The 72089-nt window shown below is 32.3% G+C and overlaps 1 protein-coding gene across 1 annotated transcript; it reads left to right on the top strand.

Annotated features, from left to right (window-relative positions):
- The first annotated feature begins 28007 nt into the window (after positions 1–28007).
- On the top strand, positions 28008–37640 carry LOC126749169 (uncharacterized). Its single transcript, XM_050458851.1, has 3 exons — positions 28008–28148; positions 28601–29593; positions 37636–37640. Exons 1-3 carry the CDS (start codon positions 28022–28024, stop codon positions 37638–37640), a joined length of 1125 nt encoding a protein of 374 aa, XP_050314808.1. The 5' UTR covers positions 28008–28021.
- Positions 37641–72089: the final 34449 nt, after the last annotated feature.

Here is a 72089-nt window from a genome sequence, read left to right on the forward strand (position 1 = left end):
CATTGTTCTGGGATCCCCATTATCTTGTCTCTATTATTCCTTGAAACTTCGACTTTTAAAGAGCATTTAAATTGTTGTTTTTATTTTAAAGCATTTGGTAATTATCCTAGTATTACTTTCTATGTTAAGTAGTTAAAAGCTTTATGTTATGTAGTTAGGACAAAGAGTTAATCTTTGTTTTCTACTATTCACATATCGTCACCGAGATCGTCAACGCCAACGAGAAACTGAAAGTGAATGAAAGATAGTATAACGCAAAAAAATAACTTTCCCAAACAAGACAGGCCAAAAACTATCTTTGGAAAATATGAGAATGTGATATGATGTGAATCGAATGAGGATTTATCTTATTTCTATGGGTGGTTTTTTTGTATACAGTTTAATTTAGCGTTAGTTGAGGGATTTGTTATACGCTTTTGTTTAAACGCTGAGTATTTTTGGTTTGTTTTTGATACGCCTTTTTGTATACTGCGTCATGAAAGGGAGCGAGTTCTTGTTTTCTTTTTTCGTTGTATTGTTCGAATATCTTAAGATCATTGTCAAGGTTGGGTTCATTAAGATAAGGGCCATATAAGATGGAGAATGAGGAGTGGCCAGTGGTAGAATGTATGCTTTAGTTATAGATTAACACAGCGGAAGTCATTAAAGCTTGGGGTGTTTAATCTGGGTTCTGCATTTTAAGGATTCTTAATTTTTCTAGTAGATTGAAATGTAGTCGTTCTACGGGGCTATTTGATGTGGAATTGCCAGGGGTTGTATAATGCACTTCTTTACAGAATAATTGATAAAGTTCTTTGAAAAGGCTATTTTTAAATTCTGTGCCTTGGTCAGCAACTATTTTTAGGGGTGTGTTGTGGTGCGAAAAGTAATGTCTCAATTTGCCAATTATACTGACAGAGTTTTTGTCTGGGATGCAATATGCTTGAGCGTATTTTGAAAAGGAGTCAATAATGATTAGAAAAAGATGGTTTGAAAATTGAAAGATATCCATATGTATATTTTTAAATGACTTTTCAGCTACTAAGGGGCCTTCATAAGCAAGTTTATAAGGGTGCCTTTCGTACTTATTTTGCAGGCATATTTCGCAGTTATTAATAATGTATGTTACGAAGTCTTTTAGTTTGGGCCAGTAATATTTTTGTTTAATATGGTTGTAGGTTTCAGTTATTCCGTTGTGGTTGTTTCGGTGATAATATCTTTTTGTTGATTTACGTCGATGACGTCGTTTAAATAGATATTCGAAAACAAAAGTTTTGCTGATCGATTTAAATTTGCATTTACTAGTTTTTGAAATTCCACTTTTTAATCTTGATTGGAAATGTATATGGTAAACGATATATCTGGTTTGATTATTTCCTTGATTATTTTTAAAATGTATGTTTCAGCATTTATTTTGGGGATTCTAATGAAATGGTGGTTATTCTAAAATGGATTTATATATATGTGCTTGTATTCGTTTCCATAATCAATGACAACTCGATTACTTGCATAGTTAAGGGGTAGTTCTGAAATTGGGATATGCTTTCCTGTTGTGTCATTATTAGAGTGAAGCGTAAGGTCAGAATTTTCATCATTTAAATCAAGTTCTGTGGGATTGAGAGGGTCGGGGTTGGGTTGATCTACATCATAATTATTTGTTGATTCATTATATCGTTTATTAAGCACAAAATCTGTTTGCGATATATCAGCATTAGGGGCAGTTGATTCGGTATCTCGGGTTTCATTAGTTTCTTGGGTATTGAGCTCGATCCTTGAAATACCGTCAGCAACATGATTTTCTTTTCCTTGTTTATACTTGATATCAAAATTGAATTTTACATGCTGTAACTTCAAAAGGTTTAATGAATGTTTCGTTTGGATATAGGCTTCGTCCTGAAAATGTTCTGAAGAATCAGTAGAATATTTATTGGAGGGTGTAGCTTTGTAGTTTTGGTAGTGCATTAGTGGGATAATGTCTCCGAACGGGTCTAGATTATATTGATGTCTGATATTCCCACCATCCCAACATTGGTCTTACATGTGGGTTCAATTGTTGAGGCTGATTAGTAGATCTATAATTTTGATTATGTGAAACTTGATTATTAGGGTTTGGATTTGTTGCAAATTGGTTAAAGTTGCGACGCAAATTTGAATTGGTATTAGTGACATTTAATTGAGATTCAATCATATTGTAATTGAGTACATGGGTATAGCATCATCAAGTGTGTTGGGCTGCTGTAACATAAGCAAAGTTTTGAGGGTATGTGGTGAATTAGCAGTTAAAATTAATACAGATATTTTTCGATTTGACTTAGCACGGTTAATTTTGCACTATTAATATCTACTTCACAATTAATTTTTGCTATTATTCATTGTACAAAAGTTTTTAGCCTATCAACAAATTGTAAGATGCTTTCATTACTATAAATTTTAATATATTGTAGTTGTTGCATTAAGATTTGGTTATTGCATCATGGTTAAGTTATTGGATCACCAAATTTGAGTCTTAATGAATCCTTAATTAAAAGTCAAGAGGTCAAGTCGGGCCTAGAGAGTAAAAAATCTCTTGCTCTATCAGTAAACTTAGACTTTATTGCCACTAAGACAAGTTTTTTTTGATCATCTTTATCGTTATCGTATAGAGAAATAAATTCGTTTATGAAGATAATAAAACTCTCTAAGTGAGTTTATTCTCCCGAAAAAGTTGGTAAAAATGAGAAAATGAAATCTAATGTCTGAACAAATTATAGGTCTAATGGTCTTATCTACTAAAGAATTATCTTCTAAATCAAAACTTAAATTTTCAAAAAGTTCTGCTAATTGTTCTTGTGAGTCTGAAGCACTTTCGCTAAGATTTAAATTAGGAGTTGAATTTAATTCTAAAAAGGCTCTATTCCTTAACAAAATTTGTTGTAAACGGTTAGAGGGACTGGATATTAAAAGGCATTTTAGCAATCTACTTACAGTATAGACAAGGATGAATCCATAGAGGCTAAACTGAAGAACAGCTTACGAATAAAGGGCTTCCTATAGAGTGTGGCTGGAAAGCTGGAATCGCTGGATAGTTTTCTAGAACGCCAACTGCTAGAGGAAAAAGGGCGGCAAATGACGTCGTTTTCTTTGGTGTGGCTGTATGTGCTGGCGGTAGATATACTACAGGATCGCTCGATTCACTCACTGGACCACTACCATAGGATCACTCACGATTACTAAACGTACTGTAACTGACTTTTTTGCTTCTTCTTACTCTTTGAATGGGACTCTTACTAGATTTTGACGGAGGTTCCGATCGATCACGAAGGTCCTTAGATTCAGATCGTGTACTAAGATTTAAAACCACTTCTGCACAACGAAAGATCGATAGAGGCCAGAATCACATTAACCTGTTCACAGCGCCAAATAACAAGAGAGCCGAGCGAAGCTCCTTTTAAAAATTTTATTGTCACAAAAACGTACTTAAATCTATGGAATAATTAATATGAACAGCAACTAGGCTTTTACACTATATTAATGTTACTGTTTAATGGGTTACGGTTACCTATATGTAAACTTATTGCTATGTCAGCGTTAAATATTAGTTATTACTCGCGATATACTCGTAAAAGTCCATTGTTAAACATTAAAAAAATGCACTGTTGTCAGTCCTATTTTTCTTCTTTTAAAATTCAAATAGAATAAAGTAAAAAGCAGAATGCAAACTATTGGATTCTTAACATTCTTTTGCCGGCTACAGACTCAATACATGAATAGTAAACATCACAGCTATGTAGTGTTAGAGTCTAATGATGAGTGAACTCATCGAAATGCATAACTTGACAAAAGATTAAACTTCAGCATTTTCATTTGTAGAGAAAAGTCTTCCCGCCCTTCCCAACCCGCTATATTATAGCGACTCCACTTCAAGAATGGACTTCTATTTACAAATTCAAATTCTGTAATTGTTTGCTACATTAGAGCTTACTCTAAAATGGTCAAGAAGTTCTATTCTATTCTATTCTATTAAATCGGGACACACAGTTACAAAACGACAAACGACAAAACACAAGCAATTCAGATGTTATGTACATATTCAAATGATCAGCGTTGACCAAGGTTTATAGAGGAGTAGGTTGCGCGGTAACTTGGGTGCGACAGGGGCAAGGGGAACGCCGTGACGTCACGTTTTGATATCGACCCGTAAACAAGCTTGGCTTGGCCTATGTTTTTCAGTGTTTTTGCGACTTGAAGTAGTATTTTCTTGATTGCTGAATATTTTAAAGTGTTTTGGGAACTGTTTTCTTATATTTTTTTGTGAAAGTGCTGTGGACATTTATTTTTAATATTCATATTTCTACCTAGTACCTATTTAATACAAACAAAAACTATAGTATTGTAGTGTTGAGGAAGATAGTTCAAAATTTAATTTTAAAGATAAATAAAAGCGACATTACGACCTTCATTCTTAATTTTTACGAATCCGTTTTATATAAACAAATTATATTTAACGCCTATTTAAATTTTAGATGCCTCCGGGTGGTGTTACTTGCAGTGTAGCTGTTTGCTACATGGATCGTCAAAAGTTAAAGAAACTTGGAGACTTTGAAAAAAATTGGTTTTTCATTCTTTCCCTAAAGGCAGTTTAAGAAAAGAATGGGTGAGAAGATGTTATAGAAAGGACAGCTTTGATTCTAACAAAAAAATTTGTAGTTGACATTTTAGAAAAGATGATTACCAAGATAAAATTGAGGCATCTATAAAGGGTAATTTACCAAAACGCCTGAAAGTAGATTTTTGTTTTTTAGCTATACCTACACTTTTTTTTACATCCTAATGAAGAGAGGAAATCTTCTCAACCTACAAGGGATGTCAAAGCTGAAAACAAGGCACAGGAAGTAATGCTTAAGGCATTGTTGAAGCCCGAGGCCTCCCTTACATCTTCCATCACTGTGATTTCTGATATCGACCATAATTCACCTGAGACACACTGGCCTAATGAGTATAAAAAACAGTTGCTTCAAGAAAATAAACGTTTAAAAAGTCAATTAAAACCATGCCAGGAGGAAAATGCTAATTTAGAGGCAGAAAATGCTAGAACATTGTTTGAGCTAGAAAGGCAAATAGATGAAAATATTTCAAATATTTTAAAGGACATATTAAGCAAAAAACAAATAGATATTTTGCTTAAGAAAAATAGGAAGACTAGGTGAACTAATGATGAGATTTCAAAAGCCTTTACCCTTCGCTATTTTAGTAAGCGTGCATACATTTATGTGAAGGATACAATGAAAATTCCACTACCAGGACTCCGTACATTACAAGATTGGGCAAAAAACCTCAATTTGAGAAATGGACTTCTAGGTGATGTGCTCAAAATAATGGAATTACATGGCCAATCAAAGGGACCTCTAGAAAAAATAGCCGTCCTTTCATTTGATGAGGTTAAAATAGGATCAATATATGAATATTCTACAAAGGATGATGAAGTAGTTGGGAAGCATAACTATATGCAAGTAGTGATGGCAAGAGGTTTATTTAGTGCTTGGAAGCAACCAATTTATTTGGACTTCGACACCAAAATGACGAAACAAATTTTAGATGATATCATAGAAGCATTATATCGCATAAATTATAAGGTAGTGGTATGTGTTTCTGATTGTGGTGGACGAAATCTTGGTTTATGGAGGGAATTAGGTGTGTCATTTGAAAATAATTTTTATGTTCATCCATTGAACATAAATATTTACTTTTCTGCTGATGTTCCACATCTGTTTAAGTTGTTCATTCGTAATTGGCTCTTAGACACTGGGTTTATACTTAAAGATGGCACTTTAATTTGCAAAGAACCTCTAAAAACATTGATCAACTCTGTAGACACCGAAATAAGTTCATGTCACAAATTGTCTCCTTTACATATTAATTGTGAAAGGACTGAAAGACAAAAAGTGTCCTTGGCTACTCAACTTTTATCGAACACCACTGCCACAGCATTGAAGAGAGATATTTACCTGGCGAGGATAAAGAAAAAGCTGAAAATGCTGCTGATTTTATTGAACTTATAGGAACATGGTTTGATATTTTTAATTCCTATACCCCTTTGGCATCAGTGCCAACAAAGCAATATGGCAAAAACCTTGAGGACCAGGATACAATATTACAAAACGTAAAAGACACATTTTTAGAAATGAGATGCATTTCCAAAAATACCATGCAAATTTTTCAAAAAGGAGTAATAATGTCTACATCATCGTTACAACATTTGTTTAAAGACCTTGTAGTTGAATATCATATTAAATACATTCTCACTCATCGGCTAAACCAGGACTGCTTAGAAAATTTATTCTCTCAGGTGTGTACTTAATTAATATTTTGTTCATTCATTATATTTGCCAACATATGAGAGACCTGTACGTTTACAACAAAAGATATACAGTTCATATCTACTTTAAAAAAGTAGGTTTTAACTTATTTGCATTGCTTATTATGTAGGTATCCTAAATGTTTGTAAATTAATGTCTTAATATTAAAATAATTTAGAGAGTTGTTTTAATGTTCAACATTTTTTTCTAGTTGAGAACAAGAGGAGTTCTTCACGACCACCCTTCTCCCCTAAATGCCCTTTACCGGATTCGAATGATTCTTCTAGGGAAGAATCCTGGCATTGTACAGAAAAGGACTAATGTTGAGATAGATCCAGAAGGAGATTACCTTCTTTCATCTGCATTAAAAAAAGGCATGCATTACTCTAGTAAAGCTCAATAAACCTCCGGAAAATAGCATTAATGAATCATTATCCTCCACAAGCTCTTTAGAATCACTCCATAGTGCCAGCACCAGCTCGGAAAAGCCGCAATTAGAATCTGATGGACTTATTTATATAGCTGGATATTTGGCCAGAAAGTTTAAGGATAAGTATCCAGATTTAGGGTGCTACACATATCAAAAGGAAAAAGAATTCAGTCATTCCTACAGCATTCCATCTTGGGTTCAGAATCTGTCTTTTGAAGGCCTTACAGATCCTTCCGATTCCTGGAAAGACAATGTTTTTAAGATGGATAAATATTTCAATAAATACCATAAAGATACTTTCAAAAAAAAACAGAATATTGTCCAAAATACAATGACTTATATATCAAAAAAAGTCAATAATGTGCCACAAGAACTTATAAAAGCTTTTGTAAGACAAAGGATATTTGTTAGAATGAAATATTTAAATAAAAATTTTGCAAATAAAATCTAATAAAAATCTGAAAAGAGCACGAAAAGAACATGATTCAAGCAGAAAAAAAATAAAAAAATGATAAAATTGTCAACTTAATAAATTATTTAAATTATAGGTCTCCTACCAACTTCTACTACTTCTTGATAATGTTAATTTTTTTAATTTAGATTTTTTTTTTGTAATAACTATCGATTAGTATTCTCGTTCACACACTTTATTTTTCTTTACTTTACTGAAAGAGGCTGCATCATAGAGAAAATAAAAATATACTTTCTCTTATTTTCTCTATGGTCGCACCTATGTTTATATTATTATTTTCTGTTTTTTTATTGTTTTTTTTTAAATTGTCATTTTTATTAAACCAACAAAAGAGGTTGTTTTATTTAATTTCGGATTTTTCTATTTACGATATCTGAAAAAAGATCAAAAATTAAAATAAAATATGGATTTTTATTTATCATTTATGTACTTACTTTAAAAATCTATATAAAATATTTCTTGTTACTTCTTAAAAGCATTAAAGAACATTAAATAAATCATTTAAAGTTGATAAAAAAAACAAAAATAACAAAAAATGTGGAATAATGCATCATATTTTACCATAAAGCCGCGTGCAAATATCAAAAGATGACGTCACGCGCCGAGCTGAGAAAGTTACCGCGCAACCTACTCCTCTATAAACCTTGAGCGTTGACTGCACAGAACACAAATATAGCGAAATGCGTGTTGCCTAATGAACAGACAGAAATTCTTTTGACAGCTGTATTGACGTTGTTGACAGAGACGGGGGCAACCATCTTGGGTGGCATGTGGGGGGAAATTTAAGCCTGATTTATCGCCTGATATTTAAATTTCAAGTAATTTGCAGAATTACAAAAGTTGATGCGTTAACTGGACGAGTGATGAGATATATCTAAATAAAATTTTATTTAAAAAAAAAACAATATGCTTATCAATTTAGAAATACCCACATTTAATTAAAATCGTTAATTTTGTTGAGAAAAAAATTAAAATATTGCATCTCAGACATCTCTCATCACTTTAATCAAGAATTAACACATCAACTAAAATATTATTTAATTTAAATTTGGTTCTCAAGACATTGCTTATTAAGATATTTAGCTATAGATACTTACCAAGAATTATAAATTGGCACGATAGATATGGGACCAAATTTTAAATTAATTAAAAATTTAAAAAAAAAAAACAAAACTAAATTGTCTTTTAAATATTTTATTTTAAGATGAAATAAAATCAATTTAACAAAGGGTTTTAAAATGCATAAAAAAAAGTTACAATATATTTTAAATTAAATACTGCAAACTGGAAGTATAGTATTAATAAGATTTTTATGTAAAAAATAGAATTGTTGCAGGTATAAAGCATATTTTTACTGAAAATCCTAATTTCTGGATTTTCAAAAAAAATTATCTGCTTTTTTTTTGTTTCCATAAGTGTATAAAACATTATAAGAAACATGTAACACACATACCTAAATAAAAAATTAAACATATATATTTTTTAAGCATCTATACAATAGTAACAAAATAATATATATCCACATATTATGGAAAACAAAATATAAACTCTTATAAAGACAGAAACTGAACCTATCTCTTGAAATAAATCTGGCTTTTCATTGTAAATAAGTTAATTAATATGACTAGATATAACACAAATACACATGTACAAGTTAATATGGATGTTTTTTTCCATTTTAATTTTTTAGTATAAGAAAATAAAAACAAAATATGACTTTTGATTTTTGGTTAGTCACAATTGGGTAAAGATGTCACAAGTCAGTGGGGTTGTCTCCAGTAAGTATGGAACATGAAACATAAAAAAACATATTAAGACAGTGTATTGTGTATACAATATTATATTTTAATTGGGTTCAAATTAAATCTCCTAATAAGTATTTCATCCTAATGATCCAAAATACATAAGTCTTTATTATTAGTAAGTATTGATTATCACATTAGTTACAATTACAAATTAAGGTTCTAGATAATACCAAAGTTTACAGAATAGAACACTATTATATTGTATTGTGTAGAATACTGTTATATTGTATTCTATTCTGTAAACTTTGATAATACTTTAAATGATTTTTATAACATGATTTTAATTATGGGTTAGTAAATAAAATAAAACTGTAAAGAGCATAGCATTTACTATCAAAATATCTCAGGTAATTTAGGTATTTTAAAAAATAAGAAAATCTTAGTATCATTAGCTAAAAAGTTAAAAAATAAAATTATTCTGCTTGTGTATCATGAGTATTAAATGAGGATATTCAAGATCAAATTTTGAAGGCATTTTAGATTGACAAAACTTTCTGTTTTCTAGAATGACCAACACTTAAAGATTGTTGTTGTGGTTTTAAAGTTGGCTTTTGATTTTATCCTTTAAATATTTATAAACCAACCAAAACTTTTTCTCTAAATTGACTAAATGACCACGGCTATCCATAAATGTGCATAGCTTAAGTCGATTAGGGAAATCAGTTTTTGAGAAGGATATGTCAATCTGGATGTGTCATTATTTTCTTTAAATTGGACAAATAGGTGTTTCTACTCCATGTGAATACCCAACTAGCATTTATAGTGGGCAGGAACGATATTGCGACTCTAAAAGAAACTATAGAGGGGACGGCGACCTTAGGCGGAAACATCCCATATTTGTAAGATGCTACGAGGCTGCAACTAAAATGGGGAATGATTTTGGGTAGCTGGGTAGTGTTTTGGGTAGTTTTTGCCACTAAGGCATTTACTCTGTTGTGCTACTATAAAGTAGATAGTTTCGTCCCAGATACGTAGATGCCACGAGGCTGCCTAGTTAGTGCGTGGTCACAAGTTCGTGGCAAACTAATGCTTTTTCGAACGTCTTCACCAGCGCCACCTTTATAAAATTGTAAGATTGTTTTAAAATGGCATGATGACAAACAAATCATAAAGAGCCATTTTACTTATTATATTATGATTTTTCATAATATTGATTTGAGTTTTTCTTAGGAATATGGAAGTAAATTTATCGATGCAATTGAGTTTACTGGTTAAAACTATAGGTTTATATGAAAATAATTTGAAGCGCCGCACCAACTATCTGAATTAACCTTTTTATTTATGTTAAAAAATTATATAATATTACGACATTTTTTTCAAATTTTTTTAATCATTGCTTAGTATCTTGCAAAAGTATTTTATGGTCAAAAATGGTTAACATATATAAGATTTTAATGCATATTTTGAGAAAAACTGCATAATTTTTTAGTTAATCTTGGAGACTACCTCGTAAGGTTTCAAAAAATATGGCCGATACCATGAAAATTACTAAAAAGTTCCATACGCTACTATAAAGTGGTAAAAATTATGAATAATTAGGCCGAAACTACCCATTTGAAACCTTAAAGTATATAATTCAATAAAGTAACAATCGTAACTACCCAGAAGTGACTATATCGAAACAGGAACTCTTTTGGAACTGTATTGCCAAGGGTTTTTAGTGACTATAAAGTAACACTCTTCTATAAAGTTCCCCGTGCAACCAAAACGCCACCTTTCAGAAGCGCTCGCCTCGATATCGTGGAGACGCGCCGCGCCGCGTAATACCTTGGCTACTATAACATCCTTATTATATATTATGCACCTAGCTACCCAGCTAGTTTTCATTGTTTATTTAAAATGTTTTAAATGTTCTTTGTGATTTTTTTTAATTTATTTTTTATGCCAAAGAGCAAGAATTTATTTTACTTTTTTTAAAGAATAATTATTGTTTTAGTTCCTGTTTAGTGTTAAGTGTTTATTTAGGGTAATCATAATAATAAATAAATATATATTTTTTTTTATGTACCCAAAAACAGAGTTTTCATTAGTTCATTAGATTGCAAATAATTTACATTTTATTTGGTCTAAACGGTATGATTTAGGCAAACTAAAATCGTTTTTACTTTTATGCTTACATTCATAAATATTTATGTTGGACGGTTTAAATGGCAAAATAAAAAAATCTGCATAATTTTTTATACCAGCACCGTAAACGTAGTATCCTTCTTTATCTTGCATTACATACATTAACTCAATAATAATATTATCACTCGTCATAAACCATTTATTTTTATTATTATTAGATAACATAATATTTTCTGACACATAAATGGTTTTGTATAACCTGTATCCTGCAAGTGCTAAAGACTCTGGTTTTTTCTTTAAAATTTCTTTTTTTGTCGCATAAGGAGTTCCTAAACCAGGAAAAGCATCTATTTTTAAGCTTTGCATTTTTGTCAGCCGTTTGGCAATTTGTGCTAATGGCCTTTTACCAGTACGAACTAATGATTTTAAACTAAATAAAAAATTTTCAAAAGGATATGCACTTGTATCAGTTAGAGAACCAAACTTTTTAACGTCATTCACAACATGGTTGTGAATGACGTTAATTCATTTTATGAAATAATTCATTTAATGACGTTATTTCATTCACACACGTTGCGCCCAATAGCATCCTTGCCATATAAATTACTAAATGTTGTAGTAAACTGAACTAACAATTTCTCAGCTACATTAATGTGTTTTAAATAAGCTGAACAACTCAAAATAGTATAGTAGCACAAAATAAATAAATATAATTTTGATATACTGGACCAGCTAAAATATCTTTAAGGAGTACTGGTCCCAAATAAAGTAAAAACGTCCGATATTCAGATCCTTTCCAAAATTTTTAATTTCTTTAGTGGTCTTATTATATCTTCAACCATATTAATGGGCAGCTTCAGTAGAGAGATGTTCTTCCTTATGATGATCTTCATCCAACTGATTTCGGAAACTTTGGTCTGTTCTTTAATAAGGATTTTTAATATTTGGGAAATACATATGTCTTCCTCCTTTATCATAGACTCCTATCACTGTACACTTTAAACAACCATGAGCTGAATTAAAGCCTAGTGTGGCTTAAGCCTTAAGAAATATTTTATTTATCGAACAATATATAACATTTTACAATAATAGTGATACTAACCTTTAATAAAACTTCTAGCTGGAGTATCGCACACAAAATATCGAACCAATATTTTAATTTTTCTATTATTTAAATAAAGTCCATTTTCTAGAAGGAATTTTTAGCTCTACTACAAATTGTTTAAAATATTCTTGAAGAGGGGGTTTCGTTGGTCCACAATAAATAGCAATAGCCATTGGCTTTAATTTAGGGTATTCATGTACTTTGAGTAATATTGGCCAAAATTGTAAAGGAGAACTATTAAACGGAGGCAGTCCATCAATATTAAAAATAAGAGAAATAAAAGAAATATCTTTATCCTTATTTAACTCGGTTAAAAATGATTGCTGATACAAGTTTTTTTGGATCCCATTATACCAGAAATGACCATCTCCCATTGGTACTATGGAACAGGAGCTTGGTGTTCCAATTAAAGTTCTACATTATAGTGCGAACTACCTAGTTCTTTAAGCTTAAGTTAATTTTTTAATAAAATTAAATGAAATCAGTTAAGGCTACGTGGGGAATTGAGTATTTTAAAGCCCATTGAATTAATTCTGATTTAATGTTACTTCCAGGTTTTAAATTAATTTGATCTTCACAAGTAGAGTCACCTGAAGGAAATTCTAAAATTTTATCAACGGGATTATGTTGATCTAACAGCATTACAGGATCATGCAAAAATTGATTTTCGGGTTCTTGAAATTCGCTTTCTGGCATATTCCGTTTTTATTTAACTCTCCGGTAAAAGGTACTGGAATGTCTAAACTTTTTTTATTTACCTTTGGCATTTTACTGTACTCTAAAATAATAAAATTTTATAACAAGTGTAACACTATTAGAAAATGTTGATATTTTGTGGTTCTGATCTATTATTTTGCTCTTTTAGTGGGGTGTATTAAGTAACGGCCACTTTAAAGTACCGATTTTTAATCCCGGCGACTTTTTAGTGGCAAGGCGTATGGGGCAGCCACTTCATAGTATCCTACCATAGTGACAATAACTATCTTGGAACTATAGGTGCGACTATATTTTTAAAGATCCTAATTGTCGTAGCCGGAACCACCCTGGAATTTAAATTGCTACCACAAAGTAACAAAAACTATTTCGAGGCATTACAGTAACATTTATAAGTAACTGCTACCATAAAAAGTGACTATAAAGTTTCTGGTCTTTTATCGTGGCATTTGTAAAGATTCGGGTAGTTCCAAGATACTACTTGAAAGTGAACCGTTGCCACTTAATATGTGGGTGCTTATCTTCCACAAATATTAGTGGTAGGAACCAGACAGCGACTTCTAAATTATACTTTAAAGTAACTATGTTCTATAAAGTAACATTTTAAGTAGCAAAGTGGATTCAGGAACTATATTTTAGTAGCGAATACTTTTTAACAAGAATCAGGGACTATTATTGCTAGTTGGGTATCATTTCTACCCAAGAACCAGAAAAGTGTTTGGAGCAAACTCGATGATTGGTGACATTTTTAGTAGGACTTACATGACAGACAAGATTTTTGTAAGGATGAATTCAATGCAAATTAAGAAAATCTATGATTTCTATGACTGTCTGGGCAATTCCTAATATACAAACTAGTGCATAAAGGATATTTGCATTATTATCTTAATCTAGATGAAGACAAGGAAAAAGAAATAGTTTATATTTTCCCAGTGAAGGTTCAAGAATTAAAACTGAATTGTAAAAAAAAAGTTAAATTGAGAACAGTGACATAGATATGTCCAAAATAGGATTAAATCTATTGTATTATCATCCTGGAAAATGATAATACATCCAAGATGCACCTAGACATTATTAGAAAACACTTAGGTATGTCATAATTGAAATTTACCTGTCTCCTGCTCTATGTAGTTGCACGATGATTCGATGTTGGCATGTTTGTAAAATAATTTATCAACCCAGGACTCAAAAAAAACTATAAAATTACTTAAAAACTTTAAATTGGAAGAAAATCATGAGACTTGGCTTGTTTACCACCCAAAGAGAACTTCACAGAACACAAAGAGGAAAATCCTTGGTCTGTTTTCTGTGGAGAACTTAAAAAAGACAATCGTCAAATACGATAGTTAAAATGTCATTACCGTCACTATTGTCATATTTGATGTACGTCAAAAATTAGACAATCAGACAGATCAGACAGAATGAATCGGCCATCTTGGGTGGCAGACTATTCCGCCCCGCCACATTCAACCTTCATACCGGTGGTTGACTGGCTATACGAATTCTCTGACACTGTTTGAAATAAATCCGAAAACAAGTCTGTGCGCAGATTCTGTGTACTGTCGCTTTCGACATATGGAATTCTAGGGTTGATTTCCATATCGAATGTCAAGACGTCGTTAAATCGGTATTCCGCGTACCTCTTGATATCGTTCGGTCAAGTCGGGCTTTGTCAATATGCGGCGTTCAACGTTAGAACCAATTCTAGGGTATTTCTATTTTCCCCTAGATGTTTTAGGGATATTTTTTTTCTTTTGCTGATTTTTTTGTTTTTGTTTGAAACTTTGTTTACTTTATGATGTAGGTATGTTGTAATAATAATTATTCTTGTGATAAATGAATATTGCTGTTAAATTAAATTCAAAATTTGTTAAATATAATATCAATCTGTGATTTGGCCGTGCCGGGTTGTGCCTAAATAATATAAGTATATACATGTTATATCACTGATTTTAAAATTACTTTTTTAAAAAAATATTTTTATTGTATAAAATTATAAGTTTCAAAAATTACAGTATCATGACTTAACTTAAAGAGTCTAATCTAATTAATTCTTATACAATAGTTTTTGTCATCCTATTTATATGAAAAATATGCCGATTCAGTGGGAACAGGCATCTTAGTTGGTCGTGTGTGTGGGTGTCTGCTGATCCGGCGTCTGGGAAGTGACTTATCTGGTTTAGATAAGTGTTATTTGATCCGGTGAGAACCAAGGACTGGGTGACTTTGTGAAGGTGACATTTATTGTGGGAAAATTGGATATAACAGCTCCCCCATTAAGAAAAAAGTTGATGTGTGACAGCAACTTTTTAACACATCTGTTTGTTCGGGTTGAGCTCTAGTTCTTCTCCCTCTTCTACGAGATCTCCAATATGGATGCTTGGTCTTCTTCTGGGAAGGATCTTCCTCCATTGTCTGGTAAAAGTATTGCCTGGATGTTTAGGTGGTGAAGGAGGATAGTCATCGCTGGAAGTGGCGATTCCTATTTTGAGATTTCTTCATTTTTTGCATTTACAGGTGATGTAGAGGATGAGCAATACTACAATCAAGATTATTGTTACAATAGTAAACCAGTTTATGTGTTTGTTAACAAAAGGTTGCTTTATGAGCCGGTCCAGTTCATCAGAATATTGGTTTAGCTTATGTTGTGCTATGTTGAGGTCCTCTACGTTCAATTTATTCAGTTTAAGTGGTTTCAAATCGGGCAAATGTATTTTTTCTGGTAGGTGGTTACAGCAGCTGTAGGGTATAATAACTGGATGACTGCTATAGGTGATGTTGTCATGTGCGTCAATCTGTTTTTGGGCGTGGATTCTCGTGCTGCCAACAAATGCATTACATTCAGGTTGGAGTTTCAAGAGTGTATTGTTGTTAGTGATTTTCGTGACGATGTCTCTGGTACCACATTTGATTGTTATGGGAAGAGGGTCAGCAACGGCTATTAGCCATAAGTTTTGGCTAATTTCTTGGATGTTGTAATCTTTTGCAAGTATTATGGAAGTCTGGCAATGTCCTGGGTAGATTACTTAGTTGTCTGAGGAGTTGGGCTTCACAGATGGCGTCTGTGTCTATTGGATATGGAAGAATACTGGAACATAGTTTTGTTCTTCCTCCAAGAGATTTACATGTTGCTAGGTTCCGGATTGTTACATACAACAGTGAATCATCATTTCGCGCAATGTGTTTATATGATGTAGTTAAAATATGATGAAGACCTGTTCGACCATCCAATATTGGAATTGGATACAAATTAAACAAAGTATATTTTTCAGGATCTACCAGTGGTATGTTGAGAACAAAAATTATTCTAGAATCTATTTGGTATGCTTGTAGTTCTATTATATCGAGATATTGAGCCACACTAGAAGTGTAGATTGGTAATGGAAGGTTATTGGTTTGTAATGATTGTGATATGTGCTTTAAGGACTCAATTAAGTCTTGCGGGGTGATGATTGAACTATGTAGTATTTTTAATCTTGCGAAAGTTATTGCATTTATGACATCATTAAGATAGTTTTCAATAAATGAATAGCTTTCCATTAATGATTCACAAATGTTTAAAATTGCGATTTGGGAGGAGTAGTATTTAAGCTGATCAGAAATATCCATTATTGAATTCCTAATTTCCTCTATATCTTTATTAAATGTTTCCTCGTCAACTTGAAGTTTTTGGATGGTGGCGTTAAAATTCTTTATTACTGAGGTTGTTACGGAAATTTGATTTTTTAAGAGGTTCTCTAGTTCATGTTCGTCACGTGCTAGTTTGTCTATCCATTCATTAAAATATTCACCGTCTGAGGCATCTAGATTTCCAGTTTTAGATCGTGCAACTTTATAGAAGTATTGCATTCGATTGCTTAAGTCTCGTACATATTTAGATATTAAAGCTTTTTCATTATAGATGGTTTCAGGAGGTCTGGAGGACGTATGCCCAAAAATAAGCTCATATGGTGTGAATCCGTGTGTTTTATTTTTTGTGTTGTTATAACAAATAACAGCATATGGTAATATGTTGAAAGGGTGATCGTTTGGATTTTCGGATTGATTAGCCCGAATCATTTCTCCTAAAGTAGCATGGAATCTTTCGATTGAGCCATTGGATTGAGGGTGGCTTACACTAGAAAATGTTAGTTTTATCTCATAGAGTTCGCAAAGATCTTTCATAAGGATGTTGTCAAATTCACGGCCATAATCTGCATGGATCCTTAAGGGAGTGCCATAATGTTGAAAGAATAATAGAAGGGTGTTGATTACTGTTTTGGCAGTTTTGTCACTTAAAGGGTATGCCTGCGTAAATTTAGTGAGTTCATCTCTTATGGTCAGTGCGTAATTTCTAGTTGGATATTCATAAATGTCGAGAGTAATACGTTCAAATGATGTTTTAGGAGTTTCGGTTATTACAAGAGGGTTGTTTAGGTTTTTCCTACAGGCTTTAACTTTTTGACAGGTTTCGCATGATTTTATAAGATTTTCAACCTCTTTTGAAAGACCTGGCCAATTGTATTTTTCTTTTATTCGACGTGTCGTTTCATTTATGCCACGGTGTAAGTTAGTTTTACCGCGATGGTAATGATCTAGAATTTGGGGAATTTCGTCAGCGTCGGGAGTTTTAATGAGATTTTGGCAAATTTTGATTTTAATGTCTTTGTCGGCGAAAACGTAAGATAAAATTTCTAAAATAGGTAATTCAAGGCGGTTTTCGACGTAATAAGTGATTGACATATCAAATTTATTTTGTCCCGTATAAATCACGTAAAACAAATGCTGAACTACCATTTCAGGGTCGAAAGGAAGGGGAATTATTAAATAATTTCGATTTTTGACAGATCTGCTAGAAAATATATTAATTTGGTTTGCTCCAAAGTTAGCGTCTTCTTCAAAGATATCATCTAATATTTTATGATGAAGCTCTTCTAATTTGTTTTGCCAAAAAAATGTGACTATTCTTTTATGAGTATTTTCTAAAAGTTGTTCATTTGAAATTTCGATTTTAGAGTAGTCAATTAAAGATGTTGTTTCGTATAAATGGGCAAAATTATTATATTCTTCAGTTATTTTTTTATCGTCTACTATTACTTCATTTGATTTTTCATCAGCACTTGAAGAGAGGGCGATGGTCGGTGACGAGAGTAAATTTTCTTCTATATAAGTATGGACGAAATTGCTTTACTGCCCACACAATTGCAAGGAGTTCCCTTTCAATGGTGGAATATTTTGTTTCAGCACTGCATAGTGTTCTTGACGCAAAGGCAATGGGTAGTAAATCTTTGCCAACGGGGCCTTGAGATAGAACAGCGTCTATTGCATATGCACTCGCATCAGTGGTTAGAAGGAATGGTTCATCGAAATTTGGATATATTAAAATTGGGTCTGAAATTAACGCATTTTTCAGGTTGTCGAAAGCATGTCTGCAATCTGCATCAAAGTCAAAAGGTACATCCTTTTGGAGTAATCTTGTTAATCGTTTAGAAATTTTGGCGAAATTTGGAATAAACCGTCGATAATAGCCAGTAAGACCAAGGAAGGACTTAATATCTTTCGGAGATTTTAATGTTAAAATTTTTTATGCATTTAATTTTTTCGGGATTTGGTTTTACTCCTTCTTGTGTTATCAAATGGCCAAGGTAAGCTACTTCTTTTCTAAGGAACTCACACTTGTCTGGTTGAATTTTAAGGTTGGATTTCCTTAGGCGTTTGAAAACATTGGTTAGTCGGTTAATGTGATCGTGAATTGTGGACGAGTAGACGATTATATTGTCCATATAGACAAGACAGCGTTCATTTAAAATGCCAAGGAGGATATTGTCCATGACGCGTTGGAAGGTGGACGGGGCATTTTTAAGACCAAACGGCATTCTAATGAACTCATAATGACCGTTTTCAACAGAAAATGCTGTTTTCGGAATGTCTTTGGGGTCGATTTCTATCTGGTGAAAACCAGATGCGAGGTCAAGTGTAGTGAAATAATGACACTTTCCAAGTTGATCAAGTAAATCAGAGATGTTGGTTAGTGGGTATTTATCATCCACGGTAGTTTCATTAAGTTTTCTGTAGTCGATGACTACTCTCCACTTCTGTTTTCCAGAAGAATCCATTTTTTTGGGCACAACCCAAACTGGGGAGGACCATGGGGAAATAGAGGGCCTGATAATGCCTTGATCTAGCATTTTGCTTACTTGGGATTTTACTTCCTCTTTATGGACGTGAGGGTATCTATAGGACTTAGTGAAAATGGGCCTGGCATTATTTGTTTCGATTTGATGCTTGATTTCATTAGTGAAAGAAAGTATATCGCCTTCGAGATAAAATATGTCTTCGTATTCAAGACAAAGATTACTAATAAGTTCAGTTTCTTCTTCATTTAGATGTTCTGTGCGAAGTTGGTTTTTGATATTCTTAATTCGATTGCTGGGAAAATTGGGTTGAATTTCAGAAGTATTGTAATTTAATAGGGTATGTGAAACAAAAGGTTCAATTTGAATATCGGAAAATTCTATACTTTTGGGGATAGCATTTGCATTGACTATTGACGTAAAAAATTCACCATTTGTATTTATGTGAACTAAAGCATTAGGGATGTGGACTTTTTCGATTTCTTGTCTAGATAAAATAGCGTCTGTATTTGAGAGATTGCATTTAAGTTTTAATATTTGTTCTGTTCTGGCTGGAATATTAATTTTATTTGGATAATTTCTTTTAGAGGGTTCTTCTTTAAATTCTGTAGTTTTCTCAATTTTGTAAAGTGGCACGGTTTTAAAATAACTTATTAATTGTTTGTTGTTTAAATCAATAGTGCATTTATAATGTTCCAAAAAATCAAGACCTAAGATTCCGTCAAAATCAATATCTAAATTGTATATATAGACTTTATGTGGGTCTCTGACTTTAAAGGGTACAAGGGTCGATTCTGTAATAAGAAGTTTTTCAGCGGTAATACCTTGGATAGAAACTTTTTCGGGAAAACGTTGTTTAAAATTTTTCACGGCATTTTCTTTAAATATTGAAATACCTGCACCTGTATCGATTAATAGTTTTAAGGTATTTGTCGCGTCTGTAATGTAGTATAAGTTTTTAGGATTAACTGTTAAAAGGGGGTTTACATAAAATTCTGTTCCGGGAAATTCAGTAACGGGTCGAAATCGTCTAGATTCAATGTCTGAATTTGGTCTTGGATTTCTGTCATTTCTGACTGGTTTTCTGATTCGTGGGTCATATTGGACGTGAGGTCTGGTGGGTGGTTTTGATTGGATAGGGATAGAAAATCCTGATAATTTTGGATATCGATCTGATCTGCTGATTGATCGTATTGGTTGCATTCTGAGGGAAAATCATATCTATCGTGTGATTGATAATAGTTATTAGGGTAGCTATTTTCATAGTTAGGATCGCGAGTGACAAAATGGGCTCTAAACTTGTCGGGATTTAAATTTGGATTTCTTTGTATTACTGAAGGACGTGATTGAAAATTACTTGGTTGTGGGTTAGAAGATGAAAAGTGGGGTCTTTGTTCATTGGGTCTATTTTGTTGAATAGGATTAGGCTGATTGTTATTAAAGAGGGGTCTTTGGAAATTGTTGTTGTTGCCATTTTGAAAATAATTTGGTCGTTGTTGTGAGCGACATTCATTAGCATAATGACCAATGCGGCCACATGAATGACATTTGGGTGGTTGAAGATTGGGTCTTTTGTTTATTGGTTGATTAGGAATTGGTTTAGGAGGGTTCGGTTTAACAGCTTTTTGATTTTCAAAGTAAGACAGTTGAATTTCACGTCTTATGCGAACCTGGGCTTCTAAAAGATCTCTTGGGTTACTTGCTCGAATGATATGACCAATTCTGGGTTCTAATCCTGTTAGTAAAGTACTGAGTGCCATTGATTCGATTAGGGTTATTTGTGCTTGTTTTTCGTCAGTTGACAAATTAGATTTCTGAATGTTTGCATGCATTTTTGCATTTAAGGTCTGAACACGATTTAGGAATGTTAAAGGAGATTCGTTTGTTATTTGTTTAATGCGTTGCAAGTCCTGAATAAGTGAGGATAGGTCTCTAGTATCACCAAAATGAGAGTTAAGTAGATGCTTTATTTCTGAGTATGATAAAGGATTTCTAGAGCTTATTAGCTGTGCTGCTCTTCCGCGTAATTTATTTTTGATGTGAATTACTAATAGATGTTTCTGATTTCTGGTGGACATGTTATAAGCACAATCGCAAGCATTAAGAAATGTTTGAAGAAAAATTTGATCTCCTTCAAACTCAGGAATTATTGAGAAAATTTCTGATAGTTTATATGGTTCTATTTCTGCAGCATTATTCGCAATATTATTATCGTTGTCTGTCATGGTGATCAATAAATCGATAGTAAATAAAATAAAACTACAAGCAATTTGTAAATATTTTAACTTAAAAATAATTGAAAAAGTAATTATTTGTTATTACAGATAAATGTATTGTTATTTGTGTAAAATTAATATCTTTTCTGAAAAATAAATACTTCTTTTATTGAAGTTTAGTTTCTCTTTTTCTGATTAACAGAATAATCAAATCATAAATATTAAATAGTCGTGCAGTTTGACTAACTTTGATTAAATATTCAAATCAATAAAATTATAAAACAATAAAATATAAACACGTGATGATTCAATATTGTACTTACAGTAAGAAAATCATCTAGTTGATCGTCTTGTTCTCTACGCCGATTTAACTACCAGGGGCTTCACCAGGTTCCTTCCGTAGTTCGCCGTGAGTGAGGACGTCAGGAACTCTCACGAGATGTGTTCGGGATTCTTTTATGGTTCTTTTTCTGATAAAGGATAGGGATCCACCGTTACTAGTTAGAATGCTCGTGTTCTAGCAACGTTGTCAGATTCTACTATCGACTGCGCCAATTGTTATATTACTGATTTTAAAATTACTTTTTTAAAAAAATATTTTTATTGTATAAAATTATAAGTTTCAAAAATTACAGTATCATGACTTAACTTAAAGAGTCTAATCTAATTAATTCTTATACAATACTTTTTGTCATCCTATTTATATGAAAAATATGCCGATTTAGTGGGAACAGGCAGGGGCGCCGGCAGGGGTCGACCGACCCCCCCTGGCTATTCAAATAATAAAACAGTGTTAACAATATTATCAAAAAATTTAAACGAAATTTTGAAATTTTATAAAAATATAACATACTTATATAAATACGAGCGATGCAAAAATGCTCTCAAAACCGCAGAAATCGAAAATTGTTCTAAAAACCGGCAAAAGGTGGCGTAGGTATATAACTATCTACAGTCTGTATATGACAGACGGAGCTCTGGCTACGCAGCATGGGTTTGGAAACGCAGTAAGTAAAATAAAACATTCATTGAATGCCCATTAGCGTATATGCAATTTTCAAATAATAATTTAACTTTTAATTTTAAAGATAGGTAATTAGATTAATGTTTAAATTTAAAGAATAAACGAATTTACTCTATAACTAACAAGTTAATAAACAGAACAATCTTAAACAGAACACTGAACGAAGTTTAAAATCACATCTGAATTAAAACGCGAATGCAAGAAAACTCCGCCACTGAAAATTTCAATAAATGTCGATATTGACGAATATTACACGTGGACTCACAAGGCGCCTCTACCCAATCGCAAGACGAATAATGTCTCGCATAGCAACGAAACATCAGAGGGTTTTCACCAATAGGCAATAGGGTGCGATATTGGGCAGTCTTGAACACCGGCTTTTGAGTAGTGTTATTGTTATTTTAGTTTGTTAATTTAGTTAAAACTGTGCAGTTTGGTATTCGGTATCTAGTTTATCCTGTCACTCACAACAGGTAAGTTTGCTTATTTGCTTATAAAAATAGGTATTCCTGCTTCGTGCATATATTTTTTAATATATTTTTGGGGGAAATACAGAAAATATTTTATATTTTTCTCACACAATTTTTATTAAAATTTGTGGTCGTGTGTTACAGAAAAGTTTTGTTGTTGGTATAATTTCATTGAAAATTTTTTACCAAATTTTGCCGTGTAAGACGGCTCTTACAGGTAGAGAGTGACGGGAAAGTTCGTCCGGCCAATTTTCGCGAAAAACGCGATGAAAAATTAAAAGTTTTATGTGTGCATTGCAACAAAAGCTCCGCGTGTGCCGTGGTTTGCGGAAAATGTAATAAATCTTTCCATGCGTCGTGCCTAATCCAGGCAGCAACTCAAAAATCCGCGGTGTGTCGTCATGTACCGTCGTATGGCTGTGACGAATTTTTGGACACGGAGAGAAGCCTTTACCAAAAGATAATCCAACTCCTAGAAGAAAGAAACCAGCTCCTAATGGAAAACATCAATCTCCTTAAGGAAAACCAGGGAAATTTAACGGAAAAGCTGCAAAAGATTGAAAGTGAGGTTAGAAAATCCATCCCCAAAAAACCGCGCAACTCAACTTCGACTGCGCCTGCTCCCACGGTGATGACGCCGCGAGGCGCTTTCAAATCACCGTCAACACTGCCAACGCGACCAGATGTTGGGTCTTCAACCGAAATGTTGGGGTCTCAGCCAGCAGTGGCAACATGGCAGAGCCATCTGTCAATGTCGAAGATGTCACCAAAGTCATTCCTGACAAACTTCAAAAAAAACAAAAAGAAAAACTTAAGGGGACTTTTTTTTGCTTATTTGCCGCTTCTCCGACGTCTAATCCGCTCTCGTGATTGGTCACTTTTTGCATCTTAGAAAAGTACTTAAAAAAAAAACCTCACATCAGAATGAGTTGAAAATTGGTCAAAGTGTTTCTTATTTCCGCTCAGATCCACTATTTTGTTTGGCGATCCGTTATAATTTACATTTTGTGATTTGCTATTATTGGCTTCCCTCGTCAGCTGTTCAGGCTGGCTTGAATCTTGGTCGGGCGTTCACGTCGTTGCCAGTTTTACCGATGGTATTTTATTTACAGTTTATTAAATTTTAAGATAACCAGATCGAATATCACAAAACAAAATAGTGAATCTGTGCCGAATATATGCGAGAATCTGTGTGCCGAATTTCAGGCAAATCTGATAAAAAATTCTTTTAAATTGTACTTTTTTCCGATTTCCTTGCTATATTGATTTTTCGAATAAAACTGTATTTAAAACGTTCAAGCAGTTTTTAAAGGATGGCGCCACATGCAGATCCGAACAAAGTCAGGTTAGTTTGCTTTGTTTTGTTTATTTTGGATCTTATTCAATTGCAATTTCTAAACTTTGCTAAAATGTCAATGTTATTTTATTATAAAACCTATCCAATTGGGCAAAAATTGTGGGTTGCAACACTAATTGTGAATTTTCATGGAAAATATAGATTGCTTGGAAAATATGATAACACTTGTTTATTTAGCAAATTTCGAAATTTGTTATTTGTGAGAAACTGGTGCAAGAATCAAAGTATCTGGAGAAAAATACAAAACAAATATGTGTGAACTTTAATGATGTTATTGATAGTGTCTTCTTCATGCCATACCAAGCAAAATTTTGACTTGAGCAAGTTCAGATAGGTTAATCTCTGAGAGTATTATTATGAAAATGTAGTGTAGTATAAGTAAGTGTAAAACATGTGTATGAGTAAATTAATAATAAGCTGTATATTTCTTTAATATTAGTATTACTAATTAGTATTACAAGCCTAAGTTGCTTATTCTTCTCAGTAACTTGTTTATTTGTAATTAATTAGGAGGGTTATATAATGTGAAATAATTTTGAAAATTGGTAAATAGACATTATTTATTTAGTACCCTTGTTCTTTTAATCACTACTTAATTTACAATTACATGCCCATTTTTAAAAAGCAAGGGTTCATTACATACATGTATATGGTAGTATTAAACAAAAAAAATGTAACTATCAAATTAGTTAGACACATAAATTAGAACTTTTAAATAGCTTAGTTCATATTTTTGATAATCAAATATAATTTTTTTTTGAGATTCATATTCCTTTTCTCATTAAGATTAGAAACTAAGCTCGAGTAGCCAAAGAACAGAAACACTATATCAAAAGATAATAAATAGTTATCGGTAAAGCTAGTAATTGCCAAATATTTTTTTAAAATATTTTTGACTTTTAATTACACTGTGGACATGCACCTCTATATATTGGCCAATTATTCTCTTTTATAATTAAAATTTTAAAATTAGTTTTACTTTGGTCTTGCCTTGTTTTAACCTTTTGGTTCTCAAAATATACTCTATTAGCATGAAATTAACATTCGAAGCATTATTTTTCAAGCGCATACAGGTACTGCATACCTAGGTACTAATATTTATATAGCTTTTCTATTTTGTTAAAATTCGATGTAAATTACTTTATATTTCTGTTTAAATATTAAATAAATAAATAAATGTTATTTGTCAAAATGTGGTTTTTTCATAATTTTAGTAATAATAGTTTCTCTCAATTTTTCTTATATTACATTTGAAATACTTGTATAAAATATGTGTATGCGCACATTAGTTATTACGACATTAAAAGATATGAAAGGAATAAAGGCAACACTTATTAATACCTACATTGCTTTAGCCAAACAAATGATATTAGGTATGGAGATTTCTTATCTAAATGCCCATTTTTAAACATACATATATTTAATTGTAACAGCTGTATTTTTGGAGTTTAATTATTTTTTTCAAATGATACCCTTATAGGAACAATTCCTTTTTTTTAATCATTTAAAAATATCTTAAATGGACAGAAGAACACAGAAAGAAAATAATTTAGTCAGTAACAAGGAAATTCCTCTATATTTTCTTATTATTTGTGATACTCTTATAAAGTACCTTTTATGCAATGATGACTTATTTATTTTTAATTTTAATGATTTCTAAAAAGCAGAATGAAGACTTAAAATTCATTGTCAGAAGCTGTTTTTTTAACTCTTTTTTTTGCAACTTTTTTCCTGTTTAAATATTTTAAATCTAATTAATCATATTTCAAAATAATCAAACAAAAATGTAATCATATTTAATTCAGTCGATCATAAACAAAATTAAAACTTTTAATAAAAAATTACCAATAAATAAATGTTTTATTAACTAGGAAGCCAACTTCTATTCTTTATTTGTTTGAAATCAATTTAAGCTTTACAAAAAAGTCTTATATAGAAAAAAAAGTTAAAAAAAATAAATTATAAGAAAAACAATTTTAATTTTTTTGGGAGTAAAACGATGTTGGATTTAAAATAAACCCTGAAAAGATTCAGAATTGATAAAAATATTTCAGTTTTAAATTTCCACAAGTAATTTCTAATTTTTCGTTGTGATTTATGGTTTAATTCCCATTATGAATTTTTCAATGGTAAGGTTTTTATATAAAAAAAATCATATATACATATGATAAATAAATATATATATATATATATATGTCGGAGAGTCATTATTTTTTTTCAGAATTATTTTCTAAAATCTTAAATGTGATACCTTATTTTAAAGGTAATTGAATTCTCTTTTAACGCGTGTTTCTTTTAATTGTATGCATTAATTTAAAAAAAAAGGAAAAAAAGAATAATTAAAAAACGATTTCTCTTTATTAAACAATTCATTGCTTCTTGAAAAGATATTAAAACTCGTTAATTTTTTTATCAGAGAAGTCTTTTGTGCTTTATTTTAAAAATAAATTAAGACAATTTCCTTGGAAAAGGTAAATAGCCAATGGCCAAAGCTATATGACAAATTATAACATTGTTTAATTGCATGCAGACCATGTCATAGGTACATTTACAAAAAAAGCAATGGCTTGCAAAAAGACCGCATTGTTTTTTATATGATATGGTATATTTTTTGCAACACGATAAATTTACTAGTTTATTATTAGGTGCTTTTTTGTAATATTCGAGAACTTTTTTTTTGTATTACTGTTGAAGCGATCTCAAATTAAATTATGTAGGAAAGGTACCTACGATGCTAAGCACGATTATCATGTAAGTTAAAAAAAGGGACCATGAAAAAGTGTGACTTTCTTTTAAAAGGCGTAGTATTTTAAAAATTTTTTTTTAAACCTGGTAGAAAGTAAAAGTAAAGTATTTAAAAAAATTATGAATTTTTCCGTAAATATTCGAAAATTAAATTAAAATCTTTAAATTTTATTTTAATAAGCATCAAATGACGCAACTTTGATATGACCTAACTGAACCTCTAACTTTTGAGTCTTAAAATCACAGCACTATACGAATATTTTCTTCAACATTTTGTAGTAAAATTATCGCAGCGACTCCAATAAAATAACAGCCATTCAAATAAAACTATAACAAGGTTTTGTTATTTTATACTGATAAGTCGGAAAATAAATGAAACTTCGTAGGGTCAAATAATCCCCATGAATAGGTGTGTAATTTATTGTGTGTTTAATTATTTTGTTCTACGGCTTTAAATAATATCAGAAAAAAGCGAATGAAAAAAACATATAAAAAAGAGAAACGTTTTTGGATCAATTGTGTTAAATAAAAATAGTAAAAAATATATTACTTTTATTAAATAAAAATGTTATTGCTGTTGTACTGATTTCCTGATTTCTGTCACCAAAAATAAGCTTAACATAACATGAGCAAAGACAAATAAATGTGCTCCTTTTATGAATGGAAAACACCAAAATATTCCTAATTTTAGAAAGTATTCGCAATTTAATCATATCTGTCCTGATTCCACCCTGTATAGAACATATAAACCTTTCACAATTTTTGGGTTCAACAAATCAATATTCAAATATTTTTCTTATTGACTACTAATACAAAAACAAAAATATTTTAATTTTTCAAACAGCTTATAGTCTATTTATACCCTTCAAAACAACACGGTTCTGTACAAACTAAAAATGAAGGCAAATAATGAAATAAATATAGTTCCCAGAATTTTATTTCCATCTGGTCACCCGCCGACGCCTCCCCTCTTCCCGCAGCTTACAGTGGCGCTACAGCCAACGGTGGACTTTTACGAAACTAACGATTTATAAATAACATGTTACTTGCGTCATCTGTCGGAAAATTTTAAAAGTTGGAAGTCTAATATGGCGGTCGACTACGCCCCCTTAAAACGAAAAATCCTCATATTGCTCTTGATACAGAAACTCAACTTACCCAATCTCAACAGAACGGAGAACTTCCAAACATGTCTCCTTCTGAAGCAGTCATTACTATTAACCTTGAGGAGGAAACCAAAAATGGAGATGATGAAGGTTTCAAGTTGGTTTCATACAAAAAAAGGAACCACAACAGAAGACCCAGTCCCATAAAAGGTGAGAACAAGGACGACCTGCTAAAAATTGTTGCCCCAGCGGCCAATAAATCCTGGATCTTTGTCTCGGGCTTTGCCCCAGAAACAAAAGCAGCTGATGTTGTCAACTTCCTCAAAAAATATGAACTGGATGAAAACTGTGTCTGTGTAAAGATGATTACGAAGAAAGACAGCTGGTACAGCTCTTTTAAGATGGGTGTCCCCTATCATAAGAAAGAAGCCATATTATCACCCAAATTGTGGCCAGTGGGTACCACAATAAACCATTTTATGCACCTGCAAAGCTCCCGGACCACAGACCAGCTGAGGACTTCCGAGGTGCAGTAAACGCCCCTCCGTTGCGTAATAAGTGTTCTTCGAATAACTTTAATAATTGTAATGATTTTAATGTAAATTTTTCGTCTTTTAATATTGTTCACTACAATATCCAATGTCTCCGCACTTCTTTTTTAGATGTAGAGGTACTCCTCAATGATGTATCAGCAGATTGTTTATGCATTAACGAACATTGGCTAGTACCAAACGAGCTTTACTCAATAACTATCAAAAACTACCAAATGGTTTCAGGCTTCTCCAGGTCGGTGATGACTCATGGCGGTGTAAGTATATATATTAAAGAACCCCTATCATCTGTCTCATTAAATCTTGAGAATTTATCTATTAAAAAACACTGTGAGGTAACAGGCATTCTGTTAGATATACATGACATGCAGCTTGTCACTGTGTATCGTACTCCTGATGGCGACTTTGATCAGTTTTTCAGTGCAATGGTAAAAGCTTTTAAAAAACTAGATGTTGACAAGCCTCTCATTATAACGGGTGACTTTAATGTGCATTTCGGTAAAAGGGATATTAGGGCATTGGAGCTTTGCAATTTCTTTAGGTCATTTAATCTGAGAAAATCGGTAAGGTTTAATACACTCGGTAACAATTGTCTTGATAATGTTTTTACTAATATTGATTGCTCATTACTTACGTCTGAACCTGTTGATCTAACTCACACCTCAGATCATAAGGGCATATTATTTAAATGTCAAGTGGCTCGCACAAACTTTAAAACTCGGATAAACTACAGACCTATTACTGATGTAGGATTGTCTACTTTATGTAACACTATGTCCTCTCTAGACTTTGATATTATTGATAATATGTCTCTAAATGTGGATTTGCGCTTTCAACTGTTTATTGATTCTATAAATGATGCAATTAAATTTTCTTTTCCTGAAAAATCAAGACTACTTGGGCATGATAAATCTCCTAGGGTGGTGAATTGGTTTGATGGTAACTTGAGAGATATGCGGGAGAGGCTAAGGTTCCTTGTATCATTACATAAAAGAGACCCCATTCTCGTGCCAAAAGAAATGTTATCTGATTATAGGAAAAGGTATAGACATGCAATTAAAAATGCTAAAATTAAATCAAATGATGATTTTATTATGAATTCAAGTAACCTCCAGCAGGCTCTGTGGAGCATTATAAATAATAAAAATCAAAATTTATCAAAAAAAAGCTCATCACTTAATGCAACTAGTTTTAATCATCATTTTTGTTCCATCGCTGAGAAAGAATTAAGTAAACTTGAAGTATGTTCAAGTTTACTTAATTCTTTTCATTAACCAAACTTTTCAAGTATATCTGAACTCCATTCCACATACCAACTTATTACCCTTCAGGTTTAGAACAGCTAGCCCTAATGAGGTCATGGAAGCCATTGATGATTTAAAAAACAGCCACAGTAAAGACTCTGATGGAATGAACACAAAAATTATCAAAGCTATAAAAAATGAAATTATCATTCCCTTAACTAAATTAATCAACCACTCAATACTCACTGGCATTTTTCCAGCAGCATTTAAAACTGCAAAAGTTGTACCTCTTTTTAAAGGTAAAGGATCTGCTGATGACTATAATAGTTATCGTCCCATCTCCCTCTTACCTATTCTGTCTAAAGTGCATGAACGAATCTTAAAAAACCAGATTAATGACTATTTTGAGTCAAATCAGCTCTTTGCAGTAACTCAATTTAGCTTCAGGAAAAACAGGACAACAACTTTAGCTATAGACCATTTTACAAGTAATATCCTGGAAGGATTTGAAAGGTTTCTTGATACCTTGGCCTCGTTCCTGGATCTCACAAAGGCTTTTGACTGTGTGACACATAGCATTCTTCTAAAAAAACTGGAAGCCTACAATTTTCACCGGGAAGCAATTAAGATGCTTGAGTCATACCTGTCGAATAGAGTTCAGTTTGTTGTCTTTAATCAGAATAAGTCTGATATTAAGCCTTTGAAATATGGAGTTCCACAGGGGTCTGTCTTGGGACCCATACTATTTCTTATCTACATAAATGATCTGGCCTTTTCACAGGGGGGCTCTGTTAGCACTGTTCTGTTTGCTGACGACACAACTTACTATCAAAGTTATCACCCTTCAAATATCATTAATTTAGATCTCCAGACCCCGGAGAATAACCTCTTTCAATGGTTCTTGGCAAATCGTCTTTCTCTCAATAGTTCAAAGTCACAAACACTTAATTTTTCTTTGCGGCACAATACATTGACTGAGCATCCTGCTTTTGGAAGCTGTTCAGATGAGGCTAAGTTTCTTGGTGTTCACCTTGATCCAGGATTGACTTGGGAACAACATATAGTCAAACTGTCTAGTAAACTGCCCAGTCTGTTATTCCTCTTTAGAAATCTAGCGGTAATTACTTCCTTGCAGGTCTTACTTACAGCATATCATAGTAGTTTTCACTCACAGCTAACTTATGCCATACTGACATGGGGTCATTCCTGCCATATAGATTAAGTATTTGGGCTGCAGAGAAAGTGTATTCGTATTGTGACTGGTCAGGGTTACCGAGATGACTGTAGGGAATCTTTTCGGAAGCTTAAAATATTAACTTTGCCGTCCGTGTACATTATGCAGTGCCTGTTGCGTGTTCACCAAAATCTGGATCACTATAGAACCCACCTACATTTTCATAATTATGAAACTAGGAATTGTAATGAGCTAGTGCCTGCGTTTAGCCGGCTTGAGAGATCAAGAAATGGAACCAGATACTTTGCACCAAAATTTCATAATTGTCTTCCAACAAACATTAAATCTCTTAGCCTTCCGCAGTTTAAAAAACAAATAAAAATGCATCTTTTGAGGGGTGCATTCTACTCATTTGAGGAGTACTTCTCATCCCAATTTTAATTTTAATCTTATATGTTAATATTGTCTTAATAAGAATGTATGTTAAGTGTTTTAGGTTTAGTGCAAATATTGTGATTAGATGTTATATTTTATCATGCTTTTGGGCAAAACTTGTTAATTTGTATTCTATCTTTTATCTTTATTTGTAAGTAAGTGACTTGACTTGTAATAATGCATTGTATGTATATTATTATTAATAAATACTACTACTACTACTACTACTACTACTACTACTACTACTACTACTACTACTATCAGTTATGGAATATTAAATATTTATGTACATTGAGTAAAAATTAGTACTATTTAGATATAGAGAGATATACCCATAATAACATAATCTGCAATGAGGGTGACTTCGCAACACTGGGAAGTTGCAATTTGTGAGACACACCCCAATCTCGTAACAAATAGGTTTAATGGGGTCCAGGGCAAGGCAGAAGGAAATGCTATGAGGGCAAATGTTGCCAACAAATTAAATGGACTAGGCTTAGGGGAAAAGTCCATTGTGGAATGGAGAAGGGTAAGTACGTACTATGAGTACTTGCTAAAATATAAACTAAGCATTCAGATGGGGTGTCGTATACTAATTCACATTCTATTATTTTAAACTCTTTTTGCTACTCTGTAAAATTTAAAGTATGCTTGAGTTTGCTCTTCTGGGTGTTCCTACTACCTACATTTTATTAGAACTAGCATTATATAATCTATTTTTAGGCTGTTACCGATTGGAAATGCAAAGTTAAAAGTAAAGCGTCTAAACTAAGGCAATCTGCATTACAAACTGGTGGTGGCTCCTCCAATATTCCTCCTTTAACACATATAGAAGAGAAGTTGATAGCAATAATGGGAAGAAAAGGCTTTGAGGGGGATAATGGTATCAAGGAATTATGTATTCCAACAACAACAACATCTGAACCAGTTGAAGTGACTGAAAATGTAATTATCTTTACATTTTTTCCTCAAAATAAATTAAAAAAAAAATAAATAAAATCTTTTGTGCATTAAAAAAAATTATAATATGTGATTATTTAATGTAGCGATGTAATTTAATTAAAGCAATAATTAAGAGCAAAAATCTATCTTTTAATATTTGGGCCCTTGTTTAATTTTACTACTTGGATTTTTAACAATATGTTTTTTCAGGTAATTGAAGAATTTGACTTTGATGATGGTATACCTACACTAATAAATTCAAATATTGACAGCTTTACAATGCCGGTAGCATCTTCAACAATACCTATCACCACTTCTACATTTCGTGCTAATAGCAATGAATTTCTAAAAAAAGTACCTGTAAGTACCTACAATAGTATAATTCAAAGCCTATGAAAATAAATGTGAAAAATATGCAACACGTAATAATCATAAAATTTCACCGACATAAAATAAACAGAGTACATTAAAAAAAACAAATTAGTGTTGAAGCGTGTGTGAAAAAGCCATGCACTCTGTATAGTGTATATTCTTTTTAGAATATACACTTATATTTTTATAAGACCGCATATACATACCTTCATATTATAATAATATGTACTTTCGTTTATTTACAGAAACGTAAACATGACAGACTGTCAACGGTCGACCAGCTATTTTATTATGCTATTGAAGGTTATTGTTTACGGACACGCTTAATCTGGTCGGCTACAATACATCTTCAGTTTTGTTTTGTTGAATCTGAAATGAAAAATTTTGATGAAACTGAATTTTGATGAATTGCATTTGGCACAATAGTGCGGGCGCGTACTATTATAATTTAATAATTAGTAGTATTTTTATTTTTGGGTGTATAGAAATTTAGAAAAGAGTTTTTTTAGTGGATAATTTAGTGGTTATTTATGAACGACTGTTCGATATTAGCAATTGTATTTTAGTTGTGTATTTTGTAAGTAGTATTTATTTTTATGCTATCTATTATTATTATTTTTTTCTTTTTTATATCACTGCATAATTTTTTTCTCTGAATTAATATTTCATGCGCTTTCTTTCCCTATTTCATTAAAGTGAATAATATTGAATACAGAATTTTTTCTAATTAACAATTTTTATTGTTTGTCTTCCCGAAAAAAAAATTCACGCTTCGCCACTACCTTGTGCCTTATAAGTTGTGTAGAATAGTACATGCCCTAACAGTACATACAGCTGTTTTTTTATCGATGTCTAAAAGAACTCTCGTTTCTGAGTCTCTTGTTAATGGGCATGGTGCTAATATTTGAAGACTGCCGTCTAGCATCTAAGTTTATCATATAGTAGGTACCTACATACGTAATATTTTAAGTTACTACAATTACATTTATATAAGTCAATAGCTTAGTCAGGGTTCATGCCTGTTCATTTGCAGAAGTATGTCAAATAATGTAACAATTTTAACAATATGTTTATTAATAATTATAAACAATGGGTGGCCAAATAAGCGAGGTAAGCGGCTGTATCTCTGTACATCTGGCAGCAATGGATTTTTTTTTATTATTATAAAAGTGGGCATGAGAAAAACCTGGAAATTATTTTGAAGTTCCGTATTTCACTGCAAGAGGGCGCAACTAAAACTTAAATAAAAGAAAGGTCTTTTTCTCCGAAAACTTAAATATTAACTTAAAATTTTGATATTATTTTTAGTAAGCCTAGATAATTTGCTATAATTTTGGTTTATGAATTATTGACGTACGAACGATAGTAGGGGTGGGGGAAGCTATTGAAAGTGGAATCATTAAAATCGGTGTAAATTCTAAACCACTTAGTCGATTTGAGCAATTCAAAATTTATTCGCAAGATAAATGTAGCTTCTTTAAAAGTCTGATCTCATCACTACCCTATAGTTCCCAATAAAACCGCCAAAGGGCGCAATTTGTAATAATTCCAGTTTTTTTCATTTTGCCCCAAAAATTCAAATTGAATGGTATATTTTTGACATCATATTTAAAAAGTAGATAAAATTTGCAAAAATACTGTGAAAACCGCACGATGATATATTTGCTTGTTTTAAAGTTATAGCGAATTAAAGTCTTTTACGCACCGAGTCCAAACTTATGTACCGCCATCTAGCGCTCGGCCGGAATGATTATCGGAAAAATTACGGAAAAATTATCGAAATGAAAATTATTGGTCCTTATTTTTTTGATGGCACATTAACCAGTAATATTTTTTTGCATTTTTTAACAAATTCCTTGCCTATTTTAATGGAAGATTTGTCATTTGAAGTAAGACGGACCATGTATTTCCAATTGGACGGGTGTCCAGCACATTTTTCCCGTTTGGTGCGGCATCATATAAATAATTACTTTCAAGGGCGCTGGATCGGAAAGGGGAGTCTATATCCTTGGCCGGCCAGGTCACCCGATTCAACATGCCTAGACTTTTACTTATGGGGTCGTTTAAAAGATATTGTGTACCAACTATTGTCTCCACCTACAACAAGACAGGATATAGAAAACAGAATCTGCACTACGGATTCTGTTTTCTGATATAAATGAAATATCAGCTGCTGAAATCGAAACAGCAGTTTTATCCACCCAAAGAAGATTGGAAGCTTGTTTGTAATGTGATGGAAAGCAGTTTGAACACCTATCGAGACATTAAGTACTAAATATGTTTGGGTTTAAAATCGATCCTTTTCAGGACGATAATTTAAATATAAAAAGAAATTCGTTAATAAAATTATTTGCCTTAAGAAAGTCACATAAACTTACAGTTATTCGGTGATACATAGGTATTATTAATTTATAATTATCAATCAATTATTACTTTAATAATTTATTAATTATGACAACATCATGGTATCCTAGTTGTGGTAATACTAATTAGAGATTTTTAGGCGCGACACTAGATGGCGGTACGTAAGTTTAAGCTCGGTGCGTAAAAAACTTTAATTCGCTATAACTTTAAAACGAGCAAAGATATCATCGTGCGGTTTTCACAGTACTTTTGCAAATTTTATCTACTTTTTTAATATGATGTCAAAAATATACCATTCAATTTGAATTTTTGGGGAAAAATGAAAAAAAACTGGAATTATTACAAATTGCGCCCTCTGGCGGTTTTATTGGGAACTATAGGGTAGTGATGAGATCAGACTTTTAAAGCAGCTACATTTATCTTGCGAATAAATTTTGAATTGCTCAAATCGAATAAGTGGTTTAGAATTTACACCGATTTTACTGATTCCACTTTCAATAGCTTCCCCCACCCCTACTATCGTTCGTACGTCAATAATTCATAAACCAAAATTATAGCAAATTATCTAGGCTTACTAAAAATAATATCAAAAGTATAAGTTAATGTTTAAGTTTTCGGAGAAAAAGACATTTCTTTTATTTAAGTTTTAGTTGCGCCCTCTTGCAGTGAAATAGGGAACTTAAAAATAATTTCCAGATTTTTCTCATGGCCACTTTTATAATAATAAAAAAAAAATCCATTGCTGCCAGATGTACAGATCCTGAGATACAGCCGCTTACCTCGCTTATTTGGCCACCCTGTACGTCAGGCGGTAACCATAAAAAACTTGATAAAGTCGAAATGAAAATATTAAAAGCTCTAGACGCATACAAACCATGCAGCAAAACGTCATTTTTACTTAGTATTAATTTTGATGAACAGGGATTACCTTCAGTTTCAACTGGGAGTGCTAAGAGTTGTAGAAAATATAAATGTAAGAAAAAGGAAAAACTGCCACCTTCAGGGGTTAGAGGAGGTTTTAACAAAGCAAATATTTTTTCTGCTTAACTATTTCAAACTTGTCAAAGCAGTTTTCATCAATCTTCCTAATCTAACAGCACTGAACGCCCACCATCAACAACGCACTACTACCAGCATTTCGGAGAGAGCTTTTCTTCACAAAGTGACAATGCAGTCAGTCCTGCTACAGATTCAGTTGCTGACACTATTGACTTTTCTTCCGCCTAATATTAAGTGAAATTGGAGCGTGAAAAACAAATAAAAATTATTACTTTTTATGTATTTACTTACGTAGACGTGATAGCCAGCCTTTCCACAGGTTGTGTGCACTTTCGAAATTGTGTGTTTTGTCGCTGTAACAGATCTCTAAGTTTTCCATCTAATTTGTCAAAAGAGGTTAAAGACATTCAGAAATAGTTAAAGAATTTATTTTCATCATTTCTCAAATCCTCAAATAATGTGTGAAATAATCCTACTTCCTCTCTTCTCAGATTAATTGGATGCATCCAAAAAACACGATTTCGTTTTGCTCTTTTTGGGCGACGGTAAAGCAACCACAAAGCAATAATTTGTTTATGATTCATCGTGACACGTACTTTAAAAAGAAATTAATTAAAAATATCTAGGGGACGGCAAAATTATCTTTTTACACGGTTAACTTTAAATGAAATAAATACTCTTGAATTGCGCAGGAAATTGGAGGACAATTAAGATCTATTAATGGAACTCTTAATAGTGCAGAGGTTAGTAAAGTGAATATGAAAAATTGTGATTTTGTAAATTGGAATTTTCAAAGTGAACAAAATTCTCAGAGTAACAAATTTTCAAAAGGTTACTCCTCTAACAGTAACTCTAGTAACAATCAACAATAACAATGGCAACAATGACAATAGGGCACATTTTAACGTCTTCAATCACAATAGACATGTTTTTAATGGAAGATTTAGTAACTTTCAACCGCAAAGGCCTATTAACAACAATGGTAATAGTCCTCAGAATTTTTAACATCTAAATTTTGGGCAAAACACAAATTTTAATCAAAGTAATAATTTTGTCAGAGGGCCAAGCACTTGAAAAAAGAGAATAAATTTAAATATATTTTTAGAACGTTTTGATGTGGCGTTAAAAATGTTAGGTCTGCATGATTTTGCTGATCTTATTTTATTATATCACGATATATATATTTAACCAAACTAGATTTTGATACGTTGACGGCTTTTAAAGTTAGTCATGGAAATACGGATATTGCTACATATAATGATTTAATAAATTTAGTTAAAAAACAATCAAAAATATTATTGTTTTTTAACTAAATAAGTTTATTATAATTACTTTTGTTTTTCTGGCCTGTCACTGTCTGCTGGACATACTGAGCACGTAAAGTTGGTACTATTTTTTTTTTATGAAAGCTATCCGCAATTAGATGTTTAAATTTTAAGATTTCATAACTCGAGTAAATTAATCACCTACTGGACTTTTATTTAGTCAGTACCTCTTACTAAAGATACTAAAGAACTTTTAAAAATACTATTTCAATACACCTGATTTTTTTATGATTTTATCTGGTAAACCTTTACTCTCAATTATGACTTTAACCCTTGTTTAATTTATTTAAGGGTAAGGTTCTGAAATTATCATTATTTTGCCTGGGGGTTAAGGTCAGCTAGTTCACTTCATGGATTTATTATATTCCTTTTCTTGTATGAGACTCTGCACTATTTAAACTTTATTTAAGAATTTATGTTTTATAGTTTACGACTCTGCCATTAACTTTGCTATTAAATTTATACTTCGGTTTAAATATTTTTAAAATCTGCTTGAAATTATCTGAGATTTAATAAAGTGTTATTAATTGTTTTACATTGGAATTTCATTTATTGTCGCGAAATTGAACTAAAAAAAATTACTGATTTGGATTTCTCCTTTTTGTTTTCCAACTTTTGTTTCACTTTTCAATAAATTTTATCACCTCTGAGCTTTTGTACTAGTAAATCAAAACTTCGGTGGCGCTATACTGATTGTGAACCCTTAGAAAGAAGTAGATAACAACGTAAGTTTGATAACAACTGTCGTTTGGTAGCAATTTTGCTTCAATAAACAATATGGTAAGAATTCATTTGAAGAGGAAAAGCAGAATCCACACCGACTAGAGGTAGCGGTAATCTTGGTAGGAGGTGGTCACATATGTAAGAGGGGTACCTTAAATTCTCCAGGCATCTTTAACATCACTTAATATTTGGATCTCTCGATTTTTTCTTACTATTCGTTACTTCGTCGCAGTAATTCACAAAGTATTGCTTAGTAAGTATGACGCGCTGAGCCGATGCGATTCGTTGTGCGACGCTCCGCCAGACTTCGCCCAGGTGTCGGTATTTGGACGAATCATCAAAGCAAAAATGAACGATGCGACGAAGTTGGACTCGTTCAGACGCAGATCTAATTCGCGAATCATTCTTTAAAGAAAAGTCGTTGTGTGTTTAGTGTTTAGTTTACTTCAAAATATAATGGAATGACAATAATGTTTTAAAATGTACACAAAAAATGCAACTGCATCCATGTTTATGGAATCCAGGAGACAAGAACAAAAAAAATCGGAATAAAGTGCATAATGCCACCAAAACCATCGCTGAAGAAATGGAAACTGAGAACATCGATAAATTAAAAAAAAAAAACGTATTCTGTAGCCAGAAATCAGGAGCAGGGACAGGCGACATATATGAACCAACATGGCCGCCATACTCATTTTTAGATAATTTTCTACGCGGGATATACACTCCGAAAGGAAAAGTTGACACGTTGGTAAGTCAAAACGACTTATTTGATTTTTTTTTTATTTGCAAGTTAAAACAAACTAATTAAAATATACAGGGTTTTCTACACAAATTTGTTTTTGAGTCACCCTGTGTATATAACATTATCATAAAAAAACGGAAACTAAGTACACAAGTGTGTACAATTACATTTGCCTTTTTTGGATTGAGCATAATGGGTGTTCTAAAAATGCGAAATACCGATGCCATAATTCCAAAGACATTTTCAATAATTCTTTGTGCTCTGGACAGTCTGTAGTTATATATTCGTTTTGAAGAACCTTAGCATGTATTCCCGGATAAAGCACATTTATATAATTTTTTAGGTGAAAGGCATTGTCACCTACTATAACAAATGGTAAAACTGTATTAGTATTTGTTAGTAAAAAAGCTTACTGATTATATGATAGAAGTGACCCCGCTGAGAGATCCACGTTTTAAAATAATTGACTACAAAATTAGTAGTGATGATGATCTGAATAAGGAGCTAGTGGTGGATCGTATTAGAGAACAGAATAATTTTATTCAACAGATCATTTCAATGTAACCTTTTTTAAATACAATAAAAAAACACATTTTATGCAAACTGCTGTGCAAATTTATTTCACAAATTTATGACTCTGAAAAAAATTTACATGGGCTAGTAGCGTTAACCTATATTTGAAGATATTAGTAGGCCAAGATCCTTTAATTGTCAAGGTTTCTCTCACAAAAATACAGATTGCCAAAATAAAATGGTTTGTGAATATTGTTCTGAGAAACACTCTATTAAACAATGTCTAAAGGTACATAAACGGTGCATGAATTGCGTAGAAGCCAACAAAAAATTTAATCCTTATCACGAGGTAAATCACTCTGCAAATCCTAAGGAATGTCCATCACTCGAATACCAGATCACGATTTTAAGAAGTAAAATTGACTATGGCGGATAAAGTGCAAGAAGCTGAACTATTGCGAGAACTTGATATTTTGGACATAACAGAACAACAAAGTGAAGTTTGTGTTAATATTTGTACAAAGATTTTAAACATCATTCATTTTAACATACGAAGTATAAAAAAAATATTTTGACCAAATGACTTTGTTTCTAGAGACATAAAATTTATTGTCATGCGACATTAGTATTTTATGTGAGAGTAGGCAAATTCTTAACAATGATTTTAATATTGAGGAGTTTAAAATGTATTATAGTGACGGCAAATTCAACCAAAATGATCTTTGAGTTGTCGTATTCTTAAAGTCTGATTTAAATATTAAAATGATAAAAAATATAACATATACAAAATCAGGAATTACATTAATAAGGTTTGTTGTTTCTGTGATGCACAAGCAATGTGGTATATCGTGTATATATAGACCTCCCTCGACAGTATCACCATATTTTATTGAGGACTTGGACATTCATTTGCCCAACATATGTAACTAATAAAATGAGATTCTTATAGGAGATATTAACAATATTTCATTAGCTGTTGATTCACCTGAGACGAATAACTATATATCCATGTTAATGTCTCATGGATATTACTCTCTTATCAATAGTCCAACTCGTGTTATGCTAACAACCAAATCATGTATTGACCATATTTTCTTGAAAAGGGAAAAATATCCTAAAATCAAATATTCTTCCTTTATTCTGGATACTGATGTCACTGATCATCATCCTATTTTTCTCAGTATTCATATGGAAGATGGTATAAATAACGTATTGAATGTAAATGATGTTGAAACCGCAACACAAAATTTTTATTCTATAGTCTGAAAAGAGTCTGAAGACACTAAAGTTATAAGATATAAAGCAACCAAAAAAATTGAACCCTGGATAACTTTCTTTCTTATAGGCCAACTTTAACCCAAACAAAAACATAATTTATTATACTTCTTGGAAACCATCATACGATTATTTAACGTTTCTGGGATTTATTTTTGGCGATTAAAGCCCGATTCCCACTATAGATCAAGTCACGATCTGATCACGGTCCGGTCAAAGTCAGGTCAAATATTATTACATGCATTTTAAATTGCACTATTCACATGTTCACGTGTTGCTCAATTGACCGCGGTATTTCTTTCCAACGATATTTTGATATGACTGTGCTTGAACCGTTGGTATAAAAACCGCCAGTGTGTATACTCGACGCCGACGGTCAGATCGTAGTATGTGCCGATGAGTTTCGAATACATGTGTTTTGTACAGCACGTGAGACAAAATGGACGAGCAGTTGATTGAATTTGTGAAAAATCATGAAGAATTGTATAATTTTGCCAATAAATAATATTCAGACAACACCCACAAAGAACAAATTTAAAAGGAAATAGCAGGGGAACTAGAAAAAAGTAAGTACTCTAAATATTATCATAATTTACGTATTTATTAATAGGGTTATAGCTACATTCACCATCAATTACATATGTATGTCATTTAAAACAAATAAATATCTTATATTAACTATAAAGAGAACATCATACAATAATATTTTAAATATGATTAAGATTGCCAAGGAACTGCTCCGGTGTCGGAATTAAAATACGTGAGTCTCCCTTATATCAAATGCCTCTCTTCCCGCATTACCTCCTTGTCTAGGTAAATCATTTAGTAAACTTTTTTGTTCATTTGAATTTTTAGCCCTTACTTCAGGTGTTATAAAAGTATCTTCACGAAGAAAATTATGTAAAACACAAGTTGCCATAATATTATTCTCAACAATGCCTGGTTTAGAATTCATTTTCCTTAAATATATTCGAAATTTCTGTACCAATATCCCAAAGGCATTTTCGACAATCCGTCGAGCCCGACAAAGACGATAATTAAAAATATGTTTTTTTATATCAGCATTGGCCTGCGATGCAGAATAGGGCCTCATTAGATGGGTTTGTAAAGGAAATGCTGAATCTCCTATAATTACGTGAGGTACAAGTATGTTTGTTCCTGGAAGAGCTTTAGCCTCTGGAATGTCCAGTTTTCCTTTCTTTAAGCCCCTATCTAATTTGGAATTTTCAAAGATACCCCCATCACTGTTTTTGCCATACGAGCCTATATCTACGGCAATGAATTTATAATTAGCATTTACCAAAGCTAGTAACACCACTAAAAAGGTTTTCTCATAATTAAAGAAGTTAGAACCGCTGTTATGTGGTGCAACTATCTCAATGTGCTTGCCATCTATTGCACCGATGCAGTTTGGAAAATTCCATAGGTCCCAAAATGTCATAGCAATGTCTTCCCAATCTTTTTTTGGCACTGGCATACATTCTGACAATAATTTTTTTATAATTGCTTCACATACTTCGCAAACAATATTCTGTACAGTTGAATGTCCAAGACGATAACTAAATACAAATGTTCTAAAAGAGTCTCCAGTAGTTAGATATCTGAAATTAAAAACAATATACCTATTGTGAACAAGGCCGAATATGGAGGTAGAAAAGTTTATAAAGAACCGGCTGCTCAATATGCGCACAAACCCATTTTTCAACACAAAATCGATAGAAAATCCGGTGGCAGAGAAAAAAGACGACCGCAATATATTTTCTCTCGCTTCTTATTAAAGAAACCGCAAGAACAAAGCAGCCGCCGTACTTCGTTTCTTTGTACCTGCCGGGGATTTAAAGCCTATGACGTAGCCTGAAGGCCTACTCAGTGTCGTCTCGTCGTGTCGGCAAGTGAGTTAATCGTGTTATAAAGCATTTAAAATCTGTTGTGTGTTTTTTTTAAAGTATAATAGTGAAATAGACTATAGTCTTTTTAGTTAGACTATCCGATTTTTATTGTAAAAGGTAAGTAAAATTGGTTTAAATTATTCAATTGTCTAATAATTTAAAAAAATAAATGAAAATTAATTACTGTTAAAAATTATATTATTTTAAATATACTTTGATTTTAAGTTTTAATAGGAATTTATAAATAGGTATTTAACTTGTAGGTATATATGTACAGCCTAGAGTGTGCATGTGTATAATAATTTTTTTACTTTCTAATTTTTTTTTAGATGTCACCTAAGAAAGTAGGCAAACAAGGACAAATAATTCACAACCAAGGCAGAGACATTATATCTAACGTAGCATGTTTTATGAAAAAAGAAGCAGAGCAAGGAATTACTATTCCTTTGAAAAATGTTAGGTAAGTGAACAATATAAATTCATATTTTATTGTAGGATGTTTTCAAATTTTAATTTTTATTGTATTGATAACTTACAATAATAGTATATAATTATTTTAGACAACGTACGTTAGCTGCCACTCGAGTATCCCAGTCAACTTACAGAAGAGTGGTCCAAGAGTCAGAAGATATAGAAAATATACCTTCCTGTTCCTTTACCAGTCCAAGGAAAAAAAGGTTAAGAAAATCTCAGAAGATTGGTAAGATTACTTTGACCCAAATTAAAGATATAAAACAATCAGTGTATGATTTCTACATAGTTGAAAAAAGAAGACCTACTCTAAAATGTAAGTACAGTATATTTCAGTCAGTTGTAAAACCCAAGTAATTTACTTGCCCTACATTGCAATATAACACCAGTAATATTTTATTATTTAGACAAAAGTGGCACCTGTTAAGTATTTTTTTGGGTTTGACATAAAATAACCATATGGAGTATATTTATTTATTTACATTTTTAAATATAAACTTATTATGGTATGTTATTTTCTCTGCAGTAATACTTCAAAAGCTTCTTTATCGGGCTATTATTTAAGAGCCTAAGTACACCAACCTTATCAAAATTGCTGAAAAAAAATTGGATTTAGGTATGTGTTTAAATTATATTCAATATTTACCTTCTTATATTTAACTGCTAACCAGTTGACAGTTACCTGAAAAGTTTATCAATAGGTATTAACTTTACAACCATTATTAGCTGTTTCATCAAAATTAATTCTAGGGATTATATTTTATTGACTTTATAAACTTCTTATCATTTTTTGGCACATAGATAAAATAAAAAGGGTATAGGTACCTATAAATAGGAACTTATTACATTTTAGTCCATTGAATTCTAGATACCTCTGTAGATATTCTTATTTTGCAGAGTACCTGGCAGAGTACCTATCCTTTCTTTAATTTATTAAGCTTTTTATTTTATTAAGTTACGTCTTTGCTAATTTTATTTTTAAATATCATGAGAAATTTGTTTAATACATTAATATGTTCCTTTAATTACATATAATTTTTTTTTATAGATTGACCAAAACGGAAGATAACAGAAAAGCTCTTATGGAATCTTACGACATACGATTGAAAAGGATCAAATACTTAAAGCAAATTTTAAAATATAAAGAGGAAGGCCGTAATATTGTATATACTGATGAGTTACATACATAGCAGTCATACAAAGGACAAAGGGTGGTTTGATGAAAGTCGACATGGAATTAGAAAACCCATTTCCAAAGGACAGAGACTGATAATTCTTCATGCTAGAGGAAGAAATGGTTTCGTAAATAATGGGTTACTGATTTTTCGCTCAGTTAACATTTTTTAGTTATTTCTATATAAAGTAATACCAAAAATGATATTAAAATGTAATACGCAGAAATGATACTCTTAGTTCATTGATTGGATAAGCGGGTACTTATACTTTTCAGTCCCAGTTCCCTACCCATATTTTTACCTATAATATTTAGTCAACCTTTTACCATTATTAAAATTGATATTTTGATAATTAATACCACACTGACAACTTTATACGATTATTTTAAAATCTTTTATTCTTCTCTTTTTAGGGTCAAAAAGCGGAGACTATCATGATGACATGAACCATCACAACTTCATGAAATGGGCCGAAAATCAGTTAATTCCAAATTTACTACCTAATTCCGTCCTAGTATTAGACAATGCAGCTTATCACAATGTGCCTGTAGTCAAGAATGTTACATCTGAAAGTAAAAAGCAGGAAATAGTTGATTGGCTCAAGGAACGTAATTTTACATTTGATGCAAAACTCACCAAGACAGAGTTATATGAAATAGGGTCTGAAAATAAAAAAAAAGTATCCTGTAAAAACCAAGTTGGACGACCTAATGGAAAAGCATGGACACATTGTGTTACGTTTGCATCCATACCACCCAGAGCATAATCCGATAGAAAAAATTTGGGCAACTGTTAAGAATTGGGTGGCAAGCAGAAATTCCACTTTTAAATTGGCGGATGTCGAAACTTTGACAAGGCAGAAATTTGCGGAAATTTCGAATGATGAGTGGATAAATATTTGCAATCATATAGACAACACAGAAAAACAATATTTCGAAAGTCATCACCTTTTTGATGAAGCATTGGATTCTTTAAAATTTACAGTAAATACAGGCTCATCTGATGAAGAGATCGAATGGTCTTCATCGGATGAATCTGATTTAGGTTGTAATACACTATCTGATAGTGAATAAAAATATATATTATGTAAAATAATGAAATAAATCTTTAAGCTTATACCAATTTGTTTCTTTACAAAAGTCGTTTAAAATACCTAATCCTTAAAAAAAAATGCGAATAAAGAATAATTTTCAGCTACCTATTTGAAGTCCTGTTTTAAAAATAATTAGCGAACTGCATCTTCCTGTAAGTAAAACTATTTTTTATTAGATTTTTTATGGGCACATCACAATGCTAAAAAATATAATTTTAATTTATCTACATTTTTTTAAACGAATCTCGGAGCAATTAAATTCAAATATATGCATTCTTAGTTGGTATTTCAACTAAATCAAACGCACTTATAATATCGCTAGCTATACCTACTAAAAATCTAGGGCTATTTAAACTCTAGTACAAATATATATTAATAATTTCAACAAGTGTGCCGCCTCCACTGTCTTCAGACCTCGACATAATAATCTGACCCGATCGATAGAATAACGAGATGCGCGGATTTTGCCGCCTGTTGATGTCACCGGTTCTTTATAAACTTTTCTAACTATAATTCTCTTTCATCAGGACTGTTTATACAAGAGTCTACGTCACAACCTTTCAGATAGAGCGCACTGGTATTGCCCCGTCGCCTTATCGCCCCGTGACCCCGTAAGCCATCGCTGAAATTGTATTACCTGTATAATAAATAAAACGTTTTTCGAGGCTGAAAGCTGAAATGGTTGTTTTGATTTAGATAGATTTACTGGTGACACGTTAATTGAGTTATTTTAGGTATATTAGTATTAATAAAATCTGTTTTTTAACAGTTTTATTCATCTTTTGCCCGTATCTAAAATATATGTACATTTTGATTGTTTCAAATATTGCACTAACTTTTTGACTTTTGAACTACTTCTACTTAACCGATTGTAACAAAATTTTACACAAACATTGGGTTCTTGTCTTATGACAATACGATATTATTATATTCACCAGCCTTATGGTATTAACCCGGCATCGGCAACCAGCAACCCCTAGGTAGGTACCTTAATAGAGGGAGGAGATAGCTTTATGATTTTAAATTAGAATAAGGACAAATTTAATAAAATAACTCGTTTTAAAGGTTTCATTTGGCCAGGTGAAATTGTGCAGTCATAGAAGTAATAAAATGCTAATTAAAAGGCAAGCCAAAAACCAAAAAATAAAATATAATAATCTACTTTTGGTATTGATATATTAAATATGTAGGTAGTATTTCTAAATAAAATTATGACCTCTGGATCAACTTTTAACAATTTATTAAAATAACGTGAGGTGCACATTTGCCAAAAAAAATTATAGCTGATGCGCCAACCTTACAAACAGAGAGTCGCCCAAAAAAAGAGGCTTCATATGCCTGCGAAAATTGGCCAAAAAAGGGCTTTTCTGGATAGATGAGATCTAAGAATCTAAAAGGTTTTTTGATATGGGGTTTTAAAATATTTGTTCAGAAAGGACAAAACTAGACTTCTGTAGTTTTATTTTTTTAATTAGGCCTAAAATCATATAAAAACAGTGCTTAGACATACAGAAAATTAAGGTAATTTTCAACGCTATATTTTAGCTGTTTACAATTTAAATTTCAAAAAATTGATTCTACAGATGTCTAGATTAATCCATTAACTAACAATTTTATAAAAAAATAATATTAAAAAAGCGCTAGTTTCTTAGATCTCATCTATCCAGAAAAGGCTTTCAACGCAGTTTTTACCGGCTAAATTCCAATATCGTTGAGTGATTACTAATCGATAACGTTGATTGATAATCGATCGTACTAAACGTCACCCCTTCTGTACTACTTTGAACCCTTCTGTACTATTTTTGAAATTTTCTTGGCTGAATTGGATTACGCTCTTAAGGCCGCTGCACAATTCATGCCCGGAAAAAATCTTGTTCAGATACCTATAGGTATATAGAATCAACGTAAACAACAGGCAATATAATAGGAATTTTTATGTTATTTAGGATTTTTTTTGGATCAACTTTCGTTTTCTTTTTGGTTTACTCAACAATCATTCCAACCTAAAATTATGACGTCAAAGTCAAAAAATAGATGCAAAAATAAATAATACTTATTTGAATAAAAATAAAAAATACTTAAAAAAATGCAAAAATAAAAAACACTTTTTTTCGATATTTTAAGTTGAAATTAATTCGAGTTCAAACATAATTTTGACTGTCCCACTTAATTTTCTTATTAGGATTTGTTACACACATTATAGTTTTGCACTGTATAGGGAATAAAAATAATATAATTTTTATTTAAATAATAAGGGCTTTTAAGGAAAAATGCGATATGCCTTAGTGCGAGAAAAAAAAAAGTACCTACCTATCTATTATTTTCTTTCCTAAAGGGGCGTATATCTCATCAGTAGGAATTCCTATTAATGAAATATAGGTATATGCCCCCAAAAGACGCTCCTAAAAACATTTTTCAAAAGACAAAATACTGTCCCAAAGAGTATGAAAGTAAATACCACACTCTCGAAACAAAAATCGACGGGTCCGACTAGACTTTAAAAAAAATTGAAACCCCTTATAAGGTAGGCATGTAATAATAAAACCAAACATATTTTATTACTACCAGATATATCCGTCAAATAACTCAATAACGTGTCACCAGTATAATTAAATCTATCAAAATCAAAACAACCATTCCGTTCGGCTTCAAAAACCTAATATCTAAATACAATCAATACAGGATAATAATATAAAGTGCAAGTACATATTTAAATGAATCGACGGGGCCACGGGGCGATCAGGCGACGGGGCGAAACAGTGCGCTCCATCGGAAAAGTTGATACGTAGACACTTGTCTGTTTATGTTTCTTTATCGATTGGCGGTCTCCTTAACCACATCGCAGTCTAAACATTGGCGAGAATGCTGAACAAGGAAAAAAACATGAATAGCTCTGCTCTTAGTTTAGTTTTCAGTCTTTACGTGACGTTTAAATTGTTAAGTTCTATAATTCGTAATACACTTGTTTGTTTTACATGGTTGTTTGAAATTCACCAAAAATAAAACATTTATTTATCTCTAACAATATATATACTTTTTATTCACTCAATGTTAATAAAAAGTTTATTTTTACAGATCTGTATCAGACAATATTTCGAAAACCATTAATTTCCGAATCTATTGCTTATTAAACTTGCAGTTCTGAAATTAGCATAAAAATCATCACCACAACACGGCCTAACCACAACAGGTTAGGCCGCCGAGAATGAAAAGAAATTGAAATATGAAGAAAATTTGTAATTTTTGCTTCCTCATATGAAAGATAAAGGACGTCTGACTTCACTACAAAATGTAGATAATTCGAGTGGTGACGAAGATATAACTTGTGAAGTAAATACACAAATATCTAGCGCAAGCATATCACAAATTGAAAGTACTCCTTTGACATCTGGCAAGGGCAATTCTACTCCACAACAAAATAGGACGCGTGCAAGACGCAGTGCAAAAAATCGTAAGGAGGAGCCTGAAACTGCAGGAACCACTTTAATGAAATATATTATTGAAGAAAAGAAAAAGGAACAAGAATTTAAATAAAAAGTGGATTGTACCACTTTTTTGAGGGAATCACAAAGACAGTGGCATCTTTTTCTCCTAAAACATGTAGTAAAAACCAGGATTTTCAAAATAGTTCCTGAAATGGAAGAAAATTACTTAGATGACGACGAAAAATTTAAAAATTCCCAATCATCTCCTAAACTACACCTTCGCCAACCATCAGTCAAACGACCCATCCAACTCACAAATCAATCTTCGACCAAACGACCCCCTCAAACCTTAACCAATCATAATCTAGATAATAATAACAGTGGTAATAATCTTTTAGTCTCCCCTCCATTTCCTCACCTACAGATGATTATTCAAACACTTCCTGTTCTTCCTATTATAAACATTTTTCTCCGGAATCTTGTAATTAATGAACACAAATGTAAAGATTGTTGCTAAAAGCTTATGTTAATGCTTATCAGTATAAAGTTTAAATAAATATGATTTACTACAAAATATCCATATTTTAATTTAGGTACGAACCTTAAGCAAACTGCTAGTTTCTCGATTGGTGTAATAGCTTCTCTAAAGGTCGTATTCCTTTTAATTATGTCCTGTTTTATTTTATCCAAAATGTCACGAAACTGATTTTTAGACATATGAAAATACTGATAAAACTTTAGTTCATTGTTCATAAGTGTCTTATATAAGGTAAAAATTCACCTTCTTTTTTTCTGTTTGCCAACATGGGATGAATCCAAATATGTCTGCGCTTGCTATTTCTTTGACGTCCTTCATATTCTACATGTAGTATAATCGCCAATGTAGCTAAATCTGTTGTTGAAAACCTTCTAAACATATTTAAAGTACCACTTTATTTTACTAAAACAAATGAGTGGTTCTAGGATCAATGTAACACACATAGAAACGATGTTCGTTGTCAATGGCATGTGACTTTGCTCTGTATTGTGTGAACACTGACCCATTTGACCTGACTTTGACCGGACCGTGATCAGATCGTGACTTGATCTCGTTGCTCTTCGCCTTTCATAATATTCTCTCGTTCTTATTTTTATTCTTACTGAAATCGGTTGGCTCTCGATCTCCGTTATTTCCTTAAATATCTAGTATTAATATAATTAGTAAACATTTTAAGTGAACAAGTGTTTTATTGGTCCTTCATTGGGAAAAAATAAGATTTGAGAGTTTGGGGCATTTGTATAAGGACAAACTTAATAGTAACCAGAACCAGCAATATATCAAAGTGTGGATGCGCTAATTTGGGATTAAATTAGACACAATTGAACCAGCGACCAATCATTTTTCGTCCAAACGATCCGCATTATTAAGTTTTTATTGGGATTCTTACACTTATACTACCGTGACCAGGAAGGAGTTTTAGGAATTTGGAAAACTACTGGGACAAACTAACGAAGTAATTGGGATTTGGACTTACTTCAAGGCTTTGGAATTTGGGATTTGCAGACTTACTGCTGGTAGTTGAGGGCAAAGCTGAGGGAATTTGCAGCAAGAATTCGACGAGCACCTCGGGGACATTGGAATTGGGAACTTTTCATATTTTACGTCGATTATAGGATTATTGCAAGTATAGTGAATTGACTTATAAGAAAAGTTAAATTTTTGATTCAATTTTCTTTGTAACCTTGATGTAATTTTACAGGGTGGATCTAATTAGTTTTTGAAGATGGATTTTAATAAACGCAAAGGGTTTTAATTGTTTATGGTTAAATGTAAAGCTGAATTTATAGCTAGTTATTACATAGGGTTGTTTAAAATAACATTTCTAAATTTTGAATAATTTCTAAGGTTTATTTTAATTAAATAAAGATTAGGTCTGGGATTAAGATTTAATACTACATAGGTATATTAGTACTGTTTAAAAGGTTATTACGTTATTTAAAATTTAGTTGAGATAGATTTTAGTTGTTAAATTTATTAGTTTCTTTGGTGTATTAAAAATTAAGTATAGAAGAAAACAAAAAAGAACGTAGAAAGCCAAAGAGTACTATCACTAGGATTGAAAAATATGTTAACAATAATGAGAATAATTTAGATATTAATATTAATGAATTTGTGATTAGTGAATTGCATTTACAAAAGGCTTTTGAGTAATACGATCATGTTCAATCATCAATTGAAAATGAGAATGGCCTAGAGTCGGCGGATAGGGAAATTATAGAAACAATATTTTAGAGCTTGCGCTAAAATTAAAACAATAATTCAAAATAGAAGTAGGGTAGCTACAACTGTGAACTTCCAACAGTCTCAACCCTCCATTTCTATATCGGGTAGTGATTCTCAGAATAGAGTAAGGTTGGCAAATATAAATGCGCCAAAATTCTTTGGCAAATATGAAGATTGGAAATCTTTTTATGATCTTTTCACTGAATTAATACATGATAATATTCAGTTGACTAATGTCCAAAGGTTTATGTATTTAAATGGCGCACTGTCACAAGAAGCGTTGAATTTAATTGACAACATTTCTATAACAAATGAAAATTATACAGTGGTATTGGAAATTTTAAAGAAAAGGTATGATAATAATTTATTTATTATAAAGGGTTAATTCCACAAATAATAAGAGGTCAAGGGGATCAAATAAGATCAAGATGTTTTAAGTTTAAAGGAGCTAGTCTTGTTCAAAAAAGAGAATTTATACAGCATTAAAAACTGTGTTATAATTGTTTAGGTACTAATCATTCAGTAATACATTGTAAATCTTTAGGGTGCAATTTTTTTAAAAGAAAGCATAATTCACTTTTACACGACAATATTAAAGGCAATGTGCAAGAGGGAAATGTCTTCGGTTTTAGTTCTAACAATGAAAAAGGTAATTTCTCACAAAGTAATCAGGAGCGTTTTCCACTCAATACGAAGAAAATAGTCACCTTAAATAGGGTCAAGGAGCTATGCATACTCAAAATGTAAATGACAATGAGCAGATTCGTTTAAGTACAAATGGTACCACTTCTTCTTCAGTTATTCATAGAACACTGCATACTCAGGGATTTAAATCACAAATATTGCTAGCAACTGCCATTATTGAAATATGCACAGTCAATGGTAAGATAATTAAAGCTCGGACTATTCTTGATGCAGGTTCTAGTTTTATATCATCTAAACTTTTAAAAGAATTAGAGGCTCAACCATATAAATAGTATTTAAAGATAGGGGGTATAGGAACTAGTATCGCTCATGTAAATGATATGGTGGACATTCATCTTAAAACAAGGTATTTTAATAATAGAAGTATTAGAATTTCTGCTAAAAACCTCCGTTTTTTGACTAAATTGTGCAAATATACCACAAATGAAAATATCCTTGCATATCATCAGAAATACCGTAGTCTGTACAGAAAGACAATTAAAGCAGCAAAATCTAATTATTATAGGGATCGCTTAAATATGTCATCAAATAGGCAAAGAGAGTGTTGGTCGATTATTAATGATTTTAGACATTGCCATAGAAAAGTATCGGAACCGGAGTTAAGACCTGACATTTTAAACGACTATTATTGTGATATACCTAATATCTTGCTCAAGGGCATTCGTAGTAACATTGATCCCTTACACTATCTTCAACAAGTGTCGGTTGAGCATTCATTTTTCTTTCATCCTGTCGAACTTACCGAAGTAAAAAATGAAATCAAACGCCTAAAAAACCATAAATCATCTGGAGCTGATGGGATATCTTCGAGGTTGTTACTCTTTTTGCCTGATTCAGCCTTAAATGCTTTAGTTTCTGCCATAAACAATTCTTTACATAATGGCATTTTTCCTTCATGTTTAAAAGAGGCAGTGGTTATCCCTCTTCATAAGGGTGGAGATTTGGATCAGCCTTGTAATTTCCGTCCCATTTCTATTTTGTCTACCCTCTCTAAGATAGTTGAAAAACTTGCAAAAAGCAGAATTTTGTCCTTTTTACATCATAATGGCATTTTGTCTGCAAATCAGTTTGGATTTCAAGCCGGTAAAGGGACTCATGATGCTGTTTTTAGCTTTTTGGAGAGCGTCTATGTGTCCTTGAATTCTGGAGAGTCATCGGCGGCAGTGTTTTGTGATCTATCCAAGGCATTTGACTGTGTGGATCATGGAATACTGTTATCTAAGCTCGATAAATATGGTTTTAGAGGCGTAGCGTTGCGATGGCTTGAGTCCTATCTATCAAATCGTACTCAGAAGGTTACAGTGTCTGGGCGTTTGTCTGCTTCTAGATCCCTAAAATGCGGCGTTCCCCAGGGTTCAGTGTTGGGACCACTGTTATTTTTACTGTATGTGGATGACTTGAGTTCATTGAAACTGCAGGGCAAGGTGGTTCAGTTTGCTGATGATACCACCATACTATGGAGCCATAAAAATTCTGATTATATTAAGACTTGTATCCTTGAAGACCTTCAGATTTTATCAGGGTGGTGTGCTTCCAACAGGCTCGTGTTTAATGTAAGAAAGACGTCTATTATGGGGTTTAAGTGCGATGTTCAGGGTCTGATGTTTGACGAAAATTCCCTCTTGCAGAATAAAGAGTGCTGCAAGTTCCTAGGAATTACCATTGATGGTCGCCTTTGGTTTGAAGATCATATTTTACATTTAGCTGGGAAATTATCTTCTGGATGTTTCGCAGTAAGAATGGCAAAACAAGAGCTGGGAGGGGTGGTTGCACGTTCAGTGTACTTTTCACTTATTGAATCTCATATTCGGTATGGCTTGCCTTTTTGGGGTTTAACCAATAAGGGGCTACTTAACATTATCTTTGTTATTCAAAAAAGAGCAGTTAGATACCTGTGTTCTGCTAAGTTAAGAGATTTTTGCAAACCCCTCTTCATTTCTGAAAAAATCCTAACTCTTTTTTCACTCTTTATCTTAGAAACAGCTGCTCTTATTCACAAAATTCCCAAACTACCCTCTGACACTGGCCATTTGACTCGTCGTGTAAATGATGTTCCCCTACCTATTCCTACGTCTTTCCTTACCAAAAACTCATTAATTTACATAAGTAAAAAAATTTACAATCATGTTCCTCTGTGTGTTAGACATATATCGGATGTTAAGAAATTTAAAAGAGAATTAAAGTCGCTTTTATTGGCTAAGGCATATTATAACCTGGATGACTTTTTTAATGATAGGTTTTAACCTTGGACATGTTGGAAAGTTTTCTTTTTTTCCTTTTTTCTTCTCTAGTTTTGTCAACAAGTTTACCTTTATTTAGTAATTGATTGTTTTATTTAGTTATCTTTAATTTAAGTATGTTCAAAAAGTTTTGTCTTCTTGTGTTTAATTTTGTTCATTGTTTTGTCCATTTTTGAAGTTGTATTTGTGTTTTGTTTTTTTAGCTTGTAGGATGCTTGTACACAAGATTATTCTTACGTAATATAGCACATTTTCTTTCTTTCTTTTTTTCTTAAAATGAGCTGTTATATTTTAAATATAGTAACATGCCCTTTACCACATGTCTATATAGGCATAGACAAATTTAATATTCCTGGGCATATAAAATTAGCTCATTAAGTTAGCCCTATTTTTATAAAACTTCAGAGATAGACATGTTAATTGCAGCTGATATATATTTTGATGTTTTCTTACCAGAACTCATATTGAAATAAATCCATTTTAGGTCATTTTGGGACAACTGATTGATTTTTAAAAAGACTTTAACATGTAGGTCCCTATCTATTGAAATTTGATTAATAATATTTATACAAGCATCATTCAAGTTTAAACTATAAAAATATAATTTTGTATCCCCAACAATTTTTACATTCTACAGGTCAGGTATTAGAATTTTTTGGGAATAATTACTCATAAGATCTTGAAAAGTTGTTATGAAATCAAGTTGCTCAAAGGCTTCATTGGCAAGTTCATTACGTTTTTGTTGTTCACTATTTCTTTCGTCTGGACTTTTTCTAGAAAGAGGCACTGTTTTTGTTAAATATGCAGGATATTTTGGAAAAATTTTAGTCACTACTGAACAAAGTAATCTTGCTTTACACAGCAGGGACTTGGCATGAGTTATGTGATGCAACCAGGCCAATAACCCCGATGACCGGACAATCCTGCTTATTCATATAATATTATTTCATTATTATTGTATCGCAAAATAAGCATTTATAAGTAATATTAGTTCCCATAATTAGCTTTATTTTTACTTATCTTTTAATTTTCGAGTAGTTAAGATCGTAGTTAAATAGATAGTCAACCCCTTTTTTGTGCAGAAATATTTGGATAAATTTAATTTTTTTAAAAGTTAGTATTCATATTAAATTCCATCCCTGGCGCAGTCGTTCGTGTAGGTGTCTCAGAGGTTCCTGGTTTTGCAAAAACATTGCCGAAGTCCAGAAAATCGTCAGTATTAACTGTTTGCTGAGACAGTAACCAAGGCAAGAAGACCACAGTTGCGAAAACAAAAATCGTAAGTGAGTTTTCCTTTCCATTCCCATTATTTTTATATTTTACCTTATACAATTGTTGTGTGTTAAAAAAAAAATACTAAAAGAAATTAAAATATAAATAAAAATATTGCGAAATAATTCGTTTACACTAGTTAAATTTTTAAATTACATTTCATTATTTTTCATCTTAATTTTAGTAAAGTTAATGACACATTCTGAAATTGACGTTAACACTCTTATAGAAAATCTTTCAAATATTACGTTAAATCCTTTAAATTCAAATATGTGTACTCTTACAGCAGCAAAAGAGATTGCTCGTACCCTTTAAACATTTACAGGCAATAGCGAACATTTAGAGTTTTTTATTTCAAGCATAGATAAGTTTTATAATAGATATTATATAGGTACCACCGATGAATCTCTTAAAGAATTTGTTTTTGCTGCAATTTGTTCTAAAATTACCGAAGAAGCAAGCGATTTCTTACTTTGTAGACTAGATTTGACTACCTGGCCCAAAATAAAAGACGCTTTAAGACAACGCTTTGGTGATAGAATAAATAGATAAGTTCTTGCTCAACAGCTTAATTTTCTGACTCGATCTAGAAGAGAACCCATTTTAGACTTTATCGAAAGAATAAAACTTTTAAAATCTCGTATTTCTTTAAAAATTGCTGCCGATAATACCCTTACTCAAGGCACTTAAGACGCCTTATTAGAACAAACGGAACTAACAGCCGTTACAGTTTTAATATCTAACTCTCCAAGTGAACTTCGAACTATTTTAATGTTGCACAATCCTAAAAACATTGATGATGCAGGTGCACACGTTTTAAATCATTCCCTAATTGAACAACAAATTAATGCTCGTTCGTTTACTCGACGGCAAGAGAATTTTAATATTTACAAAAATAGAATACATCCCCAAATAAATACCCATCAAAACCTTACTCATGTTTATTCTATGCCTTCACAAACCCAACAACCTTTAATTAATCATTTACCAGCTCCAAATCATATTTTAAATAACAGTATTCAACCCCAGTCTCAGTATTCAAATAATGCAAGTTCAATTCGTAAACAACAATTTCCGAGCCAACCTGTAAATATTCAACCTCGACCAATACGACAACATTTTCCCACTAATGAACAAGTCTTTGGGAAACCAAAAAATGTATTTTCTAGAGAAAATACCCACAAACCAACAAATCCCCCAACCCCAATGTCGACAACTAGTAGAATACCATCTGAAGAAGATCTCTGTCAGATCATTAAAGAACACTTTACGTCCAAAGCTACATATTGTTTGCACTTTGTAAATAAATCTCTCGAACCCATTATAATTAATATTTTTCAAAAAATATTTCAAATATGATTCATTTAAACTCTACATATCTAATACCCTTTTAGAAGATATAACTGACATAGAAGAACAACAACTGAAGATTAAATATTATCACGAAACCAAAACATCCCATAGAGGTATTCAATAAAATATAATTCCACTAAAAAAAAATGTTATTGGCCAAATTTAGAAAATGACGTCAAAACATATGTAAATCTTTGTGAAATTTCCCAAAAAACCAAATATGAAAGGCACCCTAATAAACTAGTTTTCAAACCCACCCCTATCGGTTATGAACCCTTTGATCATATCTATTTAGATGTGTATAAGACCCACAATACTTACTTTCTAACAGTAATTGACAGCTTTTCTAAATTAGGACAGGCATACCCTCTTTTATCCCCTACAGGTGTTGAAATAGCAAACAAACTTATAATTTACTTTAACCACTATGGACTACCCCGGAAAATTACCACAGATAACGGTACATCTTTTAAAAACGAAATTATCCAAAACCTTTGTTCCTTGCATAAAATTGAAATTCATTATTGTACCCCTCACAACCCCAACTCAAATAGTCCAATAGAACGACTTCATTCCACCTTAAATGAAATCATTCTTACCCTTAAACACCAAAAACCAAAAGAAAATATAGCAGTTTTAATGAATTATGCTATCCTTTCCTATAACAACACCACCCATAGCGCATCTAAATATACCCCTTTTTCAAATTATCAGAGGCAAATTAGACTACGAAAATCCTCTAAAACTTTCAAACGAAGAAAATCTCTCCCAGTATATGCAAGAACATGCAGAAAACATAAAAATAATTAGTCGAGAACTTCATGAGATATTGAATACAAAACAACAATCTTCCTTAGACAAATTAAATAAAAACAGTATCGAGGTAGACATTAATCCTAATAAACCACTATTCACGAAAACATTTCCACAGAAATCAAAAGTCAAAGAATCTGATAAATATAAAAAAGTAATGAAACCTGTAGTAGCGAAAGAAAATGTAGTAACCACACAAAACAGGAAAATCCATAAAAACCTATTAAAACCACAACATCTCCTTGTTTCAGATGAAACAAATCATCCCACTCCTGGCCCTCCTACACATCGCTACGAACTTAGAAATAAAAAACATTAAAAATCCCATACTACCAACAGCTCTAGGAAAGACTTACATAGCTACTACCAAACAAACAGCCCATTTTCACATAAACCTAACCGAAATAGAAAATCCCCTATATAATATACAAAACATCTTAATTCAGGTAAACAAATCAATTTTTAGTACCCAACAAACAGAAAGCTTTTCAATCCTTACTTCTTATAAATTCAATCAATCTTACGAATATCTGCAGACAATTCTAAGAAATACTAAAATTTTTCACAAATCTAATCGAGCAAAAAGAGGACTACTTAACATAGTAGGTAAGGTTGATAAATGGCTCTTTGATACTCTAGATTCAGACGATGAAATTCGTTATAATAATTACTTCGAAACACTGACAAAAAATCAAGAAATCTTAAATAAAAATTTTAATAAAGAACAGTCAATCCTGTCTACTGTTACACAAGAACTTACTAAAAATTTAGAGAAAATAAATTCTAACCAACAAATCATATTGAAAAAAATAAATTTATTTGAAAAAGAGCAACTTTTGTCGAATGCCCTGTATATGTCTTTAATTCTAGACAATATAATGTTACAATTAAATACCTTAAATTCCATAATTACCAATATTCAAAATGCAATCTCCTTTGCTCATGTAAATAAAATGCATAACTCGATTCTTAACCCTAATCAACTTTTAGCCTTAATAAAAAACATAAAAACAATATATGGTTCAAATCGAATACCTGAATTTAAAGAGTTAATTAATTTTTCTGTCCAAGTAATTATCGAAAATAACTCAATTTTATTTTCTATGCACACACCAATTGTTTTTCCCAACCATTATATCCTTTACAAACTCTACCCCATACCTATTGCAAACAAAACCATTCTTTTATCCAATCCCTATATCCTGCTCACGCAAAAAGACTACTGGACCACGAAAGATCCACGAATGTCCGCAACTAGAAGACCTTTTTATCTGCAAACAAACCACCCTAACGAAAGATGAACGTTGTCTCTTTGAGCTGCTAAGAACCTCACATACCAGCTGCACATTAACTAGCATTAACTTCCAAAGAAGTACCATCCAACGCCTAAATGGAAATCAAATCCTGGTAATTCCTGTGAACGAGATAGTCGCCCAGGACGAATGTCAACAAGGACTATACAAAGTTCTTGAGCCCAGCATCGTTACCCTATCTATGTGCCCTGTAGAGATAGGTAACCAAACTTACGAAGGTGAAAGCACATCACAGTTCCAATATGTGCTAGAATTACCCAACTTTTCGTATATACCAAGCAGCAGCAACAACATCTCAAAACTGACCTTAGAAGAAGTAAATTTAGACGAATTGAAGACAGCCCAAAGAATTTTGTCAACAATTCGGTTACACCCTATCGAAACACCCGAAAAATTGGCCCACCTTTGGATCGCTTTACTCTCATCAATTGCCGCCCTTGTATGTGGAATCGTTTTGTACATTGGATGGAAGAAATGGAAGAAGCCTGTTTCATCCCAAAGAAACCTCTACAAGAACACTCCTATGGACCAACCCTTAGAAGAGAGTCGGAAAAACCAGCCCTTGCAGCCCTTATTTTCCGAACTTAAGGAGGGAGGAGTTATGTGATGCAACCAGGCCAATAACCCCGATGACCGGACGATCCTGCTTATTCATATAATATTATTTCATTATTATTGTATCGCAAAATAAGCATTTATAAGTAATATTAGTTCCCATAATTAGTTTTACTTTTACTTATCTTTTAATTTTCGAGTAGTAAAGATCGTAGTTAAATAGATAGTCAACCCCTTTTTTGTGCAGAATTATTATAATAAATTTAATTTTTTTAAAGTTAGTATTCATATATAATTCCATCACTCATGTTTCAAAAAGAAAAGAATTCTTCAACGAATTCCTATATATAAATAAAGCTAATAGATTTACCTATATGAGCCAAAGACATAAGTTTCAGTGGAACAAAAGTTATTCACAAAAAATCCCAAATCACAGAGATAAGAGCACAACACAAAGATCTTAAAAGTGATATGTAAAATAAACTTGAAAATCGATAAATAGCACAATGATCCACTTAAGAAGCCGGCCGGCTCTACCTGTTTCTGTTTACAAATAAGGTGTTTATCTTTATAACCATTTATCACTGTTTTTATAGTATATAACACACCGAAACTGGCTGTGAGATGTTACTAAGACTTAGTAAGCTCTTATAATAATAATTACAACTTAAATAATAACTACATTCACTCTCCTTTCCGAAATTTCATTTAAAAGAGTAATTCAAACGATGCCCATTAACCCCTGAAGAGCTGAAATGAAAACGGATCTGAAAGCCATGTGGCTGATGTTATCATTTCGCGGCTTAACTAAAGTCGTCTGTGACACTCGTAATTTTCGAGATGGAGTCAAAAAAGGTCATCTTATGGACAGACTCAAATATTGTTTTGTGTTGGTTAAAGGATACTCCTTCCCGTTGGACTACATTCGTGGCTAATCATGTTTCTAAGATCCAGGAATTAACCATTAACTATGAATGGAGATACATTAAGCTATACATCCTGAATTCATTTCAAGTCTATCCACTGACGCATTTGAAAGACATTTAAAAGATTTATTTCATGACGGGGCTTGCCACGAACTGTTTATAGTGATAATGGCACTAACTTTCAGGGAGCCGAAAATCAATTACGCGAAGTTCATGCATTTTTCAAATTAACTTCAAATTTAGACCTAATTAAAAAAAATTTATCCACAAAGAAAAGGAATGGAAATTTATATCGCCTAACAGTTCTCAATGGGGTGGCTTATGGGAGGCTGGCATAAAATCAACAAAAACATTTCTTCGCAAAATTGTAGGTGAAACTCAATTAACTTTTGAAGAGTTTTCGACTGTCTTGGCTCAGATTAGAAGCTATTTTGAATTCAAGGCCGGTATGCCCAGTCTCAAATGATTCGAATTATTTTAATGTACTAAGACCATCTAATTTTTTAATAGGGGAACCACTGACTAGTTATCCCGAAAGGAACCTAATTAATGTACGTGAAAATAGGTTAAGTTTTTGGCAGAATGCACTAAGTTACAGCAGGCCTTCTGGAAAAGGTGGTCAACTGAATATTTAAATCGGCTACAAAACGGTCCAAAATAGTTCGTTACTAATAATACTAAAGTTAATTCAATTGTTTCCATTAAAGAAGATAATTTACTACCATTAAAATGGAAATTAGCTCGTATTCTTAAGGTATTTCTAGGAAATGATGGTAAGGTTGGTGTAGCAAAGATTAAAACAAAGGACGGTGTATTTGTAAGGCCCATTACCAAAATGTGTCCGCTTCTTTCTACGCTTTTGTGTTCGATATCCATATTATGTCTAAAAGTTTTTAAGCAGATATGTCAATATAACTGGCTTACTTACTTCAGAAATGAAGCAAAATAGAAATGGATTTACAAAATTAAAATTAAGAGCATGTCAAGTTTTTTAATCGATAAAAAGGTTGGCAATCCGCAATCCTTGTCTGTCGCAGTTCAATCATAGCATTCATTGGTACTATAGCATGCCGCTCAAAAAAAGTCAGATTTGAAGTTATTTTTCCGATGAAAACGAGGGTAAGGTAAAATGTGTTTGTTGCGGATAAACGCTCTTTATAAAAAATCAACGTCAAAAGTCAACGTCCACACTTATTCGACATATGGCCAGTAAGCATCCCACGCAGCCAACGAGCAGGCAAACTGTAACAGAACCTCCAATTGAAGGAAATGTAAAAAAGTTCGTCTACATCTGCCGCTTCTGCCCCGCAATTGATAACACAGCCAGAAGTAGAGGCAGCTTCCTCTTCTTCATCTACTCTAAATCAACGTCAATCAAAAAAATCTTCAATTTTAAGTAAACATATTCAAACCATAAATAGTTTTTTCCAAAAGTCTTTGTCAGTATGTAAATAAAAAGAAATTGATAAGCAGGTAATTTGCCAGATAACAAAGGAGTACCATCCCTTTAGCATCGTTAAGGATACAATTTAAACGTCTCCTATACTTATTAAATCCTGGTTACAAGGTTCCTACGCGAAAAACTCTTCACATTCCTTAATCCCCGGATTTTACAATAAAACCGTTGACAAGGTAAAGGCGCGAGTGGATAGAGCATTGGCTATCTGCATCACAACTGACGGATGGACAATGGGTGGAGTGAAAATGCAATAAATATATATTTTTTTAATAATAGATGTGCCTATGTGTGGAATAGTTGCATACTATAGATACGAATTAGGCGGTAATTTTTTTTTTATCTGACTCTGCCTCTTTGGCTGCCCATTCGACATTACATTAAAAAAAAACGATTTAAAACACATTTTTGCAGCTCTTTGCTTATTTCCATAAAAAGCTTAAGAATAAGCTTTCTTGATGAAAATAACCCAGAACTCACCACGAGGAGGTGGCTGCAATTCGAGTTCCGCCCCCCCCCCCCCCATTTTCTATTATTTGCCCTCCTATTTATTCATTTTTCTTTAAGAGCTTGGCGATACTCATTTTTTGTCTCAAACTTCGGTAATAACTCCCTGGAAGCGATCCGTGACCTTATGAAGCCATCTCTTGCCTCGTAGCCACATACTGCTGATGATGCTTCTGTAACCAACTTTACGCAGCGTTCCACGGCCTGAGAATGACATGGAAATTTTAAAATATCAATTTCCGCGGGCACTTCGGAAATCATCTCTTGTAGTTCACCATCAGAAATATCTATCGTCAAAGGTGACTCTGTAACAGTGATTGACTGCCAGTCAATTAGGTCAAGGTATTCAGGAGCGTGAAAATTAAATCGAGGTATAGTGAATTGACGAACTTGATTATCACATTTTACTTGTCTGCATTTTAAAATTCTGCGAAGACCCAGTTCTCGTATATATTTCCTGTTGTCAGACAGCATTGCCAATAATAAGTTTTCGGGGTGACCAAAGAATCCATTTCTCTGCAGCACTGGATCTACTTTACTTTCCTTAGATCTTCGGGCAAAAATCTACTCTTTTGTATTATGCCGAAAAAATGAATACTACCGTATCGACATGACGGGCGGATTTGAATTTCAAACCAAGTTGGAGCATAAACTTTTATGATATATTCTCCTAGAATATTTAGATTATATGATGGATCTTTTGTTGAAACATATAACCTTAAAATTCTATTAGCAGTTGTTAGCCATCTTGCATGAGATATTTTTCCAGGTTCTCGTTGAGCCAATTTGGGCAAAATTGTCCCTCTAGAAATTCCCTTGCAGATATCGAAAAGATACTGTTGATCTGTACTTAGGTTAAATGTATTAGAATCCACTTCAGAAAAACTAAACTCTATCTTTAAAGTTGACAATCGCTCTTTTTTCGCAATTTTCCAGATTTTTTCCAATTTCTCCACAATACCCCTTTGGTCCAGTAGTTTTTCCGTCTAGGTGCTGCAGAAGATGCCTTAACGCCTTTGCCTAACTTGGGATGCAATAAGCAAATAAACCATTGCAGAGGACGCGCCAAAGCAAGTTCCAATTGTCGGATAATCCCATTTTTGTAACCAGTATTTACAACTGTTCCATCGCTCCGAATTACTTGAATATTAGAAGTATCAGTATTTTTATCCAAAAATTCTAACAAAGCCCTTTTTACATTGTTAGCGTGTCCTAAAGACGGAGTTATATGGCCAAGATAGATGGAGCCTGGTTCTGAAACTATTACTATGTGCTCTTCAGTAATTTTTTTTCTTGAAAGGAAAAAAAATTGCCTTTGTGTTGCCTAACTTGAACTAAAGTTTTATCTTTTCTCCCGTCAAAATATATTCCATAGGTGCAGCTATTTTACGATTCTTGTTTTTCCTGTAAAGTTTTCCGGGCTCTGACTCTTTCTCTTCTAATCTTGCATCAGTCAATTATTTTGGACGAATCCATTGTTATTATTCCCATAACATTTAATGCGGCATTAACAATAATTGCAGCGGATCTGTCTGAAATTCCCGTTCTGTCACAAGCCTGTGCTAAAGAAGGAAGTTTTGTTCTCATCTGAGAAGTGGAAGGTTGATTTAAAGTATCATATTCATCACTTTTAGAAACTTCCATTTCGGTGCTCTCACTAGAACAATCAATAAGACTTTTTGAAATATTTTTCAAGGAAAACTCCCTGAATATTTTTTGAGGACTAACTCGCTTTTTTTGGAGACTTTCTTCTGATTTATGTTTACGTTCCAAGTCTTTTTGAAGTATTTTAGTTGCTATTGCATCAACTTTTCCAAAAACCATTTTTCTTGACGTTCTTTGGTCTGTTAAAAAACTTCTTTCGCCTAAGGGTACCTTAATTTTGCAATGGCACTTGCTAAAATCTTTACATTTACACAATGATATATCAAATAGATCTTTTTCGGCTCTAAAGTTCTCTAAATTGAACAATCTTTTGGCTCATATTTAACTTTCCGTCCTTTTTTATTGGTTTTTTAATGCTGCGGTATTTTTTATGGTACTCCTTAACTTTATGTAAAATCTGTTGATCAGATACAGTGGATCAGATTTTGCGCGGTACCTTGCGGACTTAAACGGTTGTGCGGGGCCTAAACGGTAAAGTTCCCGACAATGCGGACAAAATAGCCCTTTTCTACGTAAATATAGCTTTCTTTTTTGTTAAAACTATTTTTTCAAAAAAGGAAAAAAAAAGAAAACTCCTTCCGAGGTAAACGAGCTCAAACTTAAATTTTTTTTTTCGAAAAAAAAAGTGAATTTTTCAAGAAATGATTTTTTTTCTACTTCTAAAAAATTTTCTTAATTTTTTTTGTTTACACCCTTTGAAAGTTTGATCCTTTAGGATTAAATACAGGTATTATTCATGACGCTACGTATTATACAGGGTGAGCTGTGTTAACAAATATGAACCCCTTTTTGAGCCTTTTTTTGACCGATTTTTTCTATTTTTATTAATAACTCTTTATTGGCGGCACCTAGAGACTTCAAACTTTCAGCGTTTTAAGAACTTTTTAAATCCTATTTTTCGACATACTCTACAACCTTCTACGTAGAGTAATTTTTGCTCTACACCTTTTTTTAACTTTGACGCTTAATACCGGCATACCTATTATACCTACGAAAACCATCTTTTTTTATAAATCACCGGACACTATCTGGCTATAATCCACTAAAAACCGTTTTTCTTCAAATGTTACCGTTTTTTCCGCAACGCGCTGTTATTTAAGAAAAACCCCAAAAAATAAGCCGTTCCAATCAACCAGTCATACCGTCGACACCACGGGAGCCAACGCATGGTACAATATAGTTAGCAGTCCAGCACCCAATTTTAAAGCATACGGACGACGTCACTATCGAGTCGCACATGGCCAGATGACGTAATCGCGGGGTTTTCGGTATCGTGGCGGCAAATTCGGCCCGTTTACGCTACGAGTTAGAGTAGGAAAAGCGGTTTGAGAGAAGGATGGAGGATGTCTGGCAACAATTATAAACGCGTCGTGTTCGTCTCGTGACGTCATGAGTTATTTTATTAATAAATTATTAGTATTATGGGGACAATTTTGAACGCTTTTTTTGATAAATTATTAGGATAAATAAAATGAATATAAATATTAATAAATATATATTTGAATAGTACAATAATACAATTTGAATTCAGCGATTATCTGCATACTTTGGTAAATACGCCATAACTTTCACGACAGTGAATTAATTGATGAGTCTGATTCAGCATATTCACCCTAGATGTTTTTTTTTTTTATCTTGGATGGCATTATCAATAGAAAGGTTTACTTTACTTACACTCATGAGACCTAAACTTTTTTGCTCTTGGTTTAACCTGGATTCTTAGGGCAGAGCCTATTCCCTTCACCAAAAATGTAGGAAATAGAGAAAATAATATTGTCATTTGCCAATAACGACCTTTATTCTCCTTAATGTTTTTAATGCTCTCCCTAATGCTCTAATGCTACATAACATACAATCATAATTTTTAATAAAGATATTACGTGTGTGTCTATATTATGTGTTATGCTTTAATACATGTTGTCCTTATCTTAAAAAAAAAATTATAATTTCTGCCTATTCTATGTGAACTATACAATTATTATTTAAATAATGTATAAAACTAATTAACTTAATAAGGTTACAAAAATATTTATTACATATCAAACCTGTATACAACTGAACGTTGTGAACGTTGTATTTTTTATATGTTCATATGAAAAACTTAATTTTAATTTCTGCACTTTTTTCTTTCACATCCTCCAACTTTTTGCAGCAAAATGAATTTCGGCTCTGCTGTTGATGCAAAATTGAAATCATGTCCCTTACTGGAATTTGACACCGGCTCACCATCTACCAAATCGTTGACAGTTTCTCTGTTTGAAGTATCATGCCTCGAAGAAGTGGACAAACTTGTACTGGGTATAGATAAGTTTGTACTAAGCAATTCTGTATTTACCTTGAAAAAAATCAAGCTTTGAAATAAATAAAGATAAGTTGGAAGTATAGACTTACGTAGGTTTTTGACAATTTCTTTAATTTCTCCTTGGTTAACCTCTTTGCATGTGGAAAAATAGTGAGGCCATTCATTGTGTTTTTGTCAACAATTACATACCAGTGCATGGACTGAAGGTTTTTTATCCATTTGCCTACAAGGAACAAAATTTATAGAGTACCTTACTTAGGTATTAAAAAAATAAAAGATTTAGTAAAAATACCTTAGTATTCCGTAGCAGAGATATTCATTTCACTATTTCCAGGGGCTCTTTTGAAAATTTAAAGAAATGACAGGTCCGTTTTTCGCTATGATGCTTTCAATCTGGTGCAAAACACATACCCTTTGTGTTGGTGTACTCCACCAAAATCACAAAAACAAAATCAAATATAACAATAGTTATATGGCCATTTATGCCTATGTATATTTTTATTCATTTTCTTTTGCTTCATCCAGCTTGTTCAGCATTTATTTTATATAAATACCAGTTGCTTCGCAGGCGCAAATTAGTCATTAAACGGTAGTCTTTAAGCAAACTTCATGTTAGTTTATAAGTTGCTTTAATTGTATTTTTTTTTAATTAAACAAATTGTTTTTAAAAAAGGAAGTTTCAATTAATAAAATAAAAGTGGCGCAGTCGGTAGGATCCTTTAAGAGCGAAAAGTTGATCCATTTCGAGTAACACGAAAATTGAGTACGCGAATACTCAGTGACTACGTGAGTGCTAGTGACCCAGAGGATTATCAGTGCTAAGTGATAGTTATCAGTGCTTACTAGTACCTTATAGTCAGTAGTACTAGATACTTAGTGTATATGATAGCACCCAATCGATTGAGTTCAACGCTCATCTGTTTCAATAGTTAAAGAAGGATCTAGAACATCTCAGGCAACAAGACTACATCTTTTGGCTCCTGGCAGATCATCTCAATTATTGGTTCGTCATTGTGAGAGGCCAGTAGGACAATTTGGCGTATGCTAGTGTCCACTACAACCATCTACGACAGTAGCGGCAGATAGTTGATACAAGAACGAAACTGAGAAACTTTCAATTGTAAGTGTTTACAGAATTGTTTTTTATAGTTGTACATCTTGTTAATTAAGATTGAAACACATGTTCTATAAATGAAAAAGTTTAATGATCGGTTAAGTGATATAACTTATCCAAGAGTTAGTCGTCGTAGTACTGAAACTACAATTTTTGAAAACGATTCTAGCAACGTAGGTCTAGAACAACAATACGCTGAAATTTTTGCGAATAGCTTAGTAACCCTAGGTCTTGTAAATAACGAAAATTTTGCAGAAAGTTCCACTGTAAATAATTTAGATTTTAATTCGAAATCAGATAATAACAATATGGCTGATGCTTTGCGATCTACTGTAACCCTTTTGAAAACGTTTGACGGTAAGCCATCACGGTTAGATACTTTCATTAACCAAATTAACTTATTTCATCCAAGATATTACAATGCAGATCCATCGCAACAGAAATATGTTATTTTAGCTATTAAGAGTAAAATCATAGGAGAAGCGGAAGACTTTTTATTTACCAGAAGCGATTTGAATTCGTGGAATGAAATTAAATTAGCCTTACAGCAAAAATTCAGTGACCCTATAACTAGAGCAAATCTAAAACAACAATTGATTTTCCTTACTAGAAGGAATGAGTCAACAAATGACTACATTCAAAGATTAAAAGCTTTAGTAAATAAAATAAATAATAAAATTTGCTCAGAAATAAATAATATAGAAGCCAGAACTATACTTATAAATCGAAACGAGCTAACAGCAACTCAAAATCTTCTTGCTAATATCTCTAGTGAATTGAGAACATTATTGATAGTGCAAAACCCTCAAACTCTAGACCAGGCAATTGACATAATTACTAATTATGAAATATTAAGCAGTCAGAACCATTTTAAAAATAACTACTTACAAAATCACAATCCACACAAACTAAATACACAAAAACCTTTAAATCAACCTCAAAATAATATACAAAGAACACAACACAATCACAATCAAAATCAAAATAAACATTACCCGAGTCAGATTCCAAAACCTCAGAATCAATATAGTAGTTATAGGCCACTTAATCCCAATTATAGACAACAGAATCAAAACTTTGTTAGACCCCAAGATCCACAAAATCAAGATTTCTCTCAAAGAAACCCTCAACAAAATAAAAATCAATTTCCACAACCAATGTCAGGTATACAATATACCTCAGCTAAATCTCAATTTCCAAAACCTATGTCCGGAGTGAGTGTTCAACCAAGAAAAATCCCTCAACCTCAAATGAGTAGTATAGTATGAGTAATATAGTAGTACAGTAGAAATGTTCTTCCCAGAAACCATAAGACCTTATTCTAGCACCCTGCAAACATGTACAGGTTCGCAAAAAGCTAAATATAAAGCTCTTATACCCTTATTCGCAAGCTTTGCTATTTCAGAACCCATCGAATTTATTCTATACTCTTTTCATGATTACTTTGATGGAATTTTAGGTATAAAAGATCTTTGTAAATTAAATCTAAATATTGATTTACAAAATCAAACCCTATACAATGATTATTTAACTATTCCATTTAAGTATAGACAGGACTTTGAAAAATTTATTGTCGAAATACCACCAGAGACTATACAAAAAACCCCGATTAAGACAAATTTACCCGAAGACACAACGTGGTTTGTTCCATATTACTTTGACGGCGAAATTGAAATTCAACCCACTCTTGTTACAATTAAAGAAAGTTCCTATATTGTAGATATTTATAATCGTTCGAAAAGGTACATAGCTTTAGAAGGAAATTTAGATAATGGATTTCCAATTGAACCAATCGAACTTAACAACTTTGAAATCTTTAATATACAAATAGGCGAAAATTCTAGTCAATCTAAATGTACAGAACCATTAGATTTAAAAACCTTGTTACGTCATGAACACCTAAATAAAGAGGAACGAGAACAACTCTTTAAATTAGTTAACAAATATAATAGTATTTTACATAAACCTGGAGACATACTATTCTCTAGTCAAGTTAGACACGTTATAAATACCAAAGATGAAATTCCAATATATACAAAAAATTACAGGTATCCCTATATTCATAAAGAGGAAATAAACAAACAAATAGAACAAATGTTAGACAGCGGAATAATTCAACCATCTAATTCGCCATGGAGTTCACCAGTATGGATAGTACCGAAGAAGTTAGATGCAACAGGACAAAAGAAATGGAGAATGGTGATTGACTATAGAAAAGTGAATGAGAAGACGATCAGTGACAGATATCCAATACCTAACATCACTGATATATTAGACAAATTAGGAAAATGCAACTACTTTACCACATTAGACCTTGCTAGTGGCTTCCATCAAATAGAAATGGACCCTAAAAGCATTCCAAAAACTGCATTCAATGTCGAACATGGACATTATGAGTACACACGGATGCCATTCGAATTAAGGAATGCACCTGCTACATTTCAGCGTACAATGGACAACATATTACGTGGTTTATTAGGAAAAATATGTTTGGTCTACATGGATGATATTATAATTTTCTCTACCAGCTTACAAGAACATATGAATTCCTTAAAATTAGTATTTGAAAGACTTATGTCGTACAGCATGAAAATACAACTAGATAAGTCAGAATTCCTACAAAAAACAGTCGAATTCTTAGGACATATAGTAACTGCGGAAGGTGTTAAACCCAACCCTCGCAAAATAGAAGCTGTTAAAAACTTTAAAATACCAAATACACCAAAAGAAATCAAATCCTTCTTAGGTCTCATTGGATATTATAGGAAATTCATAAAAGACTTCGCAAAAATTACAAAACCACTGACAAACTGCTTAAAAAAAAAAAACGTAAAAATAGTCCACGATAAGGCATTTCGTACATCTTTTGAATTATGCAAAAACATTTTAACAAATGATCCAATATTGCAGTACCCCGACTTTAGTAAACCCTTCATCTTGACAACCGACGCATCAGAATATGCAATAGGAGCAATTTTATCTCAAGGATCCATCGGATCAGATTTACCTATCTCTTATGCAAGTAGAACGCTAAACACAGCAGAATGTAATTATAGCACAATAGAGAAAGAATTATTGGCAATTGTATGGGCAACCAAATACTTCTGTCCATATTTATTTGGTCGAAAATTTACCATCGTGACAGATCATAAACCACTGCAGTGGCTATTTTCGATTAAGGAACCAAATTCAAAATTGGTAAGATGGCGATTAAAACTCCAAGAATACGAATATACCATTCAATATAAAAAAGGAAAACACAACGTCAATGCCGATGCACTTTCTAGACCACCAAGGGAAATTCATCCTATGGAAATAAGAAAATCATCACCCACGCATATGTCAGCAACTTGTGAAGATAACGAAGATTACGACAAATATACATGGCATGATAAGATAAAACATTTCTTTGATACACAAGAAAACTTATTTGAAAGACCAAAGAAAAAGAAAGAAAAAAAGAAAATAAATATAATCTCTAATGTTGTATTAAAACCAGCTGATTAACCAAAGGTTAATGAACTACCTAACCTATGACAAGAATCACCAAAACCTACTACAAGTAAAAAGGAAATAGTGGAGGAAAAGATAATTCAGAAACAGACACAGCTAGTTCATTGGAAAAATTGACATTAGAACAACTAGAAAAGGATAAATACAAGAGAGACAACTCAGAAACAGATACGGTGCACACGTCACAAGAAGACCCAATCTTAGGAGCACCATATGTAAATAAATCGATAAATACATTTAAAAACCAAATTATTTTTAAATAGACAACTAAAGAAAAGCCATACATTCAGAAATATCGATTATTTGAAACAAAAAAGAGATTTATAAGTTTTATAAATAACAACCCTATAATTAATGAAATACAAATCCTATTCAGAGACAACTTACCACCCGATACTTATCGTTTGTTTTTTCAAAACAAAGAATTAGAGCCAGTTGTCATAAGAATATTTCAGGAAACGTTTAAGCATAACGCGTATAAGTTATTAATTTCAAACACCCTATTAGAAGACATTTTAACCCCTGATGAACAAAATAAAGTTATCGAGAAATACCATACGACGAAAACTTCACATCGAGGAATTACGGAAAATATTAAAAATATCAAACAACGATATTATTGGCCAAGCTTAGAGCGTGATGTAATTAATTTTGTAAATACATGTGAAACATGTCAAAAGACAAAATACGATCGACATCCATATAAAGTAATTTATAAGCCTACACCAACCGGATCAAAACCTCTTGAACATATTTACATGGATATTTATTCCATATCTGGCCAAAAATATTTAACCCTAATCGATAATTTCTCTAAATTCGCAACAGCATATTCTATAAACGAAACCTCTATAAAGATATGTCAAAGTTTAATAAAATACTTTTCACATCACGGAACACCCTGTAAAATAACAACAGATAACGGAACATCTTTTAAGAGTAATCTAATTCAAGATTTATGTAGAACTTATCGATTTGAACTATATTTCACCACCCCTTATAACCTCAACTCGAATTCACCTATTGAAAGATTTCACTCAACCCTTCAGGAAAGACTTATTGCTCTTAGAAATGATCATAGAAGTAAAACTATACAAGAATTAGTGGATATAGCGATACTAAATTATAATAATAGCATCCACTCTTCACACGAATATACTCCGTTTCAAATTCTTAAAGGAAACTTGAACTATCAGTTAAATTTCGAAAAAGATCTTAACCAAATGCAAACTGTTCACGTATATGAACTTGCCGAAATTTTCAAAGAATTAAATGAAAATATTAATTCAAAATTAAATGCTAAAAAGGCGAATGTTCTATCTAAAATAAACAAGAAACGCGAAAATAACCCAGAAATTCCCGAAGCTACTAATCAATTAGTAGGTACTCCGCGGAAATTACCTCAGAAGTTACAACCAAAATATAAAATAACCAAATTT

Source organism: Anthonomus grandis, chromosome 22 (assembly GCF_022605725.1).
Source record: "Anthonomus grandis grandis chromosome 22, icAntGran1.3, whole genome shotgun sequence".
Lineage (NCBI taxonomy): Eukaryota > Metazoa > Arthropoda > Insecta > Coleoptera > Curculionidae > Anthonomus > Anthonomus grandis.

Bases quoted from the DNA above. Each gene is read 5' to 3' on its own strand.
- LOC126749169 (XM_050458851.1), top strand. From the start codon at position 28,022: ATGTCTCCTTCTGAAGCAGTCATTACTATTAACCTTGAGGAGGAAACC. The intron at 28,149-28,600 runs GTGAGAACAAGG...CTTCTTTTTTAG, and splicing joins AAGACCCAGTCCCATAAAAG to ATGTAGAGGTACTCCTCAAT.